The following is a 72,089-nucleotide window of genomic DNA, read 5'->3' on the forward strand; positions in this document are numbered from 1 at the left end:
CGTAAAAAACCTCCTCCCGGGTCCAGGTCACGCCCAACACCCAATACATCCACAGGAAATCAAACCCATATACACCCAAACCCATACTTAATAACTCAGTGCTTTAATTGCCTAAAATTAAATCATTCTGCAGCAGCATGCTTAGAACCCACCCGCTGCAGCAGATGTGGCGATACTCGGGACCAGGCGAAATGTACCGAGTGACACAGCAGCCATGCCGCTTTGTTCCCTGGCTGCTCATTCCTCAAACGGGCAATTAAAGCACACAACAGCCAAGCATACAACCTAAACCATTCCAAATCACAACCCCACTGCTAAGCCTCCCAGTCACCGCACCATCAAACCCAGGACCCATAGCGCCAAACCCAGGACCCCACCATCGACCCCTCCAGCCCACTCAGCCAAGACACAAATATCCCCCTCCAAATACTTCTACTAAATTTACTCTCGTCCCGGAACAGACGACCACTTCCCCACCTATTGGATCGTCTTGTACGGGCAAAGTGTTCCCCACATGTATAAATATACTGGTCTTCCTTCTATTCACTTTCCATTTATTCTTACCCCTTAGCAATCCATTGAAATACTGTCTCCACTCATGCACGCTTATGTTTGCTTGGTTACTGCTTTTATTTTATTTACACATTTTTTTCACACTTTCTTGGTATTGTTCTCTTTATAAACATTAAACAAGAATACGAATAATTACACCACCTTTCCAATACTTATCTTTCCTTATATTTTTTAACCTCTGTCAACGATTGTGTGTTTTTCTCCTAGCCATGTTGAACATTGTTGTATGTTTTCACACTAGTTTTAAGCCTATTTGATTTTCTATAATGTAAATGTCGAATCTTAGGGTACCATATATTTTAAAGACACTATGTTCGGGGCCCTTACCTAACTTTAGGCTAAGATTTATTCCGTCTGATAATGCTTACGACAGTTAAGCGAAACACGTCCCAACACCAGTTGTAATGTTTATATCCTAAATATAAGGAAAGATAAGTACTGTAAAGGTGGTGTAAATGATTATTCTTATTTAATGTTCATAATCTGATGTCCAATACGGTCTAAAATGAGATTTATTACTTTAATATTGTTTTCTTTACAATATCTATTTTAAAAATGACGTTGTACCTCCTTGGTCTGACAATTCTTTCTATTTTTAGTCATTAAATCTTTGTAATTCTTCCTTTTACTACATAATTATATCCTTAATTCCTGTGATCCGTCATTTCTGCATGCTTTTAGTGCCTTTATCACTTGACGATTCTTCTACTTAACTAATCAATCATTATACCGCAAGTTTTTATAATGATCCCTTCTCTTTCTTACAACCATTTTACAGGCACCTATTATGGCATCTATGCACAATTTTTACTGCTTCATCAATGTTATTATTCTTTAATTCTGTTTCGCCTGCCAATTCTTTCCATTTATCAGTATCAATTTAAAAATTGCGGTCGTACTTCTTTGGCCTGCCAATTCTTCCTATTTTTCAGTCAGTAAGTCTTTGAATTCTTTCCTTTTACTACAGAATTATGTCCTTAATTCCTGTGATATCTCATTTCTGGATGCTTTTAGTACCTTTAGTACTTGAGATTTCTTTCACTTACAATAATGATACCATAAGTTTTGCTTATTATCCCTTCTCTGTGCCTGTGTGCACTTTTCGTCTTCACTATTCGTAAATATTGTCGGGTAACATCTTACTACAAAGCCGCAGAGTGCTTGAAACTCGGGGATAGACGATCACACTTGGCTGCTTGCTTACTGCTGTGAATGTTAAAATCTAATGCTCCCTCATATTTGACCAAGTCCATTGTTCAGATGAGTCAAGTGCATGATCGGGACAATAGGTTTACAGCTTACACCCTTCGGGTTCCACAGCATCATACGGTAAAGTGCAGTAAGTCGTTATTGTCACTGCCTCTCAATTACACAATGACCTTAAACTATATGAAATACAGCAAAGTAGTGTCAAAACTCAAGAAAAAATGTCTTACATACCGCTACCTTTCCACTTATTATGCCATGTAAGTGAATTTCCACCAAATTAATTAAATATTAAATATCACAATTTCCCAATTACAATTTAGATGTTTAGTTTTATTCTTAACTAGCTGATGTACCCGTGCTTCGCTACGGAATTGTACATTTTACACAGAATTATAGGTTAGGTAGAGTACTCGTTGTGAGCATGACTGTATTAAATTGCATAGCTCTTAACATTACCCTGGAAACGCGACGGAGAAATCACCAAACTTTTTTCTCATATGAAAACTGCTTTAGAGGATTTTCATTGTAATGGTAGGCCCGCTTGCCCTCCATCAGTCACAATCAGGTTGGGGAATTGCATTATAATTGCAGACACCCACTGTCCACCTGCCTTTTTACATCCTCAGAAGGACTGTCTTAGCGGTTTTCCCAACTGAAATGAACATAGGCCATTACTATGACGTCAGTAGGAATAGCGCGAGTAAAAGCAATGATTTCACATGAAATACTCGATCAAATTAAAAACCACACATTTTCTCACTTTTAACGAACAGTACTACGCTGACGATCTAACAGTCTAAAGTTCCAGAGCTGGAATGACCAGACCGCAGACAGCCGTGATCCGTGAACACTCTTAGTCTTTCTTCGAAGGGGGGAGGTCGAATAGTGGAGAGTGACCAGATATTAAAATATTAAGTAAGGTATTGCGGTTTACTTTATCAAAAGTTTTTTTGAAGTCGACAAAGGCAATGTGTGTTTCTACATTAAATTCCCTGTGTTTTTCTAGAAGGATTCATCGCAGCAATATCTTTCCTTTCTGAAGCGGAATTGTTCCTCTGCCACAATGTTCTCATAGTGTTTATATAGTTTATTTTTAATTATGGTATTGAATTAAACCCGGGCCCTGGACTGTCTTGGAAGGACATCGAGAAGCTCAAGGAGGTCATGAATGACGTATGTCAAGTGGATAAAACCAGTTAAGTATAATGGGCAGAATAAGGAATTCAAGTATTTGAAGACCTACTTAAAAATAGAACTGAGTGGCATCAAGAAGAGCTTGTTTCAAAATAAGTTGGAATTAGATGAAATTAACAATCAAGTTCTGAACTTAGAAGAAAGGCTAAGGAACGTAATGAACGTAAAACGGAATTTTAACGAGAAATGTTACCTGAAGAGCATACACCAGTGAAGGAAAGATATACTACTAAGATTTTAATTTGGTTTTAAAAGGAGAGTCCTCGTTAACTTCTCAAGATTTAGGTTAAAAGACTTTAAACAATCTCGAATAAAGACAAAGTCCCTGTTAAATGTACACCCAAGATATCTAATAATTTCTTACAAGGAAACAGAGTATTGCTCTTCCAGATCCTAACTGTAGGTTGTGTTTTACTACTTCACCTTGGTAAAAACAATGGCAGAATTTTTACTGGCATTTATTTCTAAACCTATAGGCAACAGCAAGTCTTTAGTGATGTCGGCGACGACGCGTATTGCTGACTCAGAACTTTTAGCAGTAATTGCTCCAACGGTACAACAAGTTAATCAGGGAGAAAGTGAAAGTCAAGTGTAGTGAGAGTGACATTGATAGTGCTTCCAGAATAGGGAAAAACAAGGGAATAAGAGCAATTGAATTGTGTATGGTGTCTAGCCTAAAGACCCGAAAATTTTGGGTAATGCGAGGTACCTGAAAGGAACAAAAATATGGATTAAGAAAGAACTGGATCCAGAAGAAATGAAAATCATGAGAACGCTACGTTTTCATTTATTTAGAGCATGAGACTCATGGCTGAAGGCGTTTATACGGGGAAACTGGCTTATAGTGGTCGGTGACTTTTGGAACAGAATGTGGTCAGCAAGCCAGCTGCTGGATGTGGAAGAGCGACCAAATACTAACGTGACCATCACCACGACTGATGTTAGTACCACTTGCATTATACTATAGGGACTGTCGGCCTTTTGGATGTATTTCACTTTCATCCTGCACTGTCACCTCCCTATAGCACTACGGTATTGCTCAAACGACACTCCGATTTTAATTAGGCACACTCGTACTCTCGTATACACTCAGCTCTTAGGCAACCATTTAATCAGTCTGGAATTAATAAGACATAGAAGGATACGGTGGCCCAACATAATGCCACCACCTTGCAGCAAGTGTGGACGGTGTGTCTGAGGCACAGGCTGCCTCGTCAGGAACTAAGCTTAATGCAATACTCATGGGTAAAAAGGACTTCATGCCAATGCCAATTATGAAGAGGCCATTGAGCATAATGTTGAGCCCTACCTGTATCGTACAGACGTGATATTGCTTTGCATGACTAGGAGTGGTGTATCGTGGCCCAAAATAATGCCACCCCAAAATATCAGGGAAGCACGACCTTGATGCATGTGCTGGACAGTGACAATCGTCTTCAGAACCAGAGAAAATAAATTCAAGTATTTGTTGTGAAATAATTCGTTAATTTCTATTTAGGAATGGAGTCACTAGTGTTTAGAATTACAGTATCTTTAGCTGCCATCGTTAACGGTGCAAATGTAAATTCTAATAAATACAGACTTACCTTGTATTTCCATTGGATTTCACTCCGTAGAGGTACCCTGTTGATATAACCCGTTCTAAATTTTAAGTGGTTCTGCAAGGAGCTGTAGCCTCGACAGGCTCTATGGATCATTTGAACATGAGAGCCTTCAAAACTTCCTGGACAAATATAATTTACCTTCGTCAAGGAAGTTACTCCTACAGGAGGACAGCCTATATAGAAAGTTATATAGCATCTTATACCTTTATAGCAACGTTGATAATGGTTGTGAAAATCTCAAATGTATGACCATAATCCTTGTAATACTTTTCTCCTGGTCTTTGAACAGGGGCCGTGGGACCGCTATGACGAGGCTGTTTGCGTAGACGACAGCAGCGAGGAGGGAGATCTGCTGGACTGGCTGCAAAATGTCTATCCATCCAGAGTTCACGATTTTACAGCACTAGAAACGCTGATGGGTGAGATGAAGAAGATCGAGGAACAGCTGGCTGAGGAAACCTCCAAGACTAGCTGCCTGCCGGCATCACTTTCCACAGATGCGCTAGCTGCTCCATCTACGTCGACGTCAGAGAACACTTCGACATCATCCGGAGCTACTCCCAAGCGCCGTCTGTACCGTGATGTGCTAGCCAGCACTATTCCTGCTCCGGAAGTGACTACAGCGGCCCCTGTTGTAGCATCTCCCAAGTCGGAAACCTGTGTGGCAGCCACCGTTTCAACCAGTTCTCTGGAGAAGAAATTTGAAGAATTGGAACAACAAGCTCTGGAGCAGTACAGATCATCCGACGACAGCATCGCACAGCATTTTCAGGTAGATATCTATTTCAATTAGATCCTAAATGCTTATTGTATATTTGATCATCAGGCAAGAGGCTGGCTGGAACCTCAAATAGCACCACCAGAGGTTATGCGATTATAAGGAAACCGCAAAAACCGATGGCGATGCCAAAATGAGGCGTGCTAGGCAAGATGAGGAGCGAGGTAGTTTGCCATTACTTCCTTCACTGGACCAGAAAGTGCTATTGCACCACGAACAGCATTATGAGTAACACCTTTCATAACACACAGAAGCCCAAGTCGTGCTCCGAATGTCATTACTCAGCACCACTCACACCTCAGGAGCTTCCATATTATCACAGCCATGAATGAGACTGGAACTTCGGGGCAAAAGTACTGCATCCATCAAGAAATGGCAAAAGGCAGAAATGATTATTACCGTTCCAAAATACATGCGTAAATCTTCCCTTCGGATGTTAGAAATTCTTCGGTAATACTTTAGTAATATTTCAACCACCATTAGTAATATTCTGATGATTGAGGAGAGCCAAACCGACTATAGACTTTACTCCTGCTTATGAAATAGTCTAAATGTGTGCACATACTCTCAAAAAGTATGCATGAACAAAACTATTCGATAGTTTTGTAGGTGAATGCGCCTTACTTTAGTCGATTACACGTTTCACGCCACACATTTTCGGATATAATGTATCCAGTGTGTCTAGGTATTATGGGATGAAAAGAAGGAAAACTGTCCATAACGATTATATTATTATTATTATTGGGGAAACGTTAGTACCGTATTAGTTACTATACTGTAAGAGTTAGTTACGCACGAACATAATATAAATTGAATTCTTCCTCTCCTTCTGGTCCCTTCTCCTCACTGGAGGTTGGGGCACATCCTTCGTACTGATCATGCCGTACTGTAGAAAGCGCGCCAAGCCCATCAGCTGATACATTGGGGCGGTCTAAACAAATGTTATGAGTCAGTCACCACTGATCTGCATTTGGGGCAGATTCTCTACCCTTTGTTCACCTAGTATTTGATTTGTCCAACCCTTGTCACGTTTCTCCACGGGTTCGGGTATGAGGTGAGATGAATCTGTCGTGGTGAGTTTTCTACGACCAGATGCCTTTCCTGATATCAACCTCATCAGAGGAGTTAATGAGATGAAATGAATGACGTGATATGTGATAGTAGAAAGGGAGAGGGTGAAATCCGGTACCGGCACATAGCCTACTCCTGTCGAATAGCACCAACGGATCTGCTCAAGGCTTAACGTCTCCATCTGATGGACGAATCACTGTCAACAGCGTCATACGCCCTCACTCCATATGATCATTGCGGAGAGGTTTGGAATTTAATCCAGGCTTTTCGCACTCAATCTAGTGGTTAGAAATTGTACGCCACCACCTCCCCTACCCTGCCGGCCAACATTCTGATGGTGAAAATGTTTTCGACCAACGGTGTCAGACCGTTTAGAATTCAACGCCTTAACGATCATGTCCACGAGGTGGGGATTTACCTAGTCTTTTATAATTGCAAAAAATTTGGAAATGTATTCAACATCTCCCTTGAAAAATTATTTCAATCCCTAACTCCTGTTCCTATATACGAATATTTGCCCCAGTTTTTCCTCTTGAATTCCAACTTCATTTTCATATTGTGATCTTTCTTACTTTTAAATACACTACTCAAACTTATTCGTCTACTAACGTCGTTCGACTCCATCTCTCCACCGACAGCTCGGAACAACCATTTAATCGAGCAGCTCGTCTCCTTTCTCCCAAGTCTTCCCAACACAAACTTTGCAACATTTTCGTAACATTAATCTTTTGTCGGAAATCACCCAAAACAAATCGCGCTGTTCTTCTTTGGAATTTTTCCAGGTCTCGAATCAGGTAATCATAGAGAACACTGGAACCATACTGTAGTTGGGGTCTTACCAGGGACGTATGCCCTCTCCTTTACATTCTTACTACAAGCCATAAATATCCTCTTAACCATAATTATCAAGAGATCTGTATCCTTTATTTGCAATCCCGTTTATGTGCTTAGCACAATGAAAATCTTTCCTTATATAAACAGTGATCCTCATAAGAAACTTTCACCCCATCAACAGAGTAATTAAAAGTGAGAGGACTTTTCCTATTAGTGAAACTCACAACCTGACTTTTAACCCCGTTTATCATCATATCATTGCCTACTGTCCATCACAGAACATTGTCGAGGTCTTGCTCACAATCTTATAACGTATTTATTACTCTATACAGTATAACATACAAGATGAATGAATGACTGAATGAATACACTTCTCTCCCAGACACAGATGACCTCCAACTGGGAGAGCCTATTTGTTTATTGTAATCTAAAACATTACATGTAGTTAGATTTGAACGTACCGTACTACAAACAAACAAACAAACAAACAAACAAACAAACAAACAAACAAACAAACAAACAAACAAACAAACAAACAAACAAACAAACAAACAAACAAACAAACAAACAAACAAACAAACAAACAAACAAACAAACAAACAAACAAACAAAAACTAGAAACAAAAATCCAAAGATATTCCAATTCGTATACCATACAATATAACAGTTGTACTTATGAATGTAATACATACAGTAGTGTTTAAGAGTATTCTTTGGAAAATTGTAGCTGTTGAAAGAGAGACCTATCATACTCAAGGTTCCAGGAATCTTAGCCCACGATTCGAATTTAAGTGTTATAAATACAAGATATCAATAGATTTAATAGTACATTCAAGAACCCCTTTTCTGGACAAAAGTTTGGTCCTTCGGCCTCTCTCAAGCCGATAAGAAATGAAAGTACGTTGAACGTATAACCCCCTGTCAGTTAGGAATATAATGTATGCGTACTCCCATGCGTGTCGTCAGAGGTGATTAAAAGGCTCACCCTCTGGGTCTTACAAATTGGAGACTGGAATGGCGACCATAGGGGCCCTTGCTGATTCTGATTCAGAGTAGGCTACTTGTGCTGGGCTCTTCACTTTTTCCCTCGCAACCTCCTATGGGGTTTATCCTTGTTTTCATCCGATCCCGACAGTAATTTTAATTTCGTTTGGCTATTACTAGTCGAGTGCAGCCCTTGTAAGGCAGACCCTCCGATGAGGGTGGGCGATCTGCCATGTGTAGGTAACTGCGTGTTATTGTGGTGGAGGATAGTGTTATGTGTGGTGTGTGAGTTGTAGGGATGTTGGGGACAGCACAAACACCCAGCCCCCGGGCCACTATAATTAACCAATGAAGGTTAAAATCCCCGACCCGGCCGGGAATCGAATCCGGGACCCTCTGAACCGAAGGTCAGTACTCTGACCATTCAGCCAACGAGTCGGACATCCCGACAGTTGTACATATTAAAAAAAACCTGCTGTCAGAAATCAATGATACCTACACATTATTCGGCTTCTGACAAGCTAAGAATGCTCTTACTATTGTTCTTAGAATATTTGCTGAATACGTACTTGCAGCTTTAAAAGAACGTTGTTTGTAAGTCTGCTTTATTGACTATATTCTGACATATCCCGTCTCTACGGACTCACAGCTAATGTAATGTGTGTAACAGTTCCACAGACTCTAGCTGAGTCAGGCATTTTCAATACAACTCATTGGGCCATGTTGAGTACATAATATAGTAAGTTACATGCCGAAGATAACAGAAAGGGCCATCCGGATATCTGCGGGAACCAAACCCACAATCTTCGACTTCTTTGTGCATGGGCCTCACTTTAATACTTCCTGTTGGACCTCCCTTGATCAAGTCTTGTCCTCTTCAACTCTAAAATGAGTAGGTTGGAGAGGTCTAAGATACAACTTATCCACAAAATAACATATGGAACACATCTGCTATATACTGACAACTTTACCTTATTTAAGTTCAGCTCGCCTTCCCTTCTCTCTTCGATTCTTTCTAATCGTAATCTTTCTTATTTTTGACGTAGAAATTACCTTGCTTCTTCCTTTCATGGCCAACTCCTTTTTTTTTGTCGACACCTTCATTCTTCGAAGAGCACAACGTACACGTCCATCAGGCATAGCTCAATATATCTAGATTAGATGATAAAACAAAGTTGCGTCATACTGTAGTTACCGTGAATATGGAATTCTGTTCACTAAGTCGATACCATTAGAAAGAGTATACCAAACATCATCATCACATGGGTCCCAGGTCTCTTAACTTGGAAGCGTGGGTTGGCGCCCACGGGACCCTTAGCTGAGTCCTGGTATGGCTTCCACTCACTTGTGCCTACCTCCTCACTCTCATCTATCCTATCCGACCTCCCTTGGTCAACTCTTGTGTTTTTCCGATCCAACGGTATTAGGCCACAAGGCCTAGGGAGTTTTTCATTTCACGCCCTTCGTGGCCCTTGTCCTTTATGGCCCATACCTTCATTTTTCGAAGTGTCGGACCCTTTCCATTTTCCCCTCCGATTAGTATTAATAGAGGATGGCTGTCTAGCTGTACTTCCTCTTAAAACAATAAATACCAGCACCACTACTACCACCATCAATGCAAAGCACCTGACGTAGTAAGCTTTCTCTAGCTTCGTTACAATCCCAAAAGATGTTTCATTTTCAGAGATATTCCTCGCATGTCTGACGCCAAATTCTTCGAGGGTGGTCTTTGATTCTTTTCCCACCAAGGTATATCCACCATAGTGCAGTTTTCGGATGTTGATACTCGACCACACAGAGAATGTGGCAAGCATATTGCATCCGTGGTTCAGTCTCAGATACTGGTAGGCGTTGTGAAATATGATCTTCGTAATATTTCTCATCTGAGTTGTGATCACGATATAAGACACGAAAATATTTCGAAGGCAACGATGTTGGTAAACATTTGAACGTGAAGTTACGTTGGCTCTCACTTTGGTTTTGTCACTGGCGCATGCATCAGGGAACTAATAATATCAATGCAATACTGACCATGGCTTTACAGCTTTTCATTCCGTCCGACCATCCGAGCAGTGTGAGCTTCGGCTTACCTGTGGTCGCGGCTCTACCGTGGCTCTACAGCTCTTCATTCCGTCCGACCATCCGAGCAGTGTGAGCTTCGGTTTTCCTGCGGTCACGGCTCTACCGTGGCTCTACAGCTCTTCATTCCGTCCGACCATCCGAGCAGTGTGAGCTTCGGCTTACCTGCGGTCACGGCTCTACCGTGGCTCTAAAGCTCTTCATTCCGTCCGACCATCCGAGCAGTGTGAGCTTCGGTTTACCTGCGGTCACGGCTCTACCGTGGCTCTACATCTTTGATTTCGGGAGACGATGAGGGGCTGGTCCCCACCGTCGGCTATCCTGAGATTGATTTTCTGTGGTTTTCAATTCTTCTGCACTAAGATTAAGATGGATGCCGGGATAGTTCCTAGGATATATAGGCTACGGCCATCTCACCTTCTGCAAACATTACCTTCGCCACTCCAAATCTTCCTGGCTTGAGAGACATTGGCAACATCGGCAATGGTTAAGTCACCGATCGCGATGAAACTTGGAAAACACATTGAGGTACGCGTAAAAAAGATGTCGGCATCAATTTTGGGTGCCGACATTCATTAGGGCGCTAACTAAGGGGCCTAAAAGTTCAAGTTCCGCGCGAACAGAGATGAATACCTGTTGGCCAATGCTAAGCTTGCCTCGTGCCACACCTCTGCACCTCCTCCCTTCTCCAAGAACTGCGACTCTGGCATCAAGCTGAAGAGGACGCATTCCCATCACGACCTGCTACTTGCAGGCCACCCCCGCCCCGCTGCCGCCTCCAGAAGCGTCAAAAATTATCCAGTGCTGAAAATTAAAACCTAAAATTCTACTTGCAGTGCAAAAGACCACGCTTCAATCTACATTATTGCGGACTATGTCACTCAGTGTGGCATCGCCTCGTGAGCGTAAAAACCTATCTGAAAACAGTTGACTGCTTAACACTCACCCTCAGTCGCGTCATAAAGCTGCAGCTCCCGAGAGTTCAGTGGACCTTCTTCACCGTGACTTCCGTGATTTGCTTGAAGATGAAAAATAATTTTTGACACGCTCAACGACATTACGCTTAAGGAATCGTCGCAAACGTTTTCATAGACATTTCAGAAAAAGTAAACTGACAAATACAATGTGGAAATTACAAAGGAGAGCTATGAGCAAGGCTGATACAGTACGCAAAGTTTATAGTACCGGTCCCGGTCAGCAACTAAACAGACGGGTAGGCGCGGGGAGAAGAGAAACGTGCGGCGGGGAACCAGAAGGATTGGGGAAGGGAGGAGGAGCAGAGGTTTTGCACGAGGCAGGCTCAGCATAGGCCAGTAGGTAATCATCTCTGTTCGCGCGGAACTTGAAATATCGCATTTTAGGCCCGTCAGTTAACGCCCTAATTAATGTCGGCACCCAAAATTGATGATGGCATCTTTTTACCTGTACCTCACTGTGTTTTCCAAGTTTAATCACGATCGGAGACTTAACCATTGCCGATGTCCCCTCGTACGGAATGAAAGCGTTTCGTAGTCGTAGTAAGGAACTCTGTCCTCTCTGTAAGAACAGATCTATCATTAGCTTTTAGAAATGAAATTTAAAATCGATACTTTTGGTAGTTTCTACTTATTGTTTGTAGGAGCTGGAGCGGCAGGCGATAGAGCAGTACCAGCCAGGCAGCAGTAGCGACAGTGACTTCAGCATCAGCAGCTGTGACGAGCAAGTCAAGGAGCCACAACCGCTCTCGAGCTGCAAGACGGGCTCCAAGAACTGCGACTCTGGCATCAAGCTGAAGAGGACGCATTCCCATCACGACCTGGTACTTGCAGGCCGCCCCCGCCCCGCTGCCGCCTCCAGAAGCGTCTGTAACATGGGGCCAGGGACGGCAGCGTCGGCGGCAGTGATAGCAGCAACCAGGCCCGAAACTTTATGGGCCGAGTGTGGACAAGGCAGTGGAGATCGCCTTCCGACTAAGGGGAACAGTGAGTCATCAAACTCAGTTCTTATTCTAAAGCTTTGTAATATATTTCTTTCAGAAGTTTGTTTGAGAATCCAACAGAATCTTGATGATAATTATAATTTGAGAACGCATTGGCCATTCCAGGCCGACGATTAAAGCTAAATATTTACCTGATATACAGTTTACTTTCATTGGTAAGTTTATCATTGATGTTGAGCAGGATACCTTAAGTCGATGTGTACTGCAAAGGGAAAAGCATAACATAGAAACTCAACTACCTTTTCCATTTACATTCTCTAAGGGTAAAAAAAAAGTGAAGTTTACCGATGATATTCTGGACCTTTAAAAAGTAAAACATAGTCAAACAGCTATTCAGCAAATAAAATACGACGCACGCTGCCGAAGAGGGCTATACTGTAGCACATTGACTAGTTTTATTCTCGAGGGAAGTACCTATGAATAATTTATTCCATGAGTATATATTATCAGTTAGTTATGAAGCCATGTTCTCCTTTCCCCATCTGAGGCGTCATTATGTATTCAGCTAACCTTACTACGTGGTACCAGCGTGATGATGAAGAGACTACGAATATGACGCTGGCGACAGAAGGTGTTAACTTTCTCAGTGCTAATTATTTCCATATTGACAGACAGAACAGTACACGTGGTCATGACTTTAGGTCAGTTGAGCTCAGCCACACTTTGTAGCTCGAAAAAATACGGTACGTAAAGTTATCTTTGGTGTTCCGGGGTTTTCCTTGGTCAGCAGAGATAAGGAAGCGTGTGGGGTAAATGGCTAGACATTGCACAAATCAGAGCATAGGCCGAAGTTATGCTAACAAATATGAGAACATTTTATATTTTACTTTTCTCATGGATTAATTATAAATTTTAAAAGATAGATGAAATCTCAAACAATAACCAGAAGAGCACTGGTACTCAGTAAATATTTATAATTTTGAAAATTAAATGTTGACATTTATATAGCTCGTCAGCTCCGAATACCTAACAAAAGAGCTCGAAAACTCTAGAACAGGTACAAGAGTGAGCATAGTAGCCTTTAGAAGACACAATCAGCAGGGGAGGAAACGCGCATTTCAGACAGTCCGTTTTGCAACGCTTGTCATTAACTTTCAAAAGCAAGTTATCCTCAATTGTTGATAAGTTGCACATCAGAGTAAGGGACCACGTATAAAAAGAGATTACAATTCACAGGTCATAAACCGGTAATACACATTACATAGTTTTACAAAGTTTCCCCGATTATGGGTTATAGAAATAGTTTTCGAAGTTATTACACCAGCAGTACCTAAAAGTTTTCTTAAGGTCAAGGTTACCCTCATAAAAAAGCACACAGGGGCATAAGACTCATACTAATCGGCCACATACTATGGGAAAAGGTAGTATTTACAATTAGCCGACTACCAAATCGAAAGGAGGCTGAAAATCAAGCGCTCCCGAAAGTTTACGATTCTCCAAAAACCCATGCTACCGGCTGATTAAGTCGAAGAACATAAAAGCCTAAACATCTCAGTCAACCAATTCAAATTTCAAGGGGAGAATTACGAGGTAACCACTCGTGCTCCCTTATATTAACCTATTTCCCATGAGGGAATATAAATAAGTCCGAAGACTGCCCACATTACAATGAAGTCAGAACGGAAACCCTAACTGTTACACGCCACTGATAACTTCCCTACACTTCACACGCAGCACAAATCACTTAGTTATATTATTCTGCCATACCTTGTTAGTTGGGATTTCCTAAAGTCGGACTCCCACCTCCTATATCCCGAGGGAGACCCTCTCTGTCCTCTGTCAAGACGCACAAATAATCACCGCAGCAATTTCATACTAAATGACAAAATATTCACTGCTTATATAGGCAGATGACAGAATATTCTGTCTTATATCCAGAGTACTGATTCGACAACCTCAGGTAACTTTTAACGTCCATGACTGGGTGAATTATTTTTCATTCTGCCTAGAGATAGGTGGATAGAATAAAGGTAGATTTGACAACTTCAGAAAAATAAATATGTTCAACAGAATACAGATAGGTTTACCACCATATAACCAAGTATAAACATTTTCCATGACAAGTAATGGACTTTGACCCAAGAATGCGCTAATAACCAGGTGGCAGAGCCTTCTAACCATCGGAGGAAAACCTTTTAGAATATCATAAAAGTCCTTGGTTCTTATCAGAGATGGACACAGTAGAAATAGCGCACAAAACCTTTTTGTACCCTATAATCTCAGCCCAACCGAAGAGTCTTAAATGAATTATTTAAGGGTGAACCTAAACGTTTAAACGTAGAAAAATGGTGTGAATTAAACTTGTTTTCCGCGGCAATGGAAATCTATAAAAGCAAGTCGGTCTGGAAGTATGAAAATCAAGATAGACGTGAATTAATGAGGCACTTCCAGAAATCTCAGAAATTTGAAATTTGATACCGGAGAATCTGATGACACCAGCATCCCTAGAAAAATAGAAAATTCTCAAAATTCCCTGAGGGGGAACGCCGGGGGGGGGCTTGAAATTTTGGGCTCAGTGTAAGAACACAGTCGTATAATTTATCCGAAACGACAACCTATAGGTTTCGTGGGCTTAAAAAATTCGTGAATTTCTCAACTTTTATCCCCATTCCACCAAATCAAGATGGCGGCATAATCTGCTAGACGAGCTGGAAATTTGAAATTTGGCAAAATTATAGCTTTTAGCCTGTAACCGACGGAAAAATTCCAAAATGTTCATTTTTCTCACTTTTATCCCCAAAAATATCGAAATATAGAGGCAGTTTTAATTACTGTGCAGACATTCCTTTTGAGCTATTTGTTGGCAAAACGGTATGTCTTATCACAAAACGGATGGCACAATCTCGGTTCATATACAACTTTGGTCATATGACATTTTGTCGTATATCTCTCTCTCTCTCTCTTATACTTTAGATTTTTCTGTATTTCTGGATGGTTCGTACATTTGGTGATTTTACAACTATATTTCATTGTTTGACATACTTATAGGAAGGATAGAGTGTTCAAGTTTGGTGCACACATTGGTACGATTGAAGGCCATATGTGCACCAAATTTCATTATTCTAGCTTATAGTTAAGTATGCAAAACGTAATAAAGCGTTAAAAAAAGTCCTCAAATGACACCCTGTTCAAAGTTTCGAACTCAACCCATAAATATCGGAGATACGAGAAAATATTTTAGAATTAAATATGTAGAACGATAAATGGGGCGTGTAATTGCGCAAGCCGTTTGTTGATATGATGTACCTTTTATGAGTAGTGAATCTTTAATAAATTTAATGGAATCTCAATTACGGCGTGTAAAGTAATTTATGTAGAAATCCGTATACGACGTAAAAAAGTGTAGCGAAACACGGGCACATTTGCTAGTGAATACTAAAAGGAAGCTTAGTTTGACTAACATATTATTCCTTAATAATATGCTTACACATGTATAAATCATATAAATCTATGCCATTAATTAATTAATTATTTAATTAATTATTCAAAATGGCGGCGAATCATGGCCACTATTTTGCCCTTTCCCTGATAATTTCCAGACACGTGAATATTTTTCTACGATTTTTTTTAAATAATTATTAGTAATGTTATGCCTTTGCTGGCAAGATGTGGTGTTTACACTGCACTATGTCTTCTGGTATGGGCTAGAATAAATTTGTTACACTCATTGACCTGTCTCGGTTTAATCCTTGGTTTTGACAATATGAAAGTGACCGAGGTATATGTGATGCTAGTAATACCATTCCTTGTTATGAATGGTGTGAAAATGTCACTCATAGGGTCGGTTGGTGCATGCATTTCAGTGGGCTTGGCAGACTGATATGTAATAGCAACTTCTGGCTCGGTGAGGAAAGCAACGGGAAACTACCTCACTCCTCATTTCCCTAGTATGCCTCTTCAGTGACGTCTAGGCTATCTATGTCAGCTGTTTGGCGGAACTGTGGAGGATCAAACCACCCTTCGTGCTGAATACCAACACATTAGTAATGTTATAACTACAATATCAATATCAATACAATATCAATGAAGTCCATCGAGTATAAATATTTTTTGTCATGAAGTTAATTTCAAGTAGTCAATTTTTAATTAATTTTCAATTGAAAATATTTTTTTAACTTACTCAATGAAGCTGGCTTAATAATTCTACTATATCTTCTTTTCTATGAAATATACAGGCATGCAAAATTTTATCTTAATGTCTTAAAAACGTTCGGAGTTATCAGGGAAACGGTTCTGAAAAACGCAAGTCACGGGGAACAAGCAACAAACTTACCGATAAAGGGTTTGTTTGGGTGACAGGGCTTCACGTATTTGGTTATAATTCCGAAAGTATTAGAGATATTAACAAAAACTTTGCACTGTTGTAAAAAGAAAGGTTCAATTTTAAAATTTAAAAAATTGCAAAATCGCATTTTTGGACAGTCAAAGGTGTTGGTCGCCCCTGAAGAATTCCTTGGTATCAGAATATGTTCATTGGAAACATACTTCCACACCACATCACAAAGGGCACTTATAAATACAGAACTATACTTCATCGAATACATTGAATGAACGTAGGCCAAAATTTTTTATGTTCTATTGTGTGCCCTTCGTTTTGTAATTCTAGCAGGAATGCCATCTAGTGGAGATGAGTGACAGCAGAAGAAACAGTTCGCACATCGACTAATCAACAGTAGTTAGTTATATTGTTGGTAAGTGTTGATGGTGGTGGTGATTATTATTTTAATAATAATAATAATAATAATGTTATTTGTTTTACGTCCCACTAACTACTCTTTTACTTTTTTGGAGACGCCGAGGTGCCGGAATTTTGTCCCGCAGGAGTTCTTTTACGTGCCAGTAAATCTACCGACACGAGGCTGACGTATTTGAGCACCTTCAAATACCACCGGACTGAGCCAGGATCGAACCTGCCAAGTTGGGGTCAGGAGGCCAGCGCCTCAACCGTCTGAGCCACTCAACCCGGCGATGAATATTTTAGGAGGAAGTACATTTAGGTAACCATCCTCTATTAACAATAATCAAAGGGGAAACGGAAGAGATCCGACACTTCGTAAAATGTAGGTATCGGCAAAAGGAATACAAGTGCCATTTGAAGGTCGTGAATGAAAATGAAAAGACTCGCTCTAATGCCGTCGGGGTCGGAAGAGAACAAGAATTGACTGAGGAAAGTCGGATAGGATAGATGAAAGTGAGGAACCTGCACAAGTAAGTGGAAGCAATACCAGGACTCAACTAAGAGCCCCGTGGTCGCCAACCCGCGCTCCCAAGTTAAGAGCCCCTGGGGCTATTGTTGGTAAGGGGCTTGGGACATTTTATGTCATCCTCATCACATTTTTATTAGTTCCAGTTTGTTTATAGTCGTCCTTATCATCCTGATCAACAGAGGCTAATGACCGCGTGTTTTTGCAGCATATAAAAGCAATCACAAGAACCATTCACATCGTTAAGAATGTTTCTACGTCAACGACCCTCACCATTGATGGACCTAAGTAATACAAATTAAAATGGGAGTATATCTCCATTATTAAGCTATTACAGCAAATAACAAGAATAGAAATAAGATTTTCTATCCATTTAAATAGGCATTTTATAGAGCATTAATAATTCCGACTGAGCGAGTTTGTTGTGCGATTAAAGTCGCTTAACTGTGAGCTTGCATTCGGGAGATGGTGGCCTTAATTAAGGCCACGGCCGCTACCTTCCCAACCCTATCTCTTTTCTACTTTCGCGTCGCCGAAATCCTTTGATGTGTTCGTGTGACGTTAAACCGCTAATAATAATAATAATAATAATAATAATAATAATAATAATAATAATAATAATAATAATAATAATAATAATAATAATAATAATAATAATAATAATTCCGGAGATATTTGGAAGTTCGTGAAAATGTATTTTTTTTCATTTTTACGATGTTGCATTACGTCACAGGTGCCAGAAATTAGTCCCGCAGGAGTTTCTTTGCGTGCGGTTAATCTACCGGCACGGGGCTGACGTATTTGGACAACTTGAAATATAACTGGACTGAGCTAGGATAGAACCTGTCAACTTGGGTTCAACCGTCTGAGCCACTCAACTAAATACATACTTCATGCTATTCAACCTACCAAAATCTTTTGACAGTTCGACATTTGGTACTTAAGAAAATTATTGAATTTAACAATTTAACAAAGATAACAAAGTTTATGAGCACTTTTTATGCCCAACATTAATTGGTCCAAGCTGAACACCTCACAGTTACTCGTTGGCTGAATGGTCAGCGTACTGGCCTTCGGTTCAGAGGGTCCCGGGTTCGATTCCCGGCCGGGTCGGGGATTTTAACCTTAATTGGTTAATTCCAATGGCCCGGGGGCTGGGTGTTTGTGTTGTCCCCAACATCCCTGCAGCTCACACACCACACATAACACCATCCTCTACCACAATAACACGCAGTTACCTACAAATGGCAGATGCCGCCCACCCTCATCGGAGGGTCTGCCTTACAAGGGCTGCACTCGGCTAGAAATAGCCACACGAAATTATTACTTCACAGTTGCTGCTCTCTTTTGAAGTGTTATTGAATAGTTGACTGAATGTAGCACTGTTGAATGCAGAAAACTTTTTTGGAGATGGATTGGAACAATACCGCCGTTTCTCCCTTATCAGAGAGAAGAAAAGTTCCAAGTGACGCTGATTGATTTTTCAGATTAATAGGTATCTATTACCATCCGGAAATTCATGTTTTCATCAGCCCTAATACAACCATATTCATTATCCATCCCTTTATACACTGTATTTTATTTTTTACATCTTTATTGGTATTAGAAACATGTACAAATCTCCAAGATTCTACGAATATTAGAAAGCACTTCAAAATGCCCAGAATGATATGTAATGTTTTTTCTGAAATTAACTATACCTTTAAGATGAAAAAAGTGAAATGGCGTATGGCTTTAAGTGCTGGAAGTGTCCGAGGACAAGTTCGGCTCTCCAGGTGAAGGTCTTTTGACTTGATGCCCGTAGGCGACCAGCGCGTCGTGATGAGGACGAAATGGTGATGAAGACAACACATACATCCAGCCCCCGTACCAGCGAAATTAACCAATGTTGGTTAAAATTCCTGACCCTGCCGAGAATCGAACCCGGGACCCCTGTGACCAAAGGCCAGCACGCTAACCATTTAGCCATGGAGCCGGGCACCTTAAACAATAAAAATTAAAAATAACAATACCTGACAGATCATTCAATTTATGGTAAGAATTTGCAGCAGGTAGGGTTTCTGGATGCGTATTGCCACCTGAGTTTTCAATAGCTGTCGTTACTGAGTGGCCTCGCACACGATAAGCAGTATTGACTTTCATTTTTGTAAAAGGTGGCAGATCTCCAGAATTTATGTAAGTTTTGGTGCAAGTTTATATTTTCTTTTAGCGTCACTTTCACATATTGTCATCAAGCACTTCCTGCTTTACCATTTTCTAAGCTGTTCACGACATTATATATTTTTTAAATTCCTACAGGTTATTTATTTATTTATTTATTTATTTTCCTTAAATTATACATGCACAATCTAGGGGTGGTGAATGGAGAAAGCGCAAGCCCCACATGATGTGTGTCATAAAAGAAACACATATTTTTATCACCAACTATTACGTATGGCTTTGACTCAGTAATGCTCAAGCTCTTTATCCGTTTCATAAAATTAGGGCCTTGGTTACATCCACTAGTCAGGACCTTGACCAAATATTACTCGCGCAACTTTTAGTGATCCCTGGGCTCCCTAGTGCTGAATCGGTTATCTTCGAGATTCGTATTGGCAACCTTTGAAACACTAACTATGAATCGCTTATGAATTGCCGTGAGACATCTGGGGTACACTTTATGTACTAGTACTGTTGTTGTTTACACAGCAAAGCCAAACTATAGAATTCATGCTAGGAACAACATTCGCATCGAGAAATGTTATATAATGTGTGTGTGACACAGTTGTTGGCTTAAGATAATAAAGGTTCAGAAAATACATGTTCGACCATACTATCGATTCAATTCAGATTTCATTTCCATTCAGTTGGCAGTATTACCGGAGCCGGGTGAGCTCCCTCCTTACTCCTCACCCCTATAACACCAGGTATCACTAAAAGTTGCGCGAGTAATACATAAATCTTAAGAGTTAATCCTAATTCTTTTAGTTATCTACAACAGTAAAGAATAGGCTTGTCAAATGCTTCTTACTTATTCCACCCTGAGTAAGACAATATCATTACGGCTGCCTGAATATGCTAAAAATCCATTTATCATCATAACGAATGCATCGCCTAAATCTTCAAACCCAATGCTATTTTGCAAATTAATGATATTTAATTACGCGGAAATATTAACCAATCTTTCATGTTCTGGAAAATAACTTTCTCTTTACTTCAGTAGTTGGAAAACACCTTCATTTAATTCACACTTTAGCCGAAGACCTTCCATGTATTTCCGCAATGCTCATATCAAAATATTACTATAGAAATCGGTAGCCTTGCGGACTACAATATAACATGTTTAGGGTGAATAACTAAATTTCATCATCCCATCTAACTCCACATTTAATTTTAGTGGTTTCTTAATTTGATGTAATAACACATTAAAAGTCTCATTCATCAGGTATTTAGAACCTATACATTTCAGTTTTCTCTCTCCGAGTGAACACCTTTTCCATGCTTTCTACCTTGGCATTTGCATGTATACTCCAGCATATCTACGAAAGCTCTTCAGCCTTTGTGAGCGTCAATGTGCCAACCACGGATTTTCCAATTCAAAGAGGTGTAAAGCAAGGCGACCCTATTTCTCCCAAGCTGTTCTCAGCAGTATTAGAAATGGCCATGTCAAAAATCAACTGGCAAAGTGCAGGAATCAAAATCAATGGGAAAAGGCTAAACAATTTAAGATTTGCAGACGACATTACACTTTTGGCCAACGACATCGATGAACTACAAACTCTAATACAAGATCTTGTCTCAGCCTGTCAAAAAGTGGGACTATCCATGAACCTCTCTAAAACCAAAGTAATGCTCAACAAATGGGCCCCAGCAGGAAAGCTGTAAGTGGGAAACTCCACATTACAACAGGTCAATGAGTATGTCTATCTCGGGCAGCTTGTAAACATGAAAGGGGACTTAAGACCGGAAATATTCCGACGTATCAAACTAGGATGGCAAGCCTACGGAAGAAATTCTTCAATCTTCAAATCCAACATGCCAACCCACCTAAAGAAGATAGTGTTTGACCAGTGTGTTCTCCTTGTAGTGACTTACGGTTGTGAAACCTGGACATTGAGCGAGTTTGTTAAGCAAAAACTCAGAACAACCCAAAGAGCTATGGAACGGGTTATGCTAGGCTTCACGAAGAAAGACAGGAAGAGTGCAGATTACATCAGGTCAGTCACAAAGATCAGTGACATTTTAGAAAGGGTGTTTACCCTAAAATGGCAGTGGGCAGGCTATGTTGCTCGGAGAACTGATGGTAGGTGGACAAAGCTTGTGCTTGAGTGGAGTCCGAAAGATCATCTGAGACCTAAGGGAAGACCACCGGACAGATGGGATAAAGACATCCGGAAGATTACTGGGATCAATTGGCAGAACATCGCTCAAGACCGTCCCAGATGGAGAGACCTCATGAAAACCTACCTTGCTTCAGACTTAAAGAGGCCACATCGTAAAAACGATTGAATATTGCTGATAGTGATAGTGATCTTTATTTTTCTACACTTGTCCCGCAAACGAACCACTTAAGCTTACCTGTATTTGCACTTCTTCTTCTTCAGGCTATCAATAACCTCGTTCAATTTATATTTCTTCTTCTGCTGACACTTCCGCTGGATTACTTGATTCAGATGGTGCGATGTCTGAAGCAGTCTCTGTCCTAACAACAGCCCCTGTGCTCTCAGTGACTCCCTAAAAGACAATTTCTGCTTGTTTGACACGGGTTGATCATTTCTAATCAATAAGTTTCGTTTTGAAGAAATGTGCAGAGGTTTGTTTGGAATGTCGAATACAGTTGGAACTGCATTCCACACTAATTTCTTCTTCTCTGCTGACACAAACTGGCTGTCTGCAGAATGATTCAAATAGTTCACATCAGTCTCTATTAAATCAGTCCTCCTAATTACACGACAATTTCTACACTTGAAAATTAAAATACCAACACGCGTTACGATTGAGTTAAAACGTTATTTAATTTCGTAATTAGATGGATTTCCCATTGAGTTACACATTTCTACATACTCACAATATTGCCCTATTATCCGAAAACGTAAACAGTAGTTCAAGCTTTACTGTTCAGGATATTTAGGAAAACTAAAGAATGATAGCTCTGGTGTCTTTTTCTTGTAACCGGGGCAGTTTATTGCGCTACACAAATCTTCTCTCGTAAATACCATGTTATTCGAATAGTAAACCAAACCTCGCAAATGTTCACCAACTTTCACATCCCAATAGACCAGCAGCTTGCTCGCCACGTGAAGTGCTGCAGTCCCATGGATGAAAAAAGCAGCCGAGCTTCGTGACTGTGTATATTAGATTGTAGTAAGCGACTTGAACAATAAGAAGCAAATCAACACTTTTATTCGAATAATACTGAGATATACTGTATTTATATGGTGTAGCTAGGCTATATGTTATTTAGGCCTACAACCAAATTTGTACTTAAATCCCATTCATGCCACACATTAGATCTTGCTCCGTCATAGAACAGTAAGAATGAAGTTACAAGAAGATTACAAGAAGATTCGAACAACATAGAACACACAGAAGCGCGTCTTTGTTTCGTGAAGCAGCATATGGGATTGATCTGGGAGCAGTGCCGTCTGTTCTCGCCACTGATGAGAGTCGCTGAATTTCAGATCTCCTGATAGAAGAGAAAGAGTGTGGGAGAAGGTCTGGAGTGAGATACAACGTCCTTGCTTTCTCCTCGAGGACTCGATAATGATGTGGAGTGGCATCAAAAATGTGGCCCTCACTGAGTTGGTGATCATGGATCACGGGACTCTTAATGCCCAAAGGTTCATTGAAGAAATCCTGGCGGTCTATGTGATTCCCTTCGCGCCTTTCACTGCCCAAAATTTCGTTCTGATGCATGATAATGCCCGCACCCCATACCACTTACCGGTACTGTGTTGTGCAATATCTGCAGGAAGTTGAGATTCGATCCCTGGACTGGCCAGCACGTAATCCTGACATAAACCCCATTGAACATGTATGAGGTGCGCTTGGAAAAAAAGTCAGATAACGTGAAAACAACGCCTTGGCACAACTGAGAACACTACTGGAGTAGTGGGATCGCATCACTGCAGAATCCATCCAGCACTTCGTGAACGGTATGCCTGAGTGTTTACAGGCCTCCATAGACGCTAGGGATGAAAACACCCGTTCTTTTAGTGACCAGTGTTCTCATGAAGTGAGGTGCAAACATCAACTTTGTTTTGTTTGGTCATTAATTTAATAACAACTGACAGAAACCAACTGAGAAGAAAAGGTTTATAAAATGACAAATTTCAAGAATTGCAAAGTGTAAGGTGAAGTGCTAGTTAATGCGTGGTGTAAAACATGTTTTTGTATCTTCTATGACCAAACACTTAACTTTCGTAAAATTTAAGTGAATACTGGGAAACTGATACATTTTAGTCGAATAAATATATTTTACATAAGAAATTTTAAAATGTCCCACCATTTTTCACAGGTCATTGTATTTTTACTACCAAGCATAAAATATGTAAACACAATCAATTTAGTGAAATAATTTTGAGAATAGAGGTACGCTTTGTGATGTTATGACAGTTTTAAAATGTCATTATTTTCGAAATTTTCTTAAATATACCGTAATTCCCAGAATGTAAAGTCAAAATATTAAAATATAGGAATTCCTTAGTCTAGCAGTACTTTATCTACAGAAAGAGAGTAAAATAGTTTGGTTAAAAATGTGACCTTTTTCCACCTACATGAACGCATGCCTTAATAATTTAACTGTAAACTCACCTTCTCTTAAAAATGTCTCTCATCATCATTCCCTAATACATCTAAAATAAAGATCTTCTGTCATGCTTTCCTTACATCTGGGCGCAGTTATATTGGAAGACGTTAGGTGGTTGTCAAAACAAAACACATGGCACAGATTTACATAAAAATAAAATGAGATATTGAATTGACCGTCGTCTTCCTAAGGCACTGTCAGTTAATAATAATGACGTGTGGCTTCAGTAGAGACGTAGTGCTGATCTTTCGAGGTAACTCCCTGTAGGCGACCTGCACATCTGCGAGGATGGGCCCTACCTAACATGAATTATATTGATGAAGCCAGACGAATGAACCATTTAAGTTTGAAATCCCTCGACCCCGACGAGAATCGAATCCGGGACCCCTTGGACTGAAGACCATTATGCTAACCATTTAGATGTGGAGCACTGTCAGGTGATATCACATGTGTTGAACAACAGAACTGCAGCGTCAGGAACTGGAAAGAGCTGGACATTTTAAATCAGAGTTAACTAATTGTTATGATGGAAAAGGTTAATAGTGCAGAGGGCAACACACTGCCACTTGAAATTCTATTTTGAATTCACGACATGTCTTATATTTATGGCTTACTAGCAGAATGTGCCAGTCATTGGTGGGCCGGTTTACGTTCCTACGATAGGTTTGTCAGTTTCACGTCTTGGTCGTCACGGGGTAATTCTGGCTTGCATTCGGGAGATGGCAGGTTCGAGCCCCACTGTCGGCAGCTCTGAAGATGGTTTTCCGTGGTTCTCCATTTCTATACCAGGCAAGTACTGGGGCTGTACTTTAATTGAAGATCTCCCCAGAATAAGGATGTAATCAACAAATCAGTAATTTTTTAGGAGAGAGGGAAATTAGTTTTGGGGTTTATTTTATGACATACACTTCTTGAACCAAATGTATACGCAAGTGAACAAATGAGTTCATCTATTACAACAATATTTAATTGTTATAACTTGAAGTTTTAAAAATAATGTATGATTTGGAAATGGTACAATGGAAAATAATCTCTAACTTGCCGAAGGAGATGCTCAATAAATTTCCAATTTCTTTGAAATCGTTTAAGAGAAGGCTAGGTAAACAACAAATCTTCCACCTGGGCGACTGCCCTAAATGCAGATCAGTAGTGACTGATTAATTAAATCTGCAAGTATGTTGTACATTTGTATATAACAGAAGACAAATCCTGTACATGCACTTGGAAGAAAATGATAGCAAATAATAAAAATAACAACAATAACAAAGAAAGATGCAGAGAAAATATTTCAAAATATACGTGTGATTTCGTGTATGGCCTTTATTTAAAAGATCTATTACGCCTGATGATGAACCAACACAAGGACAGTCCATCATCTTGACTGGTGTTCCATCCTTACTCCACGGAGGACCGACTTCCTCTGGCTGCAAACCAGCTGGAAGTTTAAATGTAAGACATAAGATGACACCACAGCATAGAGGCGTGATGACTCACCATACTTCCACAAAAATTTCATTCAAAAACTTGTTTGTTACATCCTTATTGCAAGGAGGTCTTCAATTAAGGCCCCGGTAGCTCTATTCCCCTTCATAGCCCTTTCATATATTTCTTGGAAAGCTATTAGAGTTACAAATGAAATTCGTATTACTTTTATTTTTTAGAAAACTGAATTTTAAGTACGTGCTATGGGCTAACCATTAGCCAATTATTTTGAAGTTCAGTAGGCTTAAATACCTAAATATTGACTGCTGCCATTTTGAAATGGTTAACTGTTGCAAAATCAGAATGTGGAGATTATACTTCTCTCCATATTGAACCTATGAAAAGTGAGTTCCTCGGAGAAAAGGGCACACACATCCCAACTAAACATATTTTCGAGATATTTACAGTTAAATTATAAGTGGAGGTATTTAACCACGTAATACATATTAAAACTTGCTTTATTAGAAAGATATCGCAACGTCATAGATAATCATGACGTCCTACAACAGACATTTTAATGTTGCAACTTTCGCCATTAGAATGTTGGCCGGCAGGGTAGGGGAGGTTGTGGAATGCAATTTCTAATCACCAGATTGCGTACCAAGAGCCTGGATTCAATTCCATACCTCACCCCAATGTTTATATTGAACCCTTTAGGTCCATATTGAGGGATACCTACCTTCCTTACCTATCAGCAAAGTTCATGAGATCTGTCTCTTGGGTCGTATCGGGTTCTTCGTCACTTGCTGAGGTAAAGGTAGGGTTCATTAATTCTAATCTATCTACTGGAATGAAAGGTCTGTTTAAAAGATTCCTATTTATTCAGGAAATTCTGAAGTAATTTACTATGTCAACGGTGTCATAGTCAATTGTGTCCACTTTTTACATAAATGTCAGAACACTGGTGTGAGACTTTAACGTAATTGCCTGATGGGCATTCTTACTAGAAACCATTGTCTCAATTATTAATCATTTAAGAAAGGAAAGTCTGGAAATTCTTAAATTCGGCTTCCATGTGAGACCACATGTACCATCATAGTGATTCGTTATGGTCCAGCCCTCGTAACACGAACTCTGGACTCTGAGTATAATTAAGGCCGTCCAATCGGTGTGTGCCACACAGTGGTTCTACGGCATGGACCCTTAATTGAATCGATGTGACCTGCGTCTATGTCATGGACCGACATCTAATCTTCTAAGTTACTTTAAAGTCATTGTGGATGATGACCGCAAGGAAATGATGCTACGATGGCATATGGCACTAATCTAAATCACTGAGGTTGATGACCCCCTGACCATCCAAGTTTCTAGGCTGAAGGCTAAACACAATTAAGTTACATCGGTTTATGACCAAAGTTCCACTTTACTATCCCCAGCACATTCACTGCTCAATCAATCAAAGTTCAATAATTACAACAATAGCAATGCTCACAAACTTTGTGGCAGTAAAATCCATTTCCTTCGGATATGTCCCCTTAATCGTTACTTTACATGTTAACATTCCCTAGAAACAAACTAAAATTTCCAGAATGCATCTCCAAGTTATTCGCTTGATTAAAGTTATTTCAAATGCGGTTTCCCTGAATTTAATAATTAAATAAATTTATATGATTTAACGAAATATTAACGAACAACAAATTTTATCTCCGCGGACTCTGGTTTCTTCACAAATTTCTACGCAGCTGTGATGTGAGTTCAATATTGCGATGTTTATCTGGCTGGAAAGGAATTTTACATAATTCATGTCCAGCTATATATATCCTGTCTCGTGATATCATGCTTAAAAATCTAATCTAGTCCTAACCGTTACTAACACTTGGATATCCTAATAATCTACGTACAAACCAAACAACTCGCCATATAATTACGATGTCATATCTCGTCATTACCATTATGAATTTTGCACACCCCTCACAGACAAACCGATCATCACGACCATCGCTCTATATTTTGGACAACCCTGAATTAGGTTACTCTGTTCCTTATACTCAAAGTTCGTGATTTCAAATGTTCATTACGTCCCCAATTACAGTATTTCACAATACTTAGATCATTACCGGCTATGAATTTCAACTAAATCCAGCATTTTAACGTTTCCCCTGGCCGAGAATTACAGTACAATCTCAACTCCACTCCTTTCCCGTTATCATACCTGAGGCCTCTCATCCCCCCAGGCTCGCTTGGCAGTTACAGGAAACACCTGGTTTATTCACAGTTGAATGACTTCTCAAAATGCTCCCTTTAAACTCTGCCGACATAATTAAACAAATACGATATTCTAACCAACAAAATGCACAGATTATGCTTCAAGATGCCCACACTAATTATACGCGTCGCCAATTATTACCGCTATGGATTTCTATGAATTTCTTTCCATTCTCAACATTATAAAATATTCCTCGGGCTATCATGTCCCGGCTTCAAATGACAGAACTCAACCTGATTCGCACATCTCATCTCAACTCATATAAAACATTCCTCGGGCTTCCGTGTCCCGGCTTCAATGACAGGTCCAACCTGATTCACAAACTAACCTCTGTTTCCCAGCTCCACAATTATCATCGACAAAGAACTGGAATAAAATCCTCACTAGAAATCCCGACGTCTAATATCGCACAATGCATTAATCATGAATAACTTCGCATAAATGATATCGTATTTAATAACTTGATTTTTACGAGAAATGACTGAAACATTCTACTAGATCTTTTTCTTGTCAGTAAGACACAGTTTAAAATGGGCATTAAATAAAAACGTTTCTCTCCGTGACCAAATTCATCACCCTAGGTTCTCACCCGACAGCGCGCTTCCGCTCAATTGAAAATGAGTGACCATGGATTATTATTATTAACGTCAAATTGCAGACAGAAGAATTTTACGTCGAATGAACATCTTAATTTGACATCACAAAATATAGGCAGTACACTCACACGGATGACGATCTACATTGGACGTGATATCACTTCGGAACCCTATTCAATAACTTTTTACAACATTATACGGCACTCGCAAGACTTCAAACTTTTATCCAAGTGGAAAATAAAACAAATGACTCTTTTAGTCGTACTCTCACATTTACAAAACTTAGTAGGGGTGACCACTGCGCCGTATATCCCCATTCAAATACACTTTAAGAAATCACGAGACAAGATATAAGAGGTAGTAAGATGGAAAGTCACCTACCTCATGTCGTCACGCCAGTATTCGTCATAGGGCTCACCTGTGACCCTGGCATTTTATTTAGCCATTTTTACATTCATGGCTTCACAATTTATTATTATTTGTTCAGGTTTCCTGGAATAAAGCATAAAAAAAGAAAATACCCTTCACTTGTTTGCTTGAACGCACACGATGGACTATAATTATTTCCGCACACGAATTACTTAATCACATTAGAATTTATTCAGTACTTTGACCGTCCTATCTGGTACAATTATTTCACTGAAAACTATCTCCTCATGGAGTCAAGACTTAGCCGCAATGGCTAAAATCTGCAGTTGAACTCAGTCTACTTTCGTTGGTTTGATTTCGCAGAGCAGCTCAACAATTTTTCGTCCGCTTTGTATCACAAATGCCGGAGAAGGAGGCTTCGTCATGGCGTCCCTTCATATTTATAGCAGTTACCCCCTCTCTTCGGATCTCTCCCTTTGCCGCCAAGAAAATTTCTATAAATTTTCTGACTTACCTAAACTGCAATTTCAAGAGTTTTGAAAGTGACTACATGCTTGCTACATTTCTGGCGGTAGTGTTCACGGACATTTAAAATTTTTACGGGTTCGATTTGTGAGATGATTGACCTCCTTTGATAGGCACTATATTTTTTTGACTTGGCGTGGTCACGCCATGTACACGCGCTTTGAAATAGTTCATAAAAATGACTTGAGATTCTTCCGCCGTCGACACGTGTGGTTGACGTCACGTACCCCAGAGCGTGGGACCGAAGGTAATCACCCCCTCGTCACGTGTCAAATCCATGCTATCAAGAATCCAACTTTTAGTTTAATTGTTACATTATGCATAATGTTCTTAGGGCACAAAGGTCATGGGTTCAATATGGAGTGAGGGCGTATGACGCTGTTGATGGTAATTCGTTCGTCGGATGGAGACGTAAAGCTTTGAGCAGACCCCTTTGAACAGACCACCTCCACCCCCATCCACCAATTACAACAGCCTAAACATTACCAGAACACCTCCCCAATCAAACATTATTCCCCATCAAGCCAAGTAAGACAATACCAAAGTTCTCACCTCCTCTAAAGAAATTACCACAGAAGCACTGGAACCTTGGGAACAGACGAAGCGGAATACAACTACGATAATCACCACAATGCTGCAATTTTGCACATGTCTTTTTTCTAAATGGCCGGCCCCGTGGTGTAGGGGTAGCGAGCCTGCCTCTTACCGAAGGCCCCGGGTTCGATTCCCGGCCAGGTCAGGGATTTTTACCTGGACCTGAGGGCTGGTTCGGGGTCCACTCTGCCTACGTGATTAGAATTGAGGAGCTATCTGACGGTGAGATAGCGGCCCCGGTCTAAAAACCAAGAATAACGGCCGAGAGGATTCGTCATGCTGAGCACACGACACCTCGTAATCTGCAGGCCTTCGAACTGAGCAGCGGCCGCTTGGTAGGCCAAGGCTCTTCAAGGGCGGTCGTGCCGTGGGGCTGGCTGGCTTTTTCCTAAATTAATAACCGTGTCACGACGACAGACACACAATAATATGATTATAAATATTCTTGCTAACATACCAACGGCAAAGCCCGGTGATAGTTAAGCAACGCTGGGCATGGTCAATGTTTGGATGGGTTATCATTCAGGCATGTCCTACCAATTGCCAAAGGAGCATACATTTATTTATGGTATTACACACAACGTGCGAATGACGATCTTTTGCCAAAAATACCTAATCCAGCACTGCATAATACAGATCAAACAAAATTATTATTATTATTATTATTATTATTATTATTATTATTATTATTATTATTATTATTATTATTATTTGTCAACTCATATAAATGTATTATTCTTATTTTTTCGAACAGACCAGGTGAGGAACGCAATAAAGCGCACCGGTAATGGTATCTAATTAAAGGTCACCCAAGGGTGCCTCACTGTAATATTTGGCATTGGTGTTATTCGACAGGAGTAGGCTACGTGCCGACACCGAGTTACACCCTCTCCCTACCTCGTTATCATCATTATAATCCCACATCCAGAAACGCAGATCGCAGGACGCTCCAGTGATTGGTGTACTGATTGATTAATTAATTAATTAATGACGTATAGCCTCCAGAGGAATCTGATGCGATCTTTCTAGTTGCCGCCGATGGGCAACCTGTGCATCTGTGAGGATGGAGCCTTACCTAGAAATAAGTCAAGACGACAACATACCCAGTCTCGTAGCCAGAGGAATTAATCCAAGAAGGTTAAAACCCACGACCGAGCCGGGAATAGAACACAGGACTCCTTGGACCGAACGCCTGCATGATTACTAGATAGCCATCGATCTGGACTCTGTACTGATTGACTGTTAACATATTTCGGATGAAATCGTGTTAGATTTTAATGTATGTTTATCGCATGTCTGAAGTATTACAACGATGGGAGTACTGTATTTCAGGTAAGTTGTATTACCCAGATTCAGTATCTCATTATGGTTTTGACGTTATGGTAACCCGATAAAGAACATGCTACTGTTCTAAATGTAAGGTTTACTTCGTTAACAGAGTGTGCCGATCTCTCTGGCCTAAGACGGAGCCTCGGCCTGCAGGAGACACTCGAACTCATACTAGCCGATGACGCGACTACTGCTGATCTTGTCATCCGATTTATGTGTGACAGTGGATTAATCAAGGGTACGTACATTTCAAATGTTCTGTTACTCATGGAACTTACGTCCCCTTTTGATTCGTTTGTGACTTTTTCGGCTTAATACAATTTTTTATTGTTTTATTTTGTGATTCATTTCGAAATTTCTTCGTTGAATAAATAATTTTGTTTCATTTTTATTTCATTTTCCACTCAATTTGTTCAGATAGTGTGACTGCTTAGTTGTGCCTCCTCTTAAAACAAAAAAATCATCACCACTCACTCGAAATCAACGAAATAATGGACCGTCAGCACCTGTGTGTTGCTTGGGAGAGAAGAGTTTCATGGACCAGGTGGAGATTTCCACATTGACTTAATCTATAAGAATTGTTATTTTTATGTAGTTATTCCATCTATTACACATTTCAACTACACAGGGGGACAGTTTCTCTAACTTGAACTTAAAAATGTACAAGAATATTTAAAATCTACTTGCATTTGATGTGTACATAACCAACTACTGGATTAAATTATGGCAAAAAAGTGACTGTTGAGGCAAGACCTATCATGAACACCCAGGCATGATTTATGCATCAGTATCTTTAATTATTTTACGCTCACAGTGGAGCACTTTAATCAATCTATATACATTTAAGTCTTAAGAGTATTAGCTACAAATTTGGCTTATGTTTCTTCTTCTGCTCCGAGAACACCTTCATTCTTTCCGACCTGGCTGCCCTTTCTTCGTCAGTTATGATGTACTGTTTGCGTGTAAAAGTTTTTAGTTTAAGTCTCAAGCCTTTGTTTCTCAGGATCCTCTTCTCTTCTCGGTCTTCAGTTTGCTGCATTGTCAAGCCTAACGCATCTAAATCATCTTGGACTTCTTTGAACCAATTATTCTTGGTTTTACTTTTCCAAAAGTAGTTGAAAAGATGTTTCAGTACCCTGGTTTCTGGTAGTTTTGATATATGGAAGAAAAATGCAACCCTCCTTTTCCGCAGTGTGTCTATTATTGACTCAGAATAATAAATAACAACAACAAAAATGAATACGGAAAGAAGTACTTCGTCCTGCATACATTTTACCAGCATCTAGTAGGATCCGATAAGCCCATGAAGCAATGAAACTACTTTCTCCTGGCTAAAAAAAGCCTCAGAGCACGATTTACGATATTAATTTAATTTTTAATTGAATGCTTGTGAAAGTAATTATGCTCCACTCTATGTATGTTGAACGCTTTGGCGTCAATATTCCATCTACGGAAGCCTGTGGCTAAATGGGACAAATGAGCGTTCGGCTATGTATCTCTGAGCCCTGCTTAGTTGTGTAGGATGCTGTAGCTAAATTAATTGCCCCTAATCGAAGATAGCAGTGAGTTATTGGATCCGCTCTCCCAGAATTCTTTATTCCCCGCGTCTATTTCGAAGATTAATATTTGTGCTCTATGGGACATAAGTCTTCTATTACCTCACTGCCCCTCAATGTAAAAGTTTCAACAAAGATCTTCGTTTCACACAGAACTCACAAAGTTCCCAAAATGGCTTTGAAACTTGTTAGTAAACTCTAAGGGCACATAACCCTATGTCTATGCGGCACTTATCGAATTTCTTGATTGACTCTTTTAATGTGGTCTCATATGACTGTCAGTTGGGATATGATGGAAATTTACGTGAGTAAAAGCAGAGGGAAAACAAGAGGGATGACTATTGGGAAATACAGAATTAATTTTAGACCTCTAGGGCCCGGTTTCATCAAGGAGGTTTAAATATGCTCTATCCCCGCGTTTGTTAATTTGCTGTGTTAACTTGTTCTTGCGACTCACGCGTTTCACCAAGCTATTTCGCGAGGGGATTAACTAACACCATATTAACCCTCGCCCGATACAGCTACAATATCAATCAATCAATCAATCAATCAATCAATCAATCAATCAATCAATCAATCAATCAATCAATCAATCAATCAATCAATCAATCAATCAATCAATCAATCAATCAATCAATCAATCAATCAATCAATCAATCAATCAATCAATCAATCAATCAATCAATCAATCAATCAATCAATCAATCAATCAATCAATCAATCAATCAATCAATCAATCAATCAATCAATCAATCAATCAATCAATCAATCAATCAATCAATCAATCAATCAATCAATCAATCAATCAATCAATCAATCAATCAATCAATCAATCAATTTCCAATTTCTTTGCAATCATTTAAGAAAAGGCTAGGAAAACAACAGATAGGGAATCTGCCACCTGGGCGACTGCCCTAAATGCAGATCAGTAGCGATTGATTGATCCATTGTACTTCTCTTGCCTCCTTTTGTTTAGAGGAAGGAGGGAGAATACCGCGCATTTAAGGTAATATATCAATCTTCTTCTACCGCTTTTCCCACGTCTGTGGGGTCGCGGTTGCGAACTGTGCCGCACATGTGGATTTAGCCCTGTGTTACGGCCGGGTGCTCTTCCTGACGCCAACCCTATATGGAGGGATGTAATCATTATTGCGTGTTTCTGTGCTGGTTAGTATTGTAGTGCGCTGTCTTAATATAAGTGTTGGGACAAACACAAACACCCAGTAACCGATCCAGAAGAATTAATCACATGCGATTAAAATCCCCGACCGGGTCGGGACTCGAACCCCGGACCCTTTGAATCGAAGGTCTCAATGCTCACCATTCATCTAATGAGTCGGACTAAGGAAATATATCAATAATAACTGATATATACTATATGTATTGTACCCTTTAACTGAAAGTCTTCTCTTGGCACGGCTGCAGCGAAGTAAAATACAGACTCTTATGTATCTGAGGGCGTTTCTTTTGTACTTCTAGTCACTTCGTCGAATGATCGACGGGGTACGAAGGACGAAAAAATACTTGGAATTAAAGATGAGGATTATTATTATTTTTATTATTATTGATATTAAATATTAAGAAGAAACAAAATATAGAAAGTAAATAAAAGTGAATGACGTTTATGTTATGTGAAAGAAACAGTGATGATAATCTGGAAATGAATAAATACATTTGCTTCCTTGTAAATTACTTCCATTGCCTTCTTGGGTTATCTTGCCTTAAAACCGCCGATAATAAAAAATCGGAAAGACTAAAATCTTGTTACAAGTGAAATCGTAGGTTAATTTGTTTTATTCATAAAAGTTCAGTCTCTCGTAACCGAGGTCCGAACTTTTCTTTAATATAAAGTTGTCGACCGATTGAATACAAACGCAGAGTACCATACGAGCACCGAATGGACACTTAATTGAAACAAAATAACCTCCATTTGAATTTGGACCAATCGTAGACTATCAGTCAACATTTGATGAAGTCAAACATGCGTATTGACAAAGCATGGCGCTCAAAATTCAGTTTAAATTACTCAGAAATATAAAGAAATGATTTCAACACTTGACGGTGGCTTTCCGTGAATCCCCATTTTCACACTAGGTTAATGCTGAGGCTGTACATTAATTATGGCCACGGCCGCTACCCTCCTTGCGTCGCCGAAAATCTTCAATGTGGTAGAGCAACTTTAAACTACTCGCATATATATATTTGTTGTATGAGAGAGAACATCCACTAAGGATAGCTGCCCAAATACTGAAGAATCCGCAAAGATTCAGCCTACTTGATTGATCCACAAGGACAATAAAAGTTAAAGTACATTTAATTAATTTTCATTTGATTTTAAAAAGTTGTAATATTACTTATTTTCGGGTGGTAACTCCTGAATGGATTCTATTTATTCAAATTACTTTTAAATTATACAGATGATTTTGCACAGTTAGGAGTGAATCTCTTTAAATTGCACTTGAAATGTCTTGTAGAACAGTAGCAGGAAGTCGAAACCTTTTGAAAATATTTACAGAGAAATTTGTTCCACGCGCATCAAACAGCATACCAATAACTTCTCAGTTATTAATTTTATTTATACTTGTGTCCCAAGTCACGCAAGCAGGCTCAATAGTACCTTTTCTTTCCTGTATCAACCTCTTTGTACTGCTTTTAATCTCGCTCAATTCTGACTATTAGATCAATAATGACGCCTTTGTTGGATTTGCTATCAATAACTAGAATGTCCGCTCGTTTAATGGAACCTTCCGTTGACATACAGGTGCCATCACCACCATTAAAATAACCAGGAGTTTAGATCACCATATATGTCTACACACAGTACAAGGTGATTTACTCTTCTCTGGTTTCTGACTATAGTAGTTCAGAAAATATAATTATTGCTGTGATAGGATATCTTAAGATACCTCAAAACAATTATACTCTTTACGAATGAGGGAACGGGTACATGGGTGTTAACATGAAAAAGATCGGAGAAATTAAAGTGTACGGGCATATGGGCGTTAAAATTATGAAACAGATCAGAGTAATTACATTTTCAGTCTGACAGCTCCAAGACAAATAAAATCTACACATTCTCTTCTTTTCTTTCTCTTTCTTTTCTAGGGTTGACAAACTCAGTATCATTGGGAGCAGAGCTTAAGAGTACAAAATAATATACAGTAAATAATAATATGTTACACTTTTCTCAGTCATTCACTCATCCATCCAGTCATACAAATTAGTCAGCTGCATTCAGCAGGTAGTCTCGGCGAGTAGTCTTAAATAATGAGGTATTTCTGACACTAAAAATGAAATGGCGTATGGCTTTTAGTGCCGGGAGTGTCCGAAGACAAGTTCGGCTCGCCAGGTGCAGGTCTTTCTATTCGACACTCGTAGGTGACTTGCGCGTCGTGATGAGGATGAAATGATGATGAAGACAGCACATACACCCAGCCCCCGTGCCATTGGAATTAACCAGTTAAGGTTAAAATCCCCGACCCGGCCGGGAATCGAACCCAGGACCCTCTGAACCGAAGGCCAGTACGCTGACCGTTCAGCCAACGAGTCGGACATTTCTGACACTGACAGGCAGGAACTTCCAAAGTTTGGAACCGGTCACAACAAAAGACATGTTATACATAGAGGATCAGTGAACAGGAGTAGAATGGGAGGAACCAGATTGGGCATTACCGCTGTTAAAGGAGGACAAATACTAGCTGGGATGAAATGTATAGAGGTCTGCCTTCAGTGAGCAGTCGGTATATCTGTATTTATTTATTTTATATATACAGAAACAGGAAAGCAAGTACATTATATTTAAATGTCCAACGTTGTTATCCATTCTAGAGCCTCTGTATTGGCCTCTAGAAAATCAAACCAATCTCCAGGGTAGGCTCTTCTGTTACACTCCTTTACAATGCGTTCGATTGTTTGAAAAAGACCACCACAGTCACACTCTAGGGATTGTATCTTTCCCCATTTATACAGGGACGCAGCACAGACTCCATGACCACATCGAATCCTATTAAGGATGGTCTAAGTTCTTCTTGGGAGATCAGAGCTCGAATTAGGTGAGAAGAAAGGCCAGAGGTGTTAACCTGTTTTTGAGATCCATTCTTCCTCCCATTGGGCATAGGGGAAATTGTCTTCTGTGAGCTTCTGAGCGAACTTAACTGGCGGATGTCTAAATTTCAACCGGTTCCTCTGAAGGTCAGGAATATTGGAGTAGATGGGCAAGTGAGGGTTCTCATTTATCTTGGGGTATCCTCTCAACAGTGCTTGTGCTCTACGGAATGAAGGAGGCATGATGTTGCTCAAGACAGGAAGCCAGTGGATAGCAGTTGATCTTATTACGTCTGAAATAATCATCATTGTGTTGTTAAGTTGGGTATCCACAAGTTTCACATGACAGCTGTTGAGCCACACAGGAGCACAATATTCTGCCGCAGAGAAAACTAGACCAACATCTCAAGGTATTTGCAGAAGCACCACAGGTTGTACCACACAACTTCTTCAGAATGTTGTTACGACTCCTAATCTTTGCTGCTGTATTTACTAGATGTTGCCTGAAAGAGAGTGTCGGATATAATGTTATACCTAAGTACTTTGGGTAGTTATTGTGTCTGAGGACCTTACCGTTAAAACACATTTGGAGAGTACAGTTTATCATTTTGTTATTTAGATGAAAGCAGGACACCTCAGTTTTGCTGGTGTTTGGTTGGAGTCTCCATTTCTGAAAATAGTCATTAAGAATGGAAAGGTCATCAGTCAAAATGTTCTCCATTTTTTCAGGTTACTGTGGCTTGTAGCTAAAGCTATATCATCAGCACAGCAAAATTTTCTAGATTTCGTTGGTGGCAAATCTGATATATACAGAATGAACAGGAGAGGAGCCAAGACTGATCCTTGAGGGAGACCATTATTCAACCTTCTCAGCTTGCTAGTCCTATTCCCTAGAACAACCTGAATTAATTGTACCGTGGTTTTGCATGGTAATACCTGAAGAAGTTTATACAGCAGCCCTTCTCTCCAAACCGTGTCATAAGCAGCAGAAAGTTCCAAAAGAACAGCAGAGGTTTTCAACTGTTGCTGAAAGCCTGCTTCAATGCATGTTGTGAGTGCAAGAACTTGGTCACGACAGCTACGATTCTGCCTAAAATCAGCTTGGTCAATAGGAATATGTTGATTAATTGCAATGCTAATTCTATTGTATACTAGTCTTTCAAGGAGTTTATAGCTACAACTGAGGAGAGAGATTGGTGTGTAGCTTTGTGGTATATCTTTTGTTTTGCCAGATTTCAATACGGCAAGGATTTTAGTCTTCTTAAACTCCTTAGGAAGAATACCTGTCTGAAATATGTGGGTAAAGAAGCACGTCAACCACCTTCTCGCATTCCATCCCATATTTACGATAAATTCAGGATGCATTCCATCAAAACCTGGTGCTTTACCAACTTTCATGTCCTTTAATACTGTATCAACCTCATCAGTCGTGAAGGCTTCAGAGTACTCGGAAGAGGTTGGAGAGGTACGTTTACGCATCCTTAGGTTCATTTTCGCCATTTTTGTATGTTTTTAAAATCTTTAGTAACCCTTGAAGTTAAAACAATATGGGAGACTATTTTGTTTGGTGAGGTAGTCGACTTCTATCTAACTCCTGTTGAGCTTCCTCCAAGTTTTCTCAGTAGGCTCCAGGCTTTTCTACTGGAATGAGATAAATCCAAGTTACTAACTGTTTCTGTCCATTTCTGTCTAAGATTTTCATCCAGATTCCGTAATAGCATTTCACCAGTCGTATGGGCACCTGTTTTAAGAAAATCTTTGTATAGGGCGTCGCTCTGTTCACTCCATCCAGGAACGTATTCTTTCCTGTAGCCTCTTGGAATGTGCTTCTTGGCTACAGATTTCACAAGCCCTGCAAATCTCTGGTAATTATCGCTGGTTACAGGAATACATCTGATGTATTTGTCCAGCTCTTCAGAGAATTTCGTCCAGTTTGCTTTTTTAAAGTTCAAGCATGGGCGTGAGAAAGATGTAATTAAGAGAACAGAGGAAGAATGGTCTGTGTTGACTATTTGGAAAGTCCCCCAAAACTTCTCTCATCATGGGTAGAGGGTTGTCTACAGAGTGACGAAACAGAGGTCTGGGTTGGACTCTCGCTTCCAAGCAGCAGATCTTAACGTGCCTTTGTCTTTTGCATCAAATATAAGATGTACATTTTGGTCTTCTGACTATTCTACTAAAGCAATGCCACAGTCGTCGTTTCTTGCATATTTCCAAGTTTAATGATGGCTATTGAAGTCGCCAGCATAGATAGTTGGATGACTTGCATCTGGAAGAGCTGGGGTTGGCCAGCAGATGGCTGGAGGTTTGTAGATATTTACTATGGTTACATCTTGCAGTGTTATTGTTACAGTGTGAATATTATTAATTGTACTAGATGAGATGAATTCAACCTGCTCCACGTTGTTACGGGCATATGTAGCAATACCATATACATTGTCAAAGGTAGCACCAATAATATTATAACCACAAATCTTCCCTCTCTTACTTAGCTCATCTTCTGTAGCAGCATGACTTTCTTGAATGAGTACCAGATCAATGTCATTATTACGTTGAAATTTTGACAAAACGTTACACTTAGATCTACTGATACCTTCAATATTCAGATGGCAAATTTTAATACCATGTCCAAGCTTTCGAGTCAATTGGCTCTTAAAAGAGCCGCTGAGTAGATTACTTCGTACAGATTGCATATTTGCTGGGAGATCTTTAGAAGATAGGTCCAGCAGCCAATGTTGTTGCTACATTAGCACCATCCAGGATTCACGTGTAGGGCTGTTTAAGGTTTAACCTACGGTCGTGAAGCAACAGTATCAGTATGCGATACGTTCGTCGTTTATCAGGTTTCAGCCATGAAATGGTATGATAGTATGGGGAGACACGTGTATCATAACTCAGACTGTAAATTAATCTAAGGCAACAATTAAGCGCTCGCTGAAGTTTTGAACTTGAAGTCTACTCTTTTGTTGCGTCTACAAGAATAACGTCACAGTAGTGGAGGATGGAAAACCCTAGTGATAGTATGCTTCTGACTCTCATATTAAAAGGCAAAATATTGTTGTTTCTTTTAAGAGAATGAAGTATCGAAAGTTCTGTTTGTTTTACAAACATTTTTAATATCTTCAGACCAATTTAAAGTTTCGTTCATTGTCACTCCAAGATTTCTCACAGTTTGTTTTAATGGAATAACTCTGTCATTCAGTATAACTGGATGAATAGTTTCGTATCGTAGTGTGGTCAACAATATTTGAGAACCAATAACGATTGCTTGAGTCTTGGAGGGGTTAAGGAGGGAAGTTTTTAAGGAGTAGGCATTAAGTCGCTGAAGTTCAGCGTTGATGTCTGTTATGGCTTGAGGCAAATCAGAGGTCTTATAGTGACAGTATATTTGTAAGTCGTTCGCATGAAGATGGTAGCTACAATTCTTTAAATGAGATGAAATGTCATTTATGTACTAAATAAAGAGCAAAGGGCCTAACACATTGCCCATTGCCTTGCCGGGTGCCTGCCTTCCTGGTTAATCAGTGAGAGGTTTTGTCAAGGGTTATAATCCGTTGCGCGCGATTTTTGAGGTGCGATGGAAATAAATTAATAGTTCGTTGATTGCAGTAGTAAGATGTCATCTTTTTTAATAGACCCTAGGTGTTTATAGTGTCAAATACGCTATTGAGCTCGAAGAGAGTAAGTATTGTCACGTTACGTCCGTGCAAATTGATGCCTTTTCCTCCGATGCACCTACGTTAGCATAGATGCAGTGTCCATCCCTTTGATTCAAAACCCCACACGGAGAGCCGTTCGATGAACTGTCGTTCTAGAAGCACATCTGATAGCCACCTGGTTCATTTTGGCACTAAGCTGCTCCACTCTAGCGTTTTGGCCGAACCTCAGAGCCGATCATCTGTCAGATCGGTTGTTAGTACTGGTGCCACTCACGATAGAGTTTCATGCAGCAGCACGCGAGTAGTTTACAAACTGTTCAGAAACATAGGCCCGAAAGGCGATAATCATGCCGAGTGATATATACGCAGACAGCCTATCGCACTCCAGTGGGGAATATTTCGGGTAGACCCAAAGTTACGCGCATGCTGAAATGAAATGCCGTATGGCTTTTAGTGCTGGGATATCACAGGACGGGTTCGGCTCGCCACGTGTAGGTCTTTTTATTTGACGCCTGTAGGCGACCTGCGCGTCGTGATGAGGATGAAATGATGACGAGGACAGCACAAACGACCAGCCCCCGGGCCAGTCGAATTAACCAATGAAGGTTAAAATCCCCGACCCGGCTGGGACTAACTGAATGCTGACCATTCAACCAACGAGTCGGATACACATTAAAAGAAACATAATATTCAAAACAGTTATTAATGGGTTCACTTTGTCAGAATATCTAATAGATTTATTCAAATTGTTGCCAAACAATGCATATTCTCCATTTTTATAAAATATAGACAATAATGCTATTATGCCGTAGTTTGAACCTACGAAGGCAGTGGCAACGTAGTTCAGACACTCGCAAGAAATCGGACATGCGCAAATAGGATATGGGAATGGTCAGATGGTGCTGTTGTCCATGTGTAGCGTGCATTTGACGGGCATCCAGTTGGGAGTGTTATTGGTTCTGGCGTCGATGTGAAGAGGGTCGATTTCACCGCTCTAAAGCATCTTTCCAAAAGGTGATCAGCGTTTGTGGATTAAAATCGAGGTTGGCCGTGGCAAAAATGCATCTGAATGTTATCGAAGATTACGTGAAGCCTGGCGAAGACGCATTACCGTATAGGATGGTTGCACGATGGGTCAAGGCGTTTCGTGCGGGTTGGAATGTGACTGCGGATTTGCATCACATCGAGTGTGGTCTCGTTTCCGTAGACCATGGATGGAATGTTCGGGAATTACCCATAGACGTTAGTCTCAGTCATCGAACGGTCTGGCACATATTGACGAAATGTCTTAACATGAGAAAAATTGCGTCCTCTTGGGTTCTGCATCAACTCATCGTCGTACATGAATGGCACCGATATGCACTGGCTTGCATCCACCACACCGAAGGAGACACATTTCTGCAGCGTATTGTCACTGTGGGCACGAGCCTACGAGCCTGAATTAAAGCATCAGTCGAATGAATGGCGTCACTCGTAGAGATGGAAGAGTGGAGGGTAGGACTGACCTATCTCAACCTAAGTGCTAATTCAGTACGTCTGTACGTGTAAAGGAGAGTAAGGTAGTGAATAATATTAGGTTAAAAGAAGTAAGTTGTCTATGAGACAGTGAAAGATGAGCCCAGTCATGCCACCGTCTCGGCAGAAGAATACAAACGTGTAGGCCTATATGTGAAGCTGGCATCCGCACACATGTGGGCTGTTACATGAAGGAGTGGTGAGGAATAACAATGACAACTTAAGGGGTCGGTGGGATTTCGATTTCCGAGCCTCATGAGACATGTCTGGTCGTGACATCCCAGGGAAGGGTGGTTGCAGTTCCTCGCTAAGGGGGTGTCGCGACCAGACATATTTAGGATAGAATTTTATAGATTTAATGTAGTAAGTAGTTAGTTATAGGCTTAATTTAGATGTAGGGGGTGCCCTAGCATGTGAGCTGGTCATCCGTCCATGTTAGAGGCAGCTTAGTAGATTTATTTAGGGGTGGTGCCTTGCATAGTGTCTGGTATTCCGCCAGTGTGGGGGGGGGGCACCAAGTTAGTGGTAAGAGTAGAGGGTTGTAGGGTTGGCCATTACATGTGGACTGGTTATCCGCCTGTGTAAGGGGCCGATTAGTAATTTAATTGGTGTATTTTTAGTTATGTCTATAATTGTTCAGCTTCACTGGGATTAAGGGTTCTTGTTTTATGTATTTAATTGTGAACATGTTTATGGGCTAAAGGCCTACAATGTTCAATAAATTACTTACTTACTACTTACTTACTTACTTACTTACTTACTTACTTACTTACTTACTTACTTACTTGCTTACAATGGCGTCACTCAGGTTTGCCGCGTCCACATAAATTTCGATAGGAACAAAGTCGGATTAAGGTTATGCTGATTGTGGCATACGACTATTAGGGTGTTATGCTTACGCATGCTGTTCCTGAGAGAAAACCGTCAACAGTGACAACTATTACCGATTTCTGGAGCGACATTTGCGTCCGGCTATGCGGCGCAAACGTCTATGTTTATTGCGAGAATATCGTCATGTCGTGTTGCATGGCAATGCACGTTGTAATGTAGCAAACAGTGCCAAGTTCTTATTGCAACGGTGGCACTGGGAGGTCTTGGAACAGCCTCCGTACTCACAAGACATGGGTTCTTGTGACTTAGACCTGTTTCCGAAGTTGATGGAACCCCTCTGAGGCCGCCAATTTCCTGAAGCCATCCGCACTCCGCGCAGTAGGGCGCTTCGTCGCTGTCATTAACAAAGAACGGCTTGCCAATGGTCCCCAACGGCTTCCCGACAATCGGCAAATGGTAATAGACTTTTCGGCTGACTACATTGAAGGAATGTAATGCAGTTCCACTTGTTAGTTCATATATTTCTTTCTATCAAAATTTCCACTACTTTATTTACAATCCTCGCATAAAATAATTGCATGTATTTTTCACATGCTCATGCTACATGGTGAATTAAATCCGGAGTGTTTTCTGTGAGGAGAACTCCTCATTTATGGCATCTGGTTCGTTCACACATGCAGTGGTAACTTATCTCTTACTCAGTTGAAATCACAGCTAGGCTACTTAGGTGTTCTCTGAACATAGCCGTTCACAGTGTAACTGTTCGCTCTCCTAATCTTCACACTTGAGGGGACGAAAGTTAATAGCTGGGAGACACATGAATATAAATATAAACTATATGTGGCTTGCCCGCAAATTGCCACGCAAATAGAATACCAATCATCACGCCATGGTTTCCCGTTTCTCTACGTAATGTTTGGGCGCTGGCTTTATAATTTTAAACAAAACTGTACAGCAAAATTTATATTTACTAGCATAGAGACTTATATTTAAATCACAGGGGTAGGATTTTAAATAATTAACCATTAAGTATCGCTTTGAGAAAGAAAATTAACGCAATATCTGGTCAAATGAATTTATTAAACAAAAAAAATTAGATGAGTCGGAAAAGTACTTTTTAGCTTGGAGGGAATTAAGAATTTAACGTTACTGTAATTGACTGTTGCTTGCATTGTCTAATTGTGGCTCACCAATTTGTAGCTTCCGTTGAGGTCATCTGTATTCTGTGGTTACTCGTTCCCCTATTCTCGTTGCAGACTGGCTCCATGGACATCCTTCCTTCCTTCCTTCCTTCCTTCCTTCCTTCCTTCCTTCCTTCCTTCCTTCTGCGATATGGTTTGGGCTATCTGGAATAGCACTCCCTACTTGCCTAGTCTTTAAATTAGACATTGGTCCTATGCTTGTGAAAATTGATCACCGTTGAGGAGAAAATTCAGTGTTGTGAATGTTTCCATGTTATCAGAAATCTCAATCCAACTTAGCTATTCTACTGATACAATACAGACTTGTACCAAGTACCGTGGACTTGAACTAACGTAGTTCTTCGTCCAGAATAATTATAGAATATATCACAAGCCGTATGCTTGTTTCGTCTCACCCTGACCGACAACATCACAGCAGCTACGTACTGTGTCTTGAAGCGACAACACACTGTCCCGGAAAATAATTGTGTCTCGAAGCGACCACTCACTGTTCCAAACAAATCAAGTAGTTGTGTGTTGAGGATTGCTCCGCGCAAGATAATATACAGGAGCTCTCCCCACTCTTGGTAACTGCTCCATATCCAGTCTATACAACGAAGAATCTGATTCGTTGATCTCATATCATATCTTCCCTCTTTTCATTCTTCACCCGTAACCAGTAGGCGTGTCGATGATGTAGTCTCCTAGCTTGCTAGCCTTGCACGCGGATCGCTGTATAGTACAGTACTCATGAGTTAAACCCAATGACTCATCATAACTTCCCCGCTTCAAGAATAACTTTTCCGTGTACACAAATATGAGATGAATTGACACAAACTCTGTCTCAACGTATTGATCATATTTACAGTACATAATGACTTCCTATCTTATAGTTTAAATAATAAATGATGTTCTAATATATACAATATAATTCCGAAAGCCTCATTTACAATTGATTGAAGTTAAAATAATATGTGTTAATGAATAATTTCCGGTGACGGATAATCTTGATATCGAGTGATATCACGTAATAGAACTGTACAATAAATTAGTATGGCTGGAGAAGCCTGGACGGTTACAATAGGTAAGTTTTGGTAACTTTCATTGTTGAGAAACTTCTCTCTGCTGTGGCGGGTATTCACAAATCTTCAGTTTTTCATCTCCTCGCAACACTTCCATTGTTCATTTCTGAAGTGCATTATCACAATCCTTGTGTATAATTTTGATAAGAGAATACTGGCTATATATATGAGTGATGATTTCCTCGTCTTGACTGTAGGCTGTGACTTAGCAAAGTTGCGGAGGATTTTTGAGTTCATGAAGAAATGCAATGAAGGTTTATGCAGCAGAAAGGCACATATTACGCATCTGTATTCTGGGAAAATCTCTTATGTATTTCCTGCAGAATATTACCCATTTTCTTTAAAAAGGTGGCTCTCATTCTACTTTCAATTTTATCTACCCCTGGACAATGTCTACCGATGACTGTGTTACAAAATAACCTTTGAAGTTGGTGTTCACAGTACATTTAGCTTCCCGAGAATGGGAGATCTGTCCATTTTCGGAGTGTATGGTATTCCGGATTAAGTTGCTGTTTCCAGTGATTCAGTGTAGATTTCAAAAATCTCTCTTACTGACACTTTTGTTGCATCTGCTATACACATTTGTTACATTTGCCATTTACATTCTTGAAGACTGGGGATGCAATGAAAGAGAATTAATTATGGGCAATATCTTATCAAGGCTAATAATTCAATATCAAGTTTAGTTAACTGATCCAGGAGAACTGAGTTGCAGGATCGTCAGCGACTGCGAAACGACCTCGACAATGTTGTGAGGGACAGCGGACAATAGTATGATGCTAAAGGGAATGAAAAACCAGGCTGTAAGTTTCACCAACAGGAAATATCCTCTTAGTTTTAATTGCTGTATTGATGGGGGTAACTCATAGGGATCACTGCAAGTACCGTAGGGTTAATATAAGACAGGATCTTCGCTGGGATAATCATATTAACGAGGTTGTTAAGAAAGGTTACAGATCTCTTCACATAGTTATGAGGGTGTTTAGGAGTTGTTGTAAAGATATAAAGAGAGGGCGTCCAAGTTTCTGATAAGATCCCAATTAGAGTATGGTTCCCGTGTATTGGATCCACACCAGGGCTACTTAATACGAGAGCAGAAGAAGATCCAAATGAAAGCAGCACGATTTGTTCTGGGTGATACCCGACAAAGGAGTAGTGTTACGAAAATGTTGAAAACTTTGGGCTGGGAAGACTTGGGAGCAAGGAAAGGAGATGCTCGATGAAGTGGTATGCTCCGAGCTGTCAGTGCAGAGATGGCGAGGAATGACAGTAGTAGACGAATAAGCTTGAGTGGAGTTTTTAAAGTAGGAAAGACCACAACAAAGGATAAAGTTGAAATTCAAGAGGATACATTGGGGCAAATGTTCATTTATAAGACAAGGAGTGAGGTAATGGTATGATTTATCAAGGAAAATGTTCGATAAATTTCCAAGTTCTTTGAAGACATGTAAGAAAGGTTTAGGTAAACAACTGATAGGGAATCTGCCACCTGTGCGACAATCCTAAATGCAGATCATTGATTGATTGATTGATTGATTGACCTCCACAGCTTCTCCTTCTTTTCATTTTTTTGCACTACTGGAGCATTGCTTATGTGCCTTGACTACATCAGCAAATCGAATTTTGAAAGAAGTACAAGCCTTTATATTTCGAAAGCCATCTATTGCCGTTATGTTGTGGTACGCTTAACTTTTGAAACCACTAGCCTCTTGAAATTTCATGAAAACTTCATGTTGAAGTGTTCATTAAGACTGAATTGTGTAAATAGCTCCCAAAACAAAAATCACCACTACCACAACCACCAAAATTACTACAACTTAATCTAAAAACTCGCCATGTTTATAAACAACCGCAAGCACCAGATTTTATAATAATCTATTAGCTTCATAGTCCGTATTGATAGTTCAAGCGCACAAGTATGAAGGATGAGTTCTCCACCTAATCAATACTTTATTTTACATAGTGTCAATATTATTTACATAAAAAGACAGTACCGGTTTCGACCTGTAAATAGGGCATCTTCAGCTGTTGAAGAACCTGCTTAATAGCGACTGTACAGAATAAATACTACTAAAATTAAAATTAAACAAGAATGCCATTAAAATAAACATGAATGCCACTATTCTAAAAAAATATATATATGGTACAGTTTTCGGGGTTATAGGGCTTTTTCTCTGGCCCCATGATCATATTACAAAAATTATATTTGCTGGGATTGAAATTGAATACAATTCTAAGAGTTTATCAAGAATCACTGACATTTTGGTGTCAAGTTCGAATATCTATGTTAAATGCCAACACTATGTCCAATGGTTTCATGAGATGTTTCAAGTGCATTGTTGCGCAGGAAATATGCGGGGACGTCGTGTTCATTAGAGTAAGAGGTTCAGTAACCTGCTTACAGATATATAGCTTATTCTCAGTCTATATCAATGCTGAAAAACATGTTAGTGAATGCCACTATTCTAAAAAGTACTTAACGTTAAGATATTGAACCCTTTGGTCCATATTGAGGGATACCTACCTTTCTTACCTATCAGCAAAGTTCATGAGATCTGTCTCTTGGGTCGTATAGGGTTCTTCGTCACTTGCTGAGGTAAAGGTAGGGTTCAGTAATTCTAATCTATCTACTGGAATGAAAGATCTGTTTAAAAGATTCCTATTTATTCAGGAAAATTCTGAAGCAATCTGATATGTCAACGGTATCATAGAAGTCAATTGTGTCCACTGGACACCACAATCATTTTTACATAAAGGTCAGAACACTGGTGTGAGACTTTAACGTAACTGCCTGATGGGCATTCTTACTAGAAACCATTGTCTCAATTATTAATCATTTAAGAGAGGAAAGTCTGGAAATCCTTAAATTCGGCTTCCATGTGAGACCACATGTACCATCATAGTGATTCGTTATGGTCCAGCCCTCGTAACACGAACTCTGGACTCTGGGTATAATTAAGGCCGTCCAATCGGTGTGTGCCACACAGTGGTTCTACGGCATGGACCTTTAATTGAATCGATGTGACCTGCGTCTATGTCATGGACCGACATCTAATCTTCTAAGTTACTTTAAAGTCATTGTGGATGATGACCGCAAGGAAATGATGCTACAATGGCATATGGCCCTAATCTAAGTCACTGAGGTTGATGACCCCCTAACCATCCAAGTTTCTAGGCTGAAGGCTAAACACAATTAAGTTACATCGGTTGATGACCAAAGTTTCCACTTTACTATCCCCAGCACATTCACTGCTCAATCAATCAAAGTTCAATAATTACAACAATAGCAATGCTCACAAACTTTGTGGCAGTAAAATCAATTTCCTTCGGATATGTCCCCTTAATCGTTACTTTACATTTAAATATTCCCCAGAAAACAAACTAAAATTTCCAGAATGCATCTCCAAGTTATTCGCTTGATTAAAGTTATTTCAAAATGCGGTTTCACTGAATTTAATAATTAAAAAATTTAAATGATTTTACGAAATGTTAAAGAACAGTAAATTTTATCTCCGCGGACTCTGGTTTCTTCACAAATTCCTACGCAGCTGTGATGTAAATTCAATCTTGTGATATTTATCTTGCTGGAAAAGAATTTTTACATAATTCATGTTCAGTTATATATCTTGTCTCATGATCTCACACTTTAAAATCTAATCTAGTCCTAACTGTTATTAACACTTGGATATCCTAAGAATCTACGTACAAACCAAACAACTCGCCATATTATTACGATGTCATATCTCGTCATACCATTTATGAATTTTGCACATCCCTCACAGACAAACCAATCATTACAACCATCGCTCTATATTTTGGACAACCCTGAATTTGTTTACTCTTGTTCCTTATACTCGAAGTTCCTGGTTTCAAATGTTCATTACGTCCCCAATTAAACAAATTTTACAGTATTCCATAATACTCAGATTATTACCGGCTATGAATTTCAACTAAATCCAGCATTTTAACGTTCTCCCCGGCCGAGAATACAATCTCAATTCCACGCCTGTCCCGTTATCATATGGTGTAACCCTCACAGCTGAGGCCTCTCGTCCCCAAGTTCGCTTGGCAGTAACATGAAACACCTGGTTTATTCCAGTTGACTGGCTTCTCAAAATGCTCTCTTTTAAACTCTGCCGACATAATTAAACAAATACGATATTCTAACCACCAAAAATGCACAGATTATGCTTCAAGATGCCCACACTAATTATACGCGTCGCAATTAATACCGCTATGGATTTCTATGTATTTCTTTCCATTCCCAACATTATAAAATATACCTCGGGCTATCGTGTCCCGGCTTCAATGACAGGTCCAACCTGATTCACAAATCTCATATCAACAAAACTAACCTCTGTTTCCCAGCTCCACAATTATCATCGACAAAGAACTGGAATAAAATCCTTACTAGAAATCTCGACGTCTAATATCGCACAATGCATTAATCATGAATAACTTCGCATAATTGATATCGTATTTAATAACTTGATTTTTACGAAAAATGACTGAAACATTCTACTAGTTCTTTTTTATTGTCAGTCAGACACAGTTTAAAATGGGCCTAGAAAAACGTTTCTCTCCGTGACCAAATTTATCACCCTAGATTCTCACCCGACAGCGCGCTTCTACTCGATTGAAAATGAGTAACCATGGATTCCTACATTATTAACGTCAAATTGCAGACAGAAAATTTTTACGTCGAATGAACATCTTAATTTGACATCACAAAATATAGGCAGTACACTCACACGGATGACGATCTACATTGGACGTGATATCACTTCGAAACCCTATTCAATAACTTTTTACAACATTGTACGGTACTCGCAAGACTTCAAAAATTTATCCAAGTGGAAAATAAAACAAATGACTCTTTTAGTCGTATTCTCACATTTACAAAACCACTGTGTCGTATATCCCCATTCAAATACACTTTTAGAGATGGAAAGTCACGTACCTCATGTAGTCACACCATTGTTCGTCATAGGGCTCACCTGCGACCCTGGCATTTTATTTAGCCATTTTTACATTCATGGCTTTACAGATAATTATTATATTTCTTCAGGCTTCCTGGAATAAAGCATAAAAAAATAAAATACCCTTCACTTGTTTGCTGAGCGCACACGATGGACTATAATTATTTCCGCACACGAATTACTTAATCACATTAGAATTTATTAAGTACTTTGACCGTCCTATCTGGTACAATTATTTCACTGAAAACTATCTCCTCATGGAGTCAAGACCTAGCCACAATGGCTAAAATCTGCAGTTGAACTCAGTCTACTTTTGTTGTTTGATTTCGCAGAGCAGCTCAACAATTTTTCATCCGCTTTGTATCACAAATGCCGGAGAAGGAGACTTCGTCATGGCGTCCCTTAATATTTATAGCAGTTACCCCCTCTCTTCGGATATCTCCCTTTGCCGTCAAGAAAATTTCTATAAATTTTCTGACTTAACTAAACTGTAATTTCAAGAGTTTTGAAAGTGTCTACATGCTTGCTACATTTCTGGCGGTAGTGTTCATGGACATTTAAAATTTATACGGGTTCGATTTGTGAGATGATTGACCCCCTTTGATAGGTACTATATTTTTTTGACTTGGCTTGGGTCACGCCATGTACACGCGCTTTGAAATAGTTCACAGAAATGACTTGAGATTCTTCCGTCGTCGACACGTGTGGCTGACGTCACGTATCCCAGAGCGTGGGACCGAAGGTAATCACCCCCTCTTCACGTGTCAAATCCATGCTATCAAGAATCCAACTTTTAATTTAATTGTTAATTTATGCATAATGTTCTTAGGGCACAAAGGTCATGGGTTCAATATATACATGTGGTACAGTTTTGGGGTTAAAGGGCTTTCATCCTGGCCCCATGATTTCTACATATTTCAAAAATTATCTTTGTTGAGTTTGGAATTGGATACACTTCTTAGAGTTTACGAAGAATCACTGACATTCTGGTGTCAGGCTCGGATATCTAATGTTAAATACCAACACTATGCCCGACGGTTTTATGAGATGATTCAAAGTGCATTGTTGGGCCGCAAATATGCGGGGACGTCGTGTTCGTTAGAATAAGAGGTTCAGTAACCTGCTTACAGATACATAGCTCACTCTCAGTCTATATCAATGCTGAAAAACATGCTAGTTTTCATTAGACTTCCTTCTTGAGGTTTACGTTGCTGTGCGCGACATATTTAAATCAATGAAAGTGAGTTGTGGGTGCTCCCCTCTTCTTACTTGCGTTCCCTCAGGTAAATTTAAAAATATGAGAAAGAAGAAAAGGAAGGTAGGTATTAGAATAACTGATAGAGAGTGCCTGTTAAATTCCCTATTCTGGGGTGTTCCACCCTTGTTTGGCGTTGTACCTGAGATATCATTGTTATTTTCACCAAGCGAAAAATTGTTAGGTTTGTTGTTTTTAAGAAATACAACCTTCCGTTCAAATTTTAAATTCATTTTGGTATTGTAGATAGACCCATTCACCCCAGCACCTTCTTTCACTTCTTTCTGCTCCACGGATATCTCCATAACAATAATAATAATAATAATAATAAATCACGAACTCGGAAACTATACCGTACTGGAGCACATTGTCACTCATAACTAAAGCCTGGCCGCTTATCACTATAACACGAGTTACACTGCAACTACGTTTCATGAAATGCACCTAAGTCTTATGATGTAACAGCGAGTGGGTGAATTGCTGTGATTTCGAACTTTATTCAGACTGGGAAGGTGGGACTGGAACAGTGCTCATATTACAGCAATACAATTTGTTAATATACATGGGTATACAGTGAAAAGATTTTAAAGAAGGACGTGTGTTGTGATACAGCTGTGACGGTATGTCGACAGCAAAAATATCCAAGACATGGTGTGAGTCAAAGATATTTAAACCATTGTTTAACGCAGTTAGTTCAAATTACGTTGTTACTATCTATTCATGAACGTGTCTTTTTATATATAGTTTCTGTTGTTCTGTTTTCTGGAGTTGCGTTTTTTCGGAAGTTGAAAAATCTCAGATTTTAAAATGGATTTGGGCCTTATATACCCACCATGCCAGCTCACGGTACGTACTTCATTGGCTTCACACGGCCGATGTCATATGAAGGAGATTGTCACGATGAGACTCAACCGTGTCTTGATGTGATCCTTTAAAAATGATTCAGTTGTATCAATTATATGTGACATTTCAAAACAAGGCTGGTAAACCTAAAACAACAACCGCCATCAACACAAATTTGTTTCAAAAATATTAATTGTTCAATGTTACAAAATATCCTTCCGCTGCTGGGAGTAAGACTGCTTAGTCTGTAATGACTAGTTTGTGGAACTGGGACGAGATAAACTCTGACTCGGATCACACAGTGGAGAAGAGAAGTGGAATGACTACGAAATTAATTTGTTCTGTATTTACGTACATTTCTTCGTTTGAGATTTTCCTGGCCTTGTAATTCGAACAAAGACAAAATATCAGATTGTGAGGAGATTCTACGAACCAGCTTTCATATTTCAAACTAAATGTAGTTGCAAGCACATTGTAATAGTTAGTACCACTGACTACATTATCGTGCATGTTCTAAGGGCGCGTCCAATCCAGGCCTCATGTATGTTACCCTGCTGTTACAGACACAGCCGGTCCTGTTGTCGATAGTAAATGCATGTAGCCGTTCATGCTGTGAATCAGTTCGGAAACACGAGCCAGCCTTGTACACAAATGTTCTCATAGAGTTCTGACCCTGTGACACGGTTTCAAGTAATAGCTTGCACGAGGATTTGCTTTACATTATGTATTCGGAAAATACTGTACTCTAATCCAAATCGACATTGTTAAGTTGATATACTTAAAAAATCTTCAAAAAAGTAGAATATAAAAATGACCGTTTATAGATCAACGCGAACAATAACAATCCAATCAGTCTCGGACCTCGGTGGAAGGCGGACAAAGAATATATCCACGATAACTCCTGTCTAAAATGAGACTAAAAGGGAGAGACTCTTCTTAGGAGCATAGGTTGGAATCCATGGGATCTCTAGATGAATCTGTCATACGTAGCTTCTATTTTCTTTTTTTCAGACTCATTTTCGTATTCCTTATCCGATCTCCCTTGGTAAATTCTTGATTATGGCTTTTTTCTTCTTACAATTTGCCTTAAGTCGCACCGACACAGATAGGTTTTATGGTGATGAAGTTCTTGTTGTCTCCTAACCCCAGACCTAGGAAAACTTCCATCCTAACGAATAGAATAATATAGTGAGTTAATAAGGGCTAGTTCACATTTTCCGCCTCTGCAGAGCACTAGTTTCGTCAGTAGGCAATAGGGAACATGCATGATCCGGGGTTTTAATTAAAAATATGCTAATCTGATTCAAAATTGCATGCAGAATTCAAAAATGTGATCAGAATGTACAAATAATAACTCCAAACATGATAAAAATCTACGAAAATGTCACGTCACGCAAGTACGTGATCTCATTGGCCTGACGTCATCGTACAGGTTGACTGAATTAGCAGACGAAATAACACATAGTGTGCTGTGAGAAGCAGGATACACTTCGCGTATTTCTACTTTACGTTAGTGTCCAGTATGGTTAAATTCGAGGTCTATACATTGAATAATAATTTGAGTGGTATATTTTAGACTTAAAATGAATCCTGCCCAGACAGTGAGGCAGAAAACTTATAAATGGTGTAGAGTTCCGATGTGCAATAGCACATCGCATACCATACCAAACAAATTGTTTATAAACGTTCCAAAAACGCTAAAACCAGGGAGAAATGGATTTTGGTGAGCTGGAGAAATGCTGGTGATATATCGGAAAAGTCTACAGTTTATTTTTTTGAAGATTCTAACGTAAGATGAACTTGTTTGAATTTTCGAATCACTTTTCCATGTCAGCTGTTCTAGTGGCAAAACTTTAAATTTTAATGTATGATGCTTTCCGTGGTTTCCCATTTTCACACCAGGAAAATGCTGAGGCTGTACCTAAGGCCACGGCTGCTTTGTTCCCATTCCTAGGCCTTTCATGTCCCATCGTCACCATAAGACCTATATGTGACGGTGTGACGTAAAGCAAACAGAAAAAAAAAGTAGAAGTCACAGCACCCAAAGACATTCCTGTATTGAGCGACTAAAATGTCACCAGGACACTTTTCTTTCCTGATATGCTCAGCTTGTTAAAAGCCAAATGTAATTAATGTTATTGGCTTCACGCCCCGCTAACTACTTCTACGATTTTCGGAGACGCCGATGTGCAGAAATTTAGTCCTGCAGGAGTTATTTTACGTGCCAGTAAATCTACCGACACGAGGCTGACGTATTTGAGCACCTTCAACTACCACCGGACTGAACCAAGATCGAACCTGCCAAGTTGGGGTCAGAAGGCCAGCACCTCAACAGTCTGAACCACTCAGCCCGACTTGTGAAAACTAGATGAAGTCATATTTATCTTTATCATGTTTAACTTTTTCCCTCCACAAAGATATTTAATTCTCTTTCATGGGCCCCGAAAGTGGGTAGGCCAGTTGTCCCAACCATAAATATATATATTTTTGGGAATGATAGATTATAGCCCTATAGTACTATGATCTTTCTTTCTTTCTTTCTTTCTTTTTCTTTCTTTCTTTCTTTCTTTCTTTCTTTCTTTCTTTCTTTCTTTCTTTCTTAATCAGTTTATCCTTCAGGGTTGGTTTTCTCTCGGACTCAGCGAGGGATTTCACCTCTACCACTTCAAGGGCAGTGTCCTGGAACGTGATAATTTGAGTATGGTGATGCAACTGGTGAGGAGGGCCATTACCTCGCCTAGGCGGCCTCACCTGTTATGCTCAACAGGGGCCTTGTTGGAGGATGGGACGATCGGAAGGGATAGACAAGGAGGAGGGAAGGAAACGCCCGTGGCCTTAGGTGCCTGGAGGAGAAGTAGGAAAATACGAAAAACCACTTCGAGGATGGCTGAGGTGGGATTCGAAACCCTTCTACTCAGTTGACCTCCCGAGGCTGAGTAGACCCCGTTCCAGCCCTCGTACTATTTGTTTTCAATTTTCATGGCAGAGCCGGGAATCGAAACCGGGCCTCCGGGAGTGGCACACATTAACCACTACACCACAGAAGCGGACTAGTACTATAATGCAACCTATATGTTTATGTTAGTGCTGAAATCCGATTTCTTACTTTACTAATGCTGAAAGCCCTAAAATGTAATGTTATTCTTTAATAGGGGAATCAGTCTAGAAGGAAATGTTGAAAGTGATGTGATATCTATCCAGGTTCGTTTTTATCCTAATACTATGGGTTACAGTACATTGCACGTATATAAAAGACGCCACGTACAAACTTGCTTGTTATCCGCGAATTTCTGCGGCCACAAAAGTCACTATTTTTCAAGAATGATGACATTTACACATGATAGATTGTCTGATTGTGCTGTTTTGAACCTTTCTGTCATTTTGAAGTTATTCGCGATCATGAATAATAAACAATCGGCTTTTAGCAACGGCTGATGCACAACGGCTGGTAGAGCTCCATGCGGTACTGGATCGTGACGTCACAGCGCGCCGCTTACGTCAGAGGCCGTTTCACTCGCCTTGCGGAAAGGCACTATTAAATATTTTTTTAATGGTAGAAAACAAGGCAACATGCCACAATGTAATACGTTTACGTACTATTTCATTGGTGTACTTTTCAAAAAAAAAAAAATTTTTGAAAATGATGCATGTTCCCAATTGCTGAATGTAAACACATGGCCGTCATATGTCATTGTCGTGACAGACAGGTTGCGGACCTCGTAGGAGGTTGGTAGGTTGGCTGGTTAATTGACTGGAAAGTTCCCGAGCGGTTGGAATGAGTTGGTTAGGAAGTTCCAACTAGGTGAGAAGAAGGATAAGAAGAAGATGCTCTTGCTCCCTGATGAATATTTACTAGTCTTAAAAGACTGAACTATGTACAATATGTACAGATAAATAAGACTCTAAAGTGACTGAGTCTTAAGCTGAAGTCGTCCAGGCAAGTCCTAATACTCTAAGTTGAAGAAGAACTTAATACTGCTCTCGGTTGCGTAATCGTCTTATCGACTGACAAGGATTCGTCTAGGAACTACTCCGACGAGTTTCTAACAGAAGGCCTCGGGGTATGATTACTGAGGCTTATATAAGCATCAGGGCCGCACCTAAATGTTCTCGAAGGTCTTCGAATGTTCTATGGAACGTCATCATAGAACATTCTATGGTTCCAGCCAATCACAGGCCGGGAATCCATATTCTGGGACTTGGCCAGCTCTCTGGCCTGGCCTGTGTACTGTGTGTACTGAATCACCTTCCTCGTGACTTTTACTCAAAGCCTTGTGACTGACTTCTCGCTCAGGATTCTGAAACCCATCCTTTCAACCATATTACAATTTTATGTGAATTAAATATAATTCCTTTACCGTATTTGTAAGTAATGAATCCCAGCTCCTATGCTGGTTAACTCCAATATATCAGGCCACAGCAGTTCCTCCTACTTCCTTACGGGTAGATCCTCGGAGGAAGCTGAGTTCATGTTGACCAAGAAAGAAACAGAAGATTTATGAGCCCACAGCGAATTATATATATTTTTTAAAGAATCATGTACAAACATAAAGTCGTTACCAGCACAAGACTTCTGGTGGGATGTAGGGGAACAATTATTTACAAATTGTTTTGTGGCGTTTTGTGCCTGCTTCTTTGGAAGTAAACAAGTAGTTCAAGAGATAGGCTTATTGGCGTGGAAGGGCTTACTTCAGGTTTTAAGAAATAATATGAACACATCGCGTCAGCAAACTATGTAATTATTTTCTTTGTAACCACATACTGAATGTAAAATATTCTTGCGTGGGAAGAGGATGAATTACTGTTAACCGAAACCGTAAATTTTATCTGATGAGGATCAATAATTGTGCGAAATTCCTGCCCGATAATGAAGAAGACGCTCGATATGTAATTTTCTCTATGGTACGGCATCTCAATAATTTAGTTTACGACAATGAATCCCCTTTTCAATCGTTCGTTTTTGTGAAGGAGAACACGAAGAGAACAATGGTAAAGATAAACTTTTCATTGAATTGCCCAACTTTTGGACTTGTTTATATCCTCCGTGCATAACAGACCGTTCAGAATGGGCTATGTTATTGCCAACATCCGTTTTAACTTTTTCAATTTATCTGTCCTTAGTGGAGTATGTTGCCTGCTGCCATTTCTTGATGGATACAGTACTGTTGTATCCATCTCCTGGCACAGGCCAAAGTAAAGTGTAGCTTTCACCGAAGTCCCAGTCTCATCCATGGCTGTAACAATATGGAAGCTGCTGGGGTATGGGTGGTGCTGAGTAATGGCATTCAGGGCACGACTAGTGCATCTGAGTGTTATGAAAGGTGCTGCTTATAGGCTCAGTCGTGCTGCAATAGCACTTTCTGACCCAGTGAGGAAAGCAATGGCAAACTACCTCACTCCTCGTCTTGCCTAGTACGCCTCATTTTGGTGCTGCCATTGGTTTTTGCGGTTTCCTGATAACCGCATAACCTTTGGTGGTGCTATTTGAGGATCCAACCAGCCTCTGGGCTGATGACCTAACAGACACAGACAGTGGAGTATGTTTGCTTGTTTACAATTGTTTGATTCGTGTCGTGCAAACGTGGAAAATACGTTTCCTGTCTAGCCAACAGCACAGCCAGTGCCACGAATTTGCCGGCTGTATGAATACCTAATGTCCTGTATGACTCTGTGGTCAGACGTCAGGCGAATCCTATTCAGATTTAAGCATTCCACATTATGAGAAGTTTTATGTCATATTCTGAAGAGTGTTTATATCTTACATTATGGATACGTCTGAACTTTATCTCTTGCTGTTACTTTCCTTCCTGAAAACTTATGCAATTAACCCGATTTGTAAACAGTGTTTACATGTTCTTTTTACAACCTGTTTTGTGTCGCACCGATACAGATAGATCGTATGACGACGCTGGGATATGAAAGGGCTAGAAGTGGGAAGGAAGCGGCCGTGGCCTTAATTAAGGTATAGCCCCAGAATTTCCATAATGCGAAAATGGGAAACCACCGAAAACCATCTTCAGGACTGTCGACAGTGGGGCTCGAACCTACTACGTTCCGAATGCAAGCTGACATCTGCGCGCCCCTAATAGCACGACCAGCTCGCTCGGTGTTTACATGTTAAGAAGTAATTTGTCCTCATTTGAGAACGCTACTGAAGATTAGATGGAGAGTTCAAACTAGAAATATTATCCTCTGTGGCTTCTACTTCTTTAGACACCTTTCATAATCAGTAATTCTTTATTAATCCGTTTATCCTCCAGGGTTGGTTTTTCCCTCCGACACAGCGAGGTATCCCACTTCTAGGCCTCAGGGGCATTGTCCTAGAGCTTTAGACTTTGGGTCGGGAAGTACTTTGCCCAGGCGGCCTCACTTGGTATGCTGAACAGAGGCCTTGTGGAGGGGTGGGAAGATTGGAAGGGATAGACAAGGAAGAGGGAAAGAATCGACTATGGCCTTAATTTAGGTACCATCCCGGCATTTGCCTGGAGAAGAAGTGGGAAACCACGGAAAACTACTTCGAGGATGGCTGAAATGGGAATCAAACCCCCCTCTACCCAGTTGACCTCCCGAGAATGGGTGGATCCCATTCTAGTCCTCGTAACACTTTTCAAATTTCGTGGTAAAGTCGGAAATAAAGCCCGGGCCGGCAGCTAATCACACTACCCACTAGGCCTACACCACAGAGGTGGTACGGGAAGAAATATCCGGTTCACGTTTCGGGCCAAGGGAACATCTGAAGATACGAAGTCAAAATCAATTTCAAAGAATGCAAGCAAGCTTGTAGTTCTATGTGACTGTTTATATCGTGGCCGCAGCCATGGGATCTCCAGCTTTACGTGGAAACCGGAACACAGGGACATCCATTTTTCGTTTTATAAATGTCGCATGCACTGGCTCTGATTCAAACCGCGGCTGCGTTAGTACAAGATTCTTTTCAATGTTGACGAAGATATTATGAAGATTCTTCAAATGGATCTTTTCTGTGGTAAAGTAAATGGATATGCCTTTCTACTAATATTTTTTTCCGAAAATAACTGATGAGTCGTAAAATCTCTCTTAATTAGTGTATTGGGGGGAAAGCGATCTGACAGCAGGCTGGATTAGCCTACTAGCCGGAGGAGAAACCCACTAATCGCTAGGTGAAAGCTGGGCGACTGCCCTAAATGTATATCGATCAGTTGATTAAAAGCATTGTTATTCATTACATTTCCAATTGTGTGAAATCTTTGATTTAAATAGTGTATTTGTGGTTATTTGAAAAAACAATACTTGAATAATTTAAAGTTTTCGATTGTGAACTACAGTATAGCTCATTCCATGCTAAGAAGACAGTATTGCTCCCACAACAACATGGTTGCCATATCGAACGGCTCTGCTGAACACCATCACGGGAAAACGGCGGCACATAAATTTGTGAAATTCAGTATTTTAGTTCAAGACAAAAAGTGGAAGAAACTAAGCTACAAATTATTTTTTATGAACTAAAGGGGACGGTGGGGTTTACAGGGGACTATTTTTGGTTTGTACAGGGTCAGAGGTAAACTACGGCACATAAAAATCCTCAGCATTGAAGTGTAAGTGAAACTGGGGAGAAAATAGGCAGATAACTTTTATGGGCTCGAGGGGTAAGGGAGGTATTTAATTGCATTTAATACATTTCTACAGATAATAAAGGCTAGAAAACCGACGCAACAAATAAATACTGTAGATGACTGTAGAGAAAATCACCGTATTTATGTTAAAGAAAGAAATCACACACGTAGGGTTATTGCACAACTGTCACTCAACACAAGACAATTACGCAACAAATAAATACTGTAGATGACTTCTCTACAGAAGCGAGCTGCCGGCGATTCACAGAGTGAGGGACTACACGAGGCTTGTACCAGAAGCAACACAGAAGTAGGAAAATGAAGGAAGACAACGAAGCGATGGCTATTAGCGCCAATGTGCTTCCTCCCTATTATATCTCTTAATCACGAAGAATTATGGTGTCTCAGAAAGGGTGTTTTCACTCCCTGTAGATCCATAAGAGCAATATTGTTTTCTTAACGTGGGATGAAATACCCGATCAAATTAAAAACCACACATTTTCTCACTTTTAACGAACAGTAGGCCTACTACGCTGCCAATCTAACAGTCCAAAGTTCCAGAGCTTGAAACTTTTGTTATGTAGTACTTTTCGTTAGGACATAAGTACTGTATTCAGAAATCAATTTTTTTTTTTTGCTATTTACTTTACGTCGCACCGACACATATGTCTTACGGCGACGATGGGATAGGAAAGGCCTAGGAATGGGAAGGAAGCGGTCGTGGCCTTAATTAAGGTACAGCCCCGGCATTTGGCTGGTGTGAAAATGGGAAACCACGGAAAACCATCTTCAGGGCTGCCGTCAGTGGGGCTCAAACCCACTATCTCCCGATTACTGGATACTGGCCACATTTAAGCGACTGCAGCTATCGAGCTCGGTAAATCAAATTTTAGGCGCCTTCCCCTAAAGTACAATTTCATCCAGGGTGAATAAAATTGTTTATAGCTTAGACTGTACACTCAATATAAACTTCAATTTACGCTGTACAGCTGTCAGGTTACTTAAAATCGTACACGTTCCGTACTAGAACATCTCACGCAGAATGGATGATATCTGTGCCTCTTTCATTTTACAGTGCTTCAGGAAATACACTTGACGTTCTTTGCACAGTTTACCACTAATCAGAATTTAACTAGAATTGTGACGAGCTCGAGTGATATAATTTCTTTAATTATGTGAATAATCGAATACATTAATGATAAGACACGAGGTAAGAATAAGGTTCTTCTAAACAAAGGAAAGTTTACCAGTTCAGTATGAGGTCAAAAAGGAATTATTGTTCGAGAAATTGCTCAAAGGTCTAGACACAAAACTGCATGGAATCTACAAGAAAATACTGCTCTTAAGTGACAACTAGACCCTATATGGTTCACTGAAATTTAATTCAAAATTGTCTACTTTTCACAGAATATGACATCAGAGTTACAACCTATAGTCCAAGCAATGATACAAAATGTCAAATAATGCGTATTGGCGTAGAAGATCTCGTCAACAACCGATCTCTTGGATACTGTGCTCATTTCATGAAAAGCACTCCATAGACAATTGAAACTGCCTTATAAGTCTGATTTCAATCCTGTGACCACACATGAAATTAAAGTGAAAATAGCAGTCAGCAGTTCCAAGAGGGTGGTGAGTTTTAGTTGGCAGTATGAAATGTGGTAAGTGCCTAACAACTGACGACAGTGTTAATATGAGTAAAACGCCGACAGATGAGAAGATCCATGATGAAGTGTAGAACAAAACTATCGTATTTAAGAATCTTTCACCGGAGATGATACAGGTCTCCAAACAGAAGTACCAATAACGTCCACTTCTAAAGCAGTTTCATTGGTAGAAAATCTGACACAATTTCATGAATTCTAAGACTGCAACCAGTAAACAAGATTCAGTTACTTGTGCAACGATAAACAAAATAAGGTAACGGTTTCCAGTGTTATGCCGTTTGAGTGCAAATGAATATGAAGAAAGAATTGCAGTAAATGTAGGAGATATACCACGGACAAACTAGTGGCAGTTCCAAGCCTGGATAAAGGGGGAAGGTAGGTGCCAGACTATGCCAAAGTCTGTCGAGATTTTAGCGTCGCATCAAAATGTATCAGAGCCTAAATAATGTCCAGAATAATGCCAGAGCTCCGACACCACCCAATCGGTGTGAGAAATGTGCGAGGGCTATATGCCCAAAGTCGGAGCAGGTTAAAAAAGCGAGAACAAATTACCCTATTTGCAACGATCGACATTGGGTCACTAACTGGACGCAGCCGCGAATTGGCCGAATCACTCAATCTACGCTAGACTGGCATCGCCTGTATCCACGAGTCGAAGTAAAAAGGTGCGAAAGTCTATGTCATGGGTTAAGGATACAAGCTCTTGTACTACGGTACCATATCCTGCCAAAATAGCTTATCAATTGCCATCTACGAGAGATTACGGGGTAACATCACCCTCGTAGATCGTACATCCGATCATTTAATTGGCATCCCAGTTGTGACCGGGACAATGACACTATGGATTGTCTCTTGTTACGCGCCCTAGGTAGGATGCCCAGTAGATGAACAAGAGAGATTTTGGACCAACCATTGTACTGACGCCAGCAAACATTCTCAATTGGTGGAGACGTCGACAACCACGTTTGCTTTTCACGAGATGGTTTCAAATGAGTGCACGGTGGATTCGGGTTTGGCGTGTGCTGCGTTACTGGTGAATGTGCCTTAGAATGCGCCAAGGCACGCAGATTGGCGCTAACAAACACGATCTTCAAGAAGTTCCTGTCCCACATTATCGCACACAGCAACTCGCAAATCGATCACTGGATGGTGCGGAGATAGAATCGGTGGCTAGTGATGAACTGTAAAGTGAAACCGTCACTCCGTGATTTTCCGCTTTACACCCGCCCGCCTGTCCGAGCTGTCACGAACAAAGAACGCATTAAGTGAACCTTCATGACAAAGCTACAGAACTAATGGGCGTCATATGTCCCCTCTTGATTACTGACCGCCTTTTGGAGAATACATGGGTTTAGATGCTGCACGAGTGAGAGTGATGAAAACAGGAAAGCGTTTTGTGGACAAACAGTCTTGTCGTCGAATGAAGTGGTTAGGCACGCAGTGAAGCCCAGGAAGACCATTTACAAGAAATGAGTCCGGTGAAGAACTGACACCAATCTGGTCTGCTGTAGAGAGCACAAATCTGTCGCCAAACGGGCAGTAGCAACCGCCAAGGACAAATAATTACGCGACCTCTATGAGAGATTAGATCAACCCGGAGGAGCCCATGCTTCCTGTAGGCTTGCTAGATGTCATCAACGTGCTACTGAAGACATTGATCATGCCATTCATATCAAGGACAAATATGGACAGCTCCTTCGAAACCTTACGGATGTACTTAAATGCTGGTGTGAACAATTTAATATCACTTGTAATGAGGTATTCCTACATCCACCTATCCCCGCAACCAGTCCCATGAAAGGTTCAGTACTACCCATCACACCTGCCGCTATTGCAACTGCCATCTGCGAAATGAACAAGCGGCTTGATCTAATGAAATCCCTGTTGAAGTTTAGAAAGAGATGGGACGATGTGGGACTGAATTTCTTGCAGAAATCCTCAACAAGTACGTACAAGATAATGAGATACCATCCACCTGGAGGTCCAATGTCACTGCGCCAGTCTGAAAATGTAATGGTGATGTTATTATACGTAGCAGTTACCGCTCAATTCGTTCCCTCTGCCACAGCAAGAAAATATTTGAGCGAGTGATTGACACACGCCTGCGGAGCATTATAACTGTCTCTTCAGAGCAGTATGGCTTCGTTAATGGCTGTGGAACAACAGAAGCTATCCGCGCTGCTCGGTTGATGGTAGAGAATCCCAACTAGAAGAGAAGAACGGTCCATATGGCTTTTCTAATTTTAAGAAAGGCATCTGACAGGGTTCCCCATGAATTAATCTGATATTCGCTCCGTACCCATGGTGTATCAGAGAAACATGCTCACTGGGCGCAGTACCACGACTTTTCAAGCTCTGTCCACTGTACCCCCGGCGTCTCAACACCGATGGCAGAGAATCCCAACCAGAAGAGAAGAACGGTCCATATGGCTTTTCTAATTTTAAGAAAGGCATCTAACAGGGTTCCCCATGAATTAATCTGATATTCGCTCCGTACCCATGGTGTATCAGAGAAACATGCTCACTGGGCGCAGTACCACGACTTTTCAAGCTCTGCCCACTGTACCCCCGGCGTCTCAACACCGATTAGCATTCGAGTGGGAGTATCCTGTAATCATTCCTATTCATTCCGCGCAAAGACAGAGTTACGGTGAACCTACAATCCCCCATCCATGGGCCCTTCCCTATGCAGATGACGCGCTGGCTAACGACTCACGAATATTTTGGTTACCCTGTTAAAACAAGACTGGAAACATTTGGGTTGCGACTAATCCTCCCAAAAACAGAATACTTGGAGTGTGGCATTCATACAGATGGCGCAATATTAATCGACGACTTCCCACTTCCGAAGACATCTGCATTCCGTACCTTGGCTCCCGCGTGACAGCTGACGGTGACACATTTTTAGACGCTTGAGCAAGAGGTAACGTCCTTTGTAAGCGCAAGATCCTTCTGTGTCTCAGACCGAAGATATATAGAACAGTCGTCCACCCAGTGAAACTGCATGGGGCTGAATGTTGGCCTGAGATACGATCATATTCTGCGTGTAACGGTGAGGTGCAGGGTTGGATGGACACTGAATCACGCGACTAGACCACATTAAAAACAAATAAATCAGAACAAAGTTGCCCCGATTCCCGACAAATGAAAGAAGCAAGACTGAAGTAGTATGGTCATGTTGCTAAGAGCTCGCACAGAATCTGTCGTGAAGCGGGGACTTACACTCAGACTAGATCAGATCCTCTCAAACGCCCAAAATCTCACGCATGCAAACCGAAGCGCAGTGGTTCTGTGCACTGTGCTTCGGTACGACTCGGCTCGGCTCGGACCAGCGTTTTGTCTCAGGGCGACTCGGCTAAGCTCAGCTCAACTCTGCTGGGAGGGTGGAGCTCTGCAGTACAAGCGAGGAAGGGGAAGACAGGCGAAGTAAGCGAGTCAGGCGTAGGAAAAGAAAGAGACAGCGCTATTGCCCAAACTCGGGGATGGTGCGGGGGGGGGGTGTGCACTCTTGTTATCCTAGTGAAGTCATCTTTTGCACCTTGTGCCGTGCAATGCACTGGTACATGCACTCTGAGAGGTCCTAAACTAGATGGACAACAGCCTCGAACCCGACCTAAAAGAGCTGATGGACTGTCTGAGGGAGAATATATAATGCCGTAGGTGTTCATTCTGCCTACGCCAAAGATCGGCTAAAATGGAAGGTAGAAGGCAAGGAGGCAAACCCAATATTCGATGTGGAAAATTCCAAGAAGCAGAAGATGAAGAAGAATGAGCAGAAATGAAAAGGCTAGCATATGATGAGGTGGCATGGGCAGTTGCATCAAATCAGCCTACGGACTGATGACTGAAACAGGATCTTCCTTATAAAATTCATGTACTTTTTGTACAAATTTTTAACTGACCATATAATCTGTGCGGCCAAAAGTCACAGGAAGGGGTGTTCCATTAGGAAATGTGCCGTGTATTATCCCTGAGCGTTGTGGCTAGCTGCGGCGTAGCTGAACAGTCTATTACAGATACCAGCGTAGTGAAGATGATCATCGGCGCACGGCGCATGGGTCATAGCATTGCGGGGATTACACGCGAATTCTGGTTTCCGAGGTCAACAGTGTCGAGGGTTGATCTTCAATGTCGTAGAGAGGATGTTACCACCCACGCAAACCGCCGCACGGGAAGACCACAGGTGTTTAAGGAACGGACATCACGTCGCCTTCCCAGAATTATACTGGGTGTTCGACGGGCTACTGTGAGTCAGATCACGCCCAGTTTCATATTGAGAGTCACGAACCTATTTCTGCCAGGACTGTAAGGAGACAGCTGCACCACCTAGGCTTCACCAGCCGACGACCAACTCGTGTCCGTTTGCTGACACCTCGACGCAGAGCTCAACGAAGTGCATGGGCCCACGAACATTGGCAATGGACCATGGAACAGTGGTGGCATGTCGTATGATCCGATGAATCACTTTTCCATTTGTATCGAGCTGATGGGTGCGTGAGATTGTGACGTGTGCCCCATGAAGCTATGGATTCTGGGTGACAACAAGGTTGTATCCAGACGGGAGGGCTCAATTCTGGTCTGGGCGGCTTGTATATGGACGCAATTAGGCCCCATTTTCCGGCTGTATGGAGCGCTGACAGGTGCACGTTATGTGGACATTCTTTCAGACCATCCGCATCCCTTTCTGGCCCTAGAGTACCCTGAAGGCGATGCCATGCTTCAACAGGACAATGCGCCATGTCACCACTCTGTGGTGGCACGTAGGTGGTTGAAGGAGCACTCCAGTGAAGTTACGACCATGTATTTGCCCTCCAGATCCCCCGATCTTAACCCAATCGAGCATTTATGGGATGCTGTCGAAGCGGGTGTATGCTCTAGGAACACCGCACCAACTACACACGACCAATTGTGGGTAACAGTGCAAGATGCGTGGATCCAGATCCCTCCAGGATGATTTCACCACCTTGTAGAGTCGATGTCTCGTCGTATTGCTGCCGTTTTGAGGGCTCGCGGAGAAGTAACTCATTATTAACATCACATTCACTGTCTTCCCATGACTTTTGGCCAGTCAATGTATGGAGTGCTGGACGACTTGGAGACATCTAAATAGGTTACGCTTGGGTATTACTAGGTGAAAGACCAATCTGCACACGTGGGGATATGTTTTATGAGGCTGTGGTGAAGTTCAGACTACGGCCCATCTGCTAGAATGTCATCTTTGTCCTGCCACATGTACTGCTGGAGGCGACAAGGAACGTACTCGATGCTGCTAATTTCTGCTTAACCATTATATAAACCTTTGGTGCACAGTTTATTTTCATTTCTTTTAATCTTTTCCATAGACAATTTTTGTACATCTTTATATATATAACTCTGATTCTGACTCGACAACTGCATGGAAAACTGACAGTCATATTAGGAATTTACTGCGACGGCGGGTGTATAATAAACAAGTTTTCAATGGATCTTGGTTCTCAATGTCTTTGTTCAGTGTTTCCTAAACCCCAAATAAGCTCAAACTTAATCCAGTGCTAACGGAGGTCATGTTGAAATAATATATTCTCTTCCACGTGTGGGAATAATGTGTCCTGAAAGTTTGCTTGTACCATACTGTACGTATGCCTGTGAGAGGTGTATAATTTCGAAGCACAGGCCTTGGAGAGTTGTGTGTCATGAAGGAAATAAAATTGTTGGAACTTTATTCTCGTAAATCAAAAGTACATTCTCATAATTAGATATCAACAGACTACAATGCGATTGACCTTCAAAATTCACTGTTCATCTCATGTACATAAATTTCTACGGTGTAGAGTCCGTGGAATTCAATTACATGTATGAATTATGTTCATTGCTTCCATGAACCAAGATAATAACTCATAAAACGTAGACTCAAAGGTAATGTAATTACCGTACACGTGATTATGGCGTGGTGTTTTATGAGCGTGAGGTTGATACGTCGTTCGGCAATACAAGCATATCTGGAGGCCATTAAATTTGAGATAATTTGGGGTTCAGAGAAGACTGGATGAAGACAGGGACAACCAAGATCCATTGATTAAAAAGAACCAACCCCATGGAACAACAGCCCCGAAGGGCCATGTCCTACAAAGCAACCGCTGCTCAGCCCGAAGTCCTGCAGATTATGAGGTGTCGTGTGGTCAGCAGGAAGAAATCCTCTCAGCCGTTATTCTTGGCCTTCTAGACCGGACCTGCCATCTCACCATCAGATAGCTCCTCAATTGTAATCACGTAGGCTGAGTGGACCTCGAACCAGCTCTCAGATCCAGGGAAAAATCTCTGACCTGGCCAGGAATAGAATCCGGGCTAGGTAGGAAGCAGGAACTACGGGGCCGGCAAGATCCCCTCGTTGATGGGACAATTAATTAGCATATACATGATGACACATTTATCCACCCCTCACGTTGTTCCGCAGATTCAGATGCACGTAAGTGAGCATGCCTCTCCCTGTCAGCGGCTTGTGACGTACTCGCTTCCTTGCTGTCTGTGGCCCTTTACAGTCTCATATCATTTTTCATTATTGGTGATCTTGATTTGATCTCTTCTGTCCGGTGAAAATGAAATTGCGTATGGCTTTTAGTGCCGGGAGTGTCCGAGGACATGCTCGGCTCGCCAAGTGCAGGTCCTTTGATTCGACTCCCGTGGGCAACCTGCGAGTCATAATGAGGACGAAATGATGATGAAGACGACACATACACTCAGCCCTTGTGCCAGCGAAATTAACCAATTATGGTTAAAATTCCCGACCCTGCCGGGAATCGAACCCGGGACCCCTGTGACCAAAGGCCAGCGTGCTAACCACTTAGCCATTGAGCCGGACTTCTCTCCAGTAAAAAAAGAAGAGCGGCTAGTATAGGGTTAATACTGACATGTGTAAAAAACCTTTCAAGTGTTACCGCATTGATCTCCATAGCAACTTCCTTTGCAGTCTGTAGAGCTATTTACCATCTCGTGGACTTGAAACTTTTACATGACTCCTACAGATATGTCCCTTTATTTTTCACTGTATTGTTTTCAAGTACCGTATTATGATGCCAGCAACAAGTAAAATCTTCGACAGAGTAGAATGTTGGGCATCAGATCAGATATATGTCAATATTTTGATAAAGCTTCCTATGATTTTAAGTAAAACAAATGTATGCAATAAAATGGCAAAGTGTATGAACTTTAAAATCAATTGGATAATTGGATATGCTTTAATAGCCCAGTAAGCGGAGCAGAAAAGTCAAAAGTACATAAGCAGCTATTACTAGAGCCCTGCGCGGATACACATAATAATATCAGCATCCGCTCCGCATCCGCACTTCCTTCATCCGCACCCGCATCCGCGAATGGTTATCCGCATCCGCAAAATGGTTATCCGCGGATAATTTAAATATTTAAGTACAGTATATTACACCCAAGGTATTGAAACGGATAGATCTGTTAGCATAATACAATAGGCCTGACACCTGGCACCAGAACCCCTACACTCACAGGTTTATGAGGGATTTTCTTTTGCGACAACTACCGACGTATTGACGTTTGTTCCTTCCTTCCGTTACTTGCAAACAGGAGCCAGTTAGCTTAGGTCACATTTACGGCTTTATGGTCTCAAGGCTCTTTACACATCACTGTTCTCCGATACCAATGTCAAGGGTCACCTAACCACAAGCATAAACAAGAGTATACCTGAGTGAAAATCAATAAAGGTCATTACTTATAAATTATCAGCAAAATTATCCTCACTGCCATACAGTTTGTATCCGCCAGGACACTAACTTCGCGGATATCCGCATCCGTGTAGGGCTCTAGCTATTACCACGGGGAGAAGAACAAATTGCGTTTCAGTATAAGTGAACCTGTGCAAGTCTGAGTTTAAATAAAAGGGCTAACAGTGCCAATCAGTGGAATACGGAGATGAGGACTCATTTCATGCAAAAAACTCTGAAGGCACCACTATGGAGAAGAAAGTGTTGATAGTAATCTTCTGGGGTGGCGGCAGTGTAGTCGTAATAGAATGTTTGGAACAATATAACACTGTCAACAGCGAGTGATGTATAGACATGTTGCAGAAATTCCGTACAAGATTGCTGCCAGTTCGTCCTATAGTTCATTCCATGTTACGAAAGCAGTATTGCTCTTATGATAACAGGGTTGTCATATCGAACAGCTCTGCTCAACACCACCACGGGAAAACGGCGACACATAAATGTGTGAAATTCAGTATTTAAGTTCAAAATAAAAAGCGAAAGAAACTCAGGTGCAAATTACTTATGAAATAAACGGGACGAGGGTGATTACAGGGGCTATTTTTGGTTTTTACAGAATCAGAGGTAAACTACGGCACATGAAACACCTCAGCGTTGAAGTTTAAGGCAAATTGGAAGAGAAAATAGGAAAATTTTATGGCCTCGAGGGGTAAGGGATGCATTTAATTGCATTTCATAAATCTGTGGCTTGTTCTAAAAGGGCCAATGTCAAAAAACCTGTTTTTCAGCTATGAGCATTTGAAGTTTTGCTTATAGTTTTCCAATTTTTTTTTCAACAACTAACTTTAAATAACTGTATTCTTTCTTTGTGGAAGTCACCTTATTAAACGCTAATTTTTTCTATCGTATTCTTTAAAAATTGCCAGGTCTCTAATCTTTATTGGTAATCTAACATTATTGGCAAGGGCTTATTTGATTAAACGTTAACTGTTCGTTTAGTACCTAACAGAGACATTGGCTCTTTTAACATGTTGCAAGCCAGGATAAAACGCGTTTGTATCAGTTAATATCTCAATTTCGATAAAAAATGACATTGGCCCTTTTAGAACCAAGCCACAGAAATTTCCTCATCCGATGCGGGGTACTACTGTGCTGACGTATCACTCACAAAAACAATAGTAAAAATTAAATGCGGTCGTAAAGAACAATGGAACATTCGCTTAAGAAAGAATGGCTAAATAACACAACCAAACACAAATACAATACACGGATATTTTTATGAGTACGAGTTACGTCTGTCGTATCGTTGCACACGACACCAAATTTTTCTGTAACAGCTTATGTACAGTACGAAAATAATAGAACACACACAAATACTATGCAGTATACAACCAACTCTCACTCCATATAAGACAAGTATGCACTGATTTAAAGCCGAAATACACACACGCAAAAAAATTACAAAAAATACTGTAGATGAATTCACTACAGAAGTGAGCTGCCGGCGGTTCACCGAGCTCGATAGCTGCAGTCGCTTAAGTGCGGACAGTATCCAGTAATCGGAAGATAGTGGGTTCGAACCCCACTGTCGGCAGCCCTGAAGATGGTTTTCTGTGGTTTCCAATTTTCACACCAGCCAAATGCTGGGGCTGTACCTTAATTAAGGCCACGGCCGCTTCCTTCCCATTCCTAGGCCTTTCCTATCCCATCGTCGCCATAAGACCTATCTGTGTCGGTGCGACGTAAAGCAAATAGCAAAAAAAGGTTCTCAGGGTGAGGGACTACACGAGGTTTGTACCTTAGCAACACAGAAGGAGGAAAATGAAGGAAGGCAACAAAGCGATGGTTGTTCTTGCCATTGAGCTTCCTCCCTACGAATATATTTATGAAAAGAAAATGTTATGTAGTTATTTTAATATCTAACGGGGAAAAAGGCCTCATCCTTTTTTTCTGTCTTTCATGATACATTACAATGTACAAAATAATATCCCTTAATCGCGAGGAAATATGTGTGTGTCAGAGGGGGGGGGGGGGGGTATTCACTCTTCGTAGGTCCATAAGAGCAATACTGTTTTCTTAACGTGGAATGAGCTAATAGCAAAGATTCAATTCTTCGCCTTGATTAAGCTGCTCCGTAGTCGAATTGACAAGCGTAGATGTATTGTCCCAAACGCAAATTTAAAACACCTGCCGTATAGTCAAGTCCTTCCTCCTTCCCGACATACTTTTTTTTTTTTTCATTTTAAAGAAAGACGGTGAAGGAACATCACTACATCATTGATACGAAAGTGCAATCAGATGTACTGTACGTAACGAATGTTGGGAGAAGGTATAGCTTACAATCGTACTGCTATTCCTTTAAAAGGAAAATTACACCAGTACCACTGGAAGAAGACTCCTGATACCTTGCACACAACCAGTCCAACTTGTAGATATGTGGACAGGGATGGTGGAAAAGTGATGAAGTGATGACTGGTGACTCTTTCCGGAAGAAGCTTTATACGAAAAACGAGTATCAGGTTTCATCTTCCAAGGTCATTCATGGAATAAACGAAGATGGCATTGCTTTTCCGTAGAAGCTTTCAGACCGAGCTCGATAGCTGCAGTCGCTTAAGTGCGGCCAGTATCCAGTATTAGGGAGATAGTGGGTTCGAACCCCACTGTCGGCAGCTCTGAAGATGATTTTCCGTGGTTTCTCATTTTCACACCAGGCAAATGTATCTTAATTAAGGCCACGGCCGCTTCCTTCCCACTCCTAGCCCTTTCCTATCCCATCGTCG

The sequence above is a fragment of the Anabrus simplex genome, chromosome 6 (genome assembly GCF_040414725.1).
Source record: "Anabrus simplex isolate iqAnaSimp1 chromosome 6, ASM4041472v1, whole genome shotgun sequence".
Taxonomy (NCBI): domain Eukaryota; kingdom Metazoa; phylum Arthropoda; class Insecta; order Orthoptera; family Tettigoniidae; genus Anabrus; species Anabrus simplex.